The following is a 60,948-nucleotide window of genomic DNA, read 5'->3' as shown; positions in this document are numbered from 1 at the left end:
AAGGAAACTAAATTACTATTAGTGAAGGAAATTATAACATTACAGAATTGAGATTGTGAGGTGATATGTTCTAGGGCCGCAATCTGCGATCTTACGAGATATTGTGGTAGAAACTGACTCGACTAAGTTTCAAGATGGACTATTACCGATCTATATGACTTCCCGGTGGTACAAAGTACACATAGAAGCTAAGAGAGCTAAATAGGATCTTATTTGATGAGATGGTTGAGAGATTATCTATGGATAAACTCTTCATAGCTTATCAATAGATATAACGAAAGTTGTCATTGTCTAAGGGTCTAAAATTAAGTCTTAGCTTCTTAGAATTTTTAGCAACTTTCACGGATCGTGAAATGAGAACGTCTCAATACATGCATGGAATCTCTTATTGTCATCCAATTACTGGTGAACTTGCAACAACATTAAAGGGTGCATTTGTTTGGTAAAACTCCATGAAAAAGGAAATGATTTTCAGTAAATCATTTTTTAGAAAAATAGTTTGTTTTCCTTTGTTTGATAATGTGACCGAAAACGTTTTCTGGTGCTTAGATCTTATTTGAAAATGATTTCAATCTCATGATTTTATCTCAAGGAAAAACAAAAATTATTTTTTAAATTTTTTCATTTTTTATTTGGAAAATGTTTTCTAGTGTTTGAATCTTGTTTTCCAATGGCCGCCGCTGGCTAGTAGCGGCGAAGGGTGGACGAAGAAAAAAAAGAAAAAAGAAAATAAAATAGAGTTAAAATATTAACTTATGATATTAGAATATTAAAAACATTCGAGAGTAGCAATTACGGAAAGTGTTTTCACCTCTTCAGATTGGGGAATTCATTTTTTTTATTTTATGCATGAATTTTTCATTGATCGTAAAGTATTTTCCGTTAACTAAATCATTTTCGACGAACCAAACAGGTGAAAGTCCTTAAAATCAATTCCAAGAAAACACTTTCACTAAAACAATCGCGCCCCTAATACACATCTAGAACGTTGTTGAATGAGGGTTAACATTGTGGGTATTTGATTGGGGTTAATACCGCGGAAAACCCTAAACCGATGCACCCGTGACAAATTTATCATAAATTATTTTTTTGACCACAAAAAATCCTAAACTAATACACCTGTAACAAATTTACCCTATGTTAGTTTTTGTTAAATTTAACTGTCAAATTGTTAAGTTAGATGACATATGACAGTTCATGAGTGTACCTACTTAGGGTTTTTACCCTCTGTTTGTCACAGGTATATCAAATTAGGATTTTTATCCTATATTTGTCACAAATGTATCAAATTGGGATTTTTCGTGGTATTAACCTAATTTAACGATGGGTAAATTTGTCACAAGTATATCGGTTTGGGCTTTTTCGTAGTCAATTGGGGTAAATTTGTCACGAGTGTACCGGTTTGAGGTTTTTTGTGGTATTAACCCATTTGATTATAGAACTGCTGCTTGCTTGATATGAACTTTCGCAAGTTGATTCTTTTTTATGTTATGTATTTATGTGTTTAAGGAGAAATCCGTGATTCCTTGTTTCATAATCTTTTACACTGAAACATTGTCCAAAAAGTCGTAAATTTATTACACTTTTATTAATTTAATCCTAAACATTTTAATTTTTCTAATTGAGTCCTACACATTTTTCATGTTTTTCCAATTGAGTCTATTAGACCAATTGTGATTGGAAATTGCAGACGTGAATAATTTTTAATAATATTTTCACTTTTTGATTTTTTTAATTAATTTTTCTTTTTTTTTATTTTCTGTTCTTTTATTTCTTAAAGTGGTTGGTGAGGGTGGTCGGGGCCTCACCTGCCACAGGGTGAGGGTCGCCGAGCCTTCACCTACCACTAGGTGAGGGTCGTCTAGGTGAGGGTCGTCGGGTCTTCGCTAGCCGCGGGCAGTGGCCTCGCCTAGATTTGGGCAAGGGCTGCGAGCCTCATAAACGAATAAATAAATAAATTGAAAAAAATTTAAAATGTTAATAAAAATATTGAACGTAAGCACCGTCGTGCCACGCAGGATGGTCGATATTCACGTCGACAATTTTCTGCCAAAATTAACCAGATAGACTCAATTAGCAAAACGTGAAAAAAGTATAGGACTCAATAGGCAAAATTAGAAGGTTTATGATTGAATTGACAAAAACGCAATAGATTTAGGTATTTTTGGCCAATTTTCCCTCTTTTACACGCACCAAAGCCTGAATTTCGAGAATCAACTGTGTGTGTGTGTGTGTTTTTTTTTTTTTTGTAATTTTAGGTCCTGATTAGTAATGCGGCCGAAACACTAACATCAACAAGTGGAAACGCTTCTGGCCTTCAATCAAACGGATGCCTTAAAACAGTAGTACTTACTTAAATAGAGCAAGAACGATGGCTTGCGTATATCTGCGTTTTCAATGTACGGCATAAGACGCCTTCCTCATCTTTCGTGGTTTCTGAAGCGCAAACAGGGGCATTCACGCCGCTATTGCTTATATAAACATGTCTCTAGCTGGTCTAATTATTCAAGCTTTCAACCGTTGATGTCTTTGTCTTGACTACATCATGTCTTTTTGTCCGGATGTTGTCTACATAGACATGGTTCCGAGGCGGCATTCAAATGAACTGTTAGCAATAGGGAGCTTCTTTACCGCTGCGATCCGTGAAATGAACTCGTTTTGCCCGAGATTTCGAATCGTAGAGAGATTAAGGCATTGGGATCACGTGTGATGGATCCAGGATCAATCCCCATCTTGCTTGGATCACGACGTTTGCTTCTGAAATGGAATTTGCTTCTTTGAAGCTTCGGCTGTGTTAATTTCCCGCTATCAGATGTGATGCAGGGCCAAAAAGCGTGAATCATAAGATTTGCCGGGGCCTGTTAAAGGAAATTCAGACGGCGAATTGGATTTTCACACACATATGAGGATCCAATCTTATGTGGAACAAAAGAGGTGGAGTTAGTAAAGAAAAGAGAGTCCCACATCGTTTGGTGACAAAGCTTTGCTCTCACATATGTAGTTCGCCTTAGGGCACAGAGGCCGTGTTCGTAGAAAGGAGAGATGGTTGGCATCTCCCCTGACAGGGACGGGAACAACCTTCGGTTTTACCTGTTAACCTACATATCCGGTTAAGGCTACCCACCTCTGGTGGATCTATAACCCAATATTTTTTTTTTTCAATCTAATTTTTCAAATTTTTTTTTTATATTTCATCCAGGAGCCCAGAAATTAAAGAAGTTATGCATGCAAAATGCTTGGTTCTTTTCTTACAATAAGAAGAGAAGGAAAAGAAATTGTGAATAAGCAAAAAGCAGATGAGGTCAACAGGACAGAAATCCCTGTTCTTTGCGATCCGCAAATTGGTGCAAAACCACCATCGAAAAGAATTACAGATTTTCTCTCAAATTGTCAAGGGATTCTCATCTCTTTCTCTGTAAGCAACTCTATACCCCCCACCCCCCAACCCAAGCTTTTTTTTTCTGGCTACACCTCTTTTGGCCTCTAAATATGGAGAAACAAAAATGAAACTAACAAAGGAGCAAATGGGAAGAGACTTCTTCACCATCATTGCCTTACAAAGATCTGATTTCTACCAAAGAAACTAAGATCGGAACAAAATGAAAAGAGCAAAAACCACAAAAAAAAAAAGAACTTCTCTCTTCCCTTTTTCCGCCTCGGTTGGCATTTCGAAATTCGCAGCCACACCCTCCTAGCTCTAGTTATACCTGTCTCGGAACCATGTTCTACATAACCTACTCGATCCTTGGTGTTGGTTTTTTTTACCATAGTCATTCTGAGGTCATGCCTTTGTTAACGCAGCTTACACTTTGAGGATGCCAATCCTAATGGTACCCGTTTGTAAAAAGGTTGAGAAAACTCAACTCTCCAGCCGCTCGCTGACGAACTGACGGCAACATGCGTTTGTACAGAGCATTGCTGATTTGAAGATCTTTCCTTCGATCGAGGTCAAAAATATTTTCCAGAAGATTTCCATATTCTTCCTTCAAGCGATACCACCATGACTGTGACGTCGTCATGGTACTTTCTTCGATCACCTTGTGGAATGTCTAGCAATTCATGGAAGTCCATACCTACAAGAATACAGAAGATGCAGTTGGGTGATAAATCAGAGGCAGTTAGTCCAGAAAACCCTGCCACGATGCATGTCTCAAAGTCCGTCTTACCCAGGGGAAGTGTAAAAATGGTTTTTGCATTCCAAGTTTAACATACTTTTGCAAACAAAAACAAATGGACAACTTGTTGGCCTTCTAAGTAAACCCATTAACTTACGCATACTAATTACTGCTCTAGCAACAAACCAGAGGGAATCTTGAGACGAACATTTGAGAGCCGAGACGCAAGAATACTTCACATCATAATAAAATGAATACTACAGTGATAACTAAGTATAATCACAATGCCAGCAGCCTACTTTTGCCTCTACCCTTTAGAGGCCGTTTACCACAGTCTAAGAAACAATTTTCTTCCTAAACGCAAAATGCCATAAGAGACATACCAGCTTTCTTGGCTGCACGAGACAGAAGCTCCTCAATTAGGTGTTGAGCTGGATCTCCATCTGGAAACTTCTCCATAAAACTCTCTACATAAGCAACAACTTCTTGATTGCTCAAGTACTGATATAAACCATCAGATGACAGGATTAAAAATTGATCCCTTGGGCGAAGCTTATGGTGGCGAAGAGAAGGTGAGCAGGAGAGATAAGGTGCTGTTCCAATATATACATTACGAAACACTTCCAGTACGGCATTGTTCCATTTAGGCTGTACAAACATACACATCGGGTTACAATCACGTTCCTTTTACCAACTCAACTGCATAAAAGTTTGGATAAAAAAAAAAACTGCATAAAAGTTGGATTTATGCATTGCTTTCGCCAATTCAAACAACATAAAAGTCGGATCTTCTGAATCTAATCCCACAACATAGTAGCAAACCTATTCTTAAGAAGATGCTGCTATAACATGCAGCAATCTTGCAACGTGAAGGCACTTCCTGTCTTAGAATTAACATAAGCATAGGAGTATTGATTCTTTTTCTTTATTTTAATGCCTAATGGTAATACAGATATGATCAAATTGATAAAGCATGTGAAAGTTGCTGGAATTTTTGGGACATTCACAGTAGAAATGATCAATACTTCAAATACCCCATTCATTATTATACTTTGATTTCGACAATGTAATGTTTCCAGTCTTTCAAAAAGAAGCTCAAATAATTTTAATATAAGGAAAAGTTCACGACACGGATTTCAAGATAGAGTGTGAGAAAGTAACCTGTTTAAGGAATCCTGCCCCAAATGCTCTTGTGACCTTAAGACGACCTTTCAATCTATCATTGACAATACACTGGTTGTCATCAGGGTGCTCATTTCTTATTCTAATAATTTCCTGCATATAAGAAAAGACATTGGTAAAATTCTGATGCTGATGCTAATGCAATGACTTAACAGAGTTTGTCATACAACTCCTAGAATATGTATACTAGCATAAGTTATTAACAAAAGGAAAAACAATAAAGCATGTGCTTGTCACACATGGTATTGTTAGATGCAAAATCCAAGGTTCTAGGAGTTGGGCCACAAAAGAGAGTGCAACCAAAAGAACAGGCGCAATCATCACAAAAAGGAAAGGCTGAAATAAATTGGAGTCTGAGGTCAGCATTTGCATTACATAAACCTAACTAAAATGATCAAAGCAAGAAACAAAATCAACTAGCTGAAGCCCAACGGATCCAATCCTAGAAAGTAAGTCTAAAGCTCCATAAAATGGCCAGACTGCTGATATGAACTGATGTTTTCTCAAATAAAGGTAAAACAATACTTGTGAAACAAAGCCTTCACATTCTTGATTTCTAAGTAAGACCATGCATTGATAAACTGCTGACAACAAATGATTGAGATCCCAATGGACAGTATTGAAGAGACACATAAAAGTATTTCATGTGTTGATTGTTCTCATGTGGCAGCTATGTGTTCTAACAGCCAATAAAAGTAAATATTTTCAACATTTAAGAAAACCAAGTATGATGAGATACACACACACCACATCAGCCATGTGAGGACAACACAGAAAACACTTCCCCCACAAATAAGGTACAACTCACGTGTACTTTAGCAGGGGCATTCACCTCAAAGAGCATGCCACGATGACATTTTATGGTAAATGTACTATTGCCAGACATCATGATACTAAAGGTTTAGAATTGAAATGGATTTTGCTAACGAGTGCCTCAACAATCAATTAAGGAAACTTCACAGGTTTCACATGCATTGATGGTGTTCACATGTTGCATTGATTGTTCTTGTGTTATGCACAATCGGTGCTTAGCTACTATATTCACAGAAGCAATAACTGTATAACTTATATCATTCCATATAAAGTATACATAACAGGCGCCCTTCAAAGAAATAAAAACAAACGAACTTAGTCAAATTCTAGTTATTCATTTGCTAAGCCCAAAAGTACTAAAATAGTTTAACAGGTTCGAGTGAACTGGGTCACATTCCACTACTTCATTTGATGAGTCCACGTCTCTCAATCAAGATATTGAATGTTTATATTGGATAAATACCAGACACGCAACTAAAACATATTTGTAGCCAACCGCCTGTCTGAATCCTAACAACATAGACTATCAGAAGCAAAAAAAAAACATGAGTATATTCCACCTTCTAGATATCTAAACAGACAAGAAACAAAGTTCTACTGAAGCAACTTAGTCCTATCCAGCAAAAAAGGAGTTTGTTAGCTCAAGTCCCTGAATTCAAATCCAAGAGAGACATTTAAAGTATAAAATATATATATGGTATTATACATACAAAAGCCTGAGCTGCACTGTTGCCTGTTTCCTGACATCTTGAATGATATTTTGAAGCTTAAAGAACAATTGGAAACTCCCTCTCCACTACTATATACACACAGGATTTAATATACACCATTTCCCAGATAGGACAGTTCAATGGGACTTTAGCCCAAACCTCTGGCATCTGATATTAATAAGCTATTTGAAATTTAAAACAAACAGTAGGCAAAAGCCAGAGGCAGAAGATGGTATCTACAGATTTTGGCCTTTTTTTTTTTTTTTGTCTTATTGAATGAAAATTCTGGAAATTTGCACGATGCTGTAAGCATGACTGATGGGATTATGTTTGCTAAAAAAGCGAGGCGATTTAATACGGACACAAGGGCTAATGAATCAATTCAATGGCATCCTAGAGGTACATTCCTAACTTATAAGGTGCATATCCCAGAGTCCGCTTAACCTAGAGCATCTTGTCATCCTTACCAATGATCTGCAATTATGTCAATTGCATGACATTTTTAGTATACCCAATTTACTTTCTCTATTAACCAACTTACATATTTTGACTAGGTAAGCACTATCAAGCCACAGATGACCAATATGGATCCAAGAGAGATGGACTACGGAAAAACATCAAGTATCAGAACTTATGCATGAAACCCACTATTATAAATGCAACGACTAAATTATCCTAGTAATTGGAAAACTTACTTCTTCAATGCTGGTACTGTGATCAGTGGAGAGCTGCAACGCGGTCAATCTCATAGACTGAGCAGGACCTTCTTTTTCCACCTTTTTCTTCCTTTGCATATCCAAGGATTCCTCAACTATCCCCTCCATTGAGGGCTCTTTACCACCCTGCGCCCCGTAGTCAATACTAGAGCCAACCTCTTCTGCCTCACTCTGTGCAACAATGGCCCGACTATCACCCACATTCATCACATAGACATCCTCGTCCCTCATCAACACCACTAACAAACACGAGCCCATTAATGCAAGCTCGGGATTTGTGTCAAGCACCTTATCAGTCATGTCCAAATAAGCAAGCTCCGTCACTTCAAGGGCCCTTGACATAGCTCTCAACACCAACTCATGCTCAACAGGACCCTCTTTACGCCTCCTACCACTTTTATTTGGCCTCTCCTCCACTCTGTTTTCCACCTCAACCTTTTCCTTCAACCCAAACCTCCAAGGGAACAATCTTCTTACCTGTCCATCCTTATGCTTCGACAACCCAAGTCTCAATTTCGACAAAAGCAACCACCTCCTATTCACGGCAGACCCTGCATTGCTCACACTGATCGCATCATCAACGGAGAAAGCGAACCTCTGTGACCCCGAGAGATCCAACCCGTCTTCAGGATCATCCTCAGCAAGAAACTCCCAAAGCCGCCTCCTCCTTATCTCAATTCCCTCAGATTGGAATGTTACTCTTTTCGCTGAACCCCTATCAGAACTATCCTGGTTTGAGTTGGTTTTAATCTCACTGATAAGGTTTTCTACAGATGGGTTGATCTCCTCTGATATTGCAACATTTTCATTTACCACGTTCATTAAATTACCACCTTCCTCACCTTCTTCAATAGCCTCCCAAAACAAGCCTTGAAGCTCAAGATAAACCGCACGATATAGATTATCCATCAAGAACTCGGGTGCATCGGGGCCATTGAACCCGTCGTATATCCCTACGAACAGCCACCCCTGCTCTTCCGAAACAACTACATGGACCCGATCCTCACCTGCCTTCCCCAACGCCCATTGCACATTCTCTCCCTCACTCCTCGCCACAATCGTAGCCTCGGCCTCGTACTTCTCTGCGGCCTCCTTCTTCCCAACGAAATTCAGCACCGGCACGACCCACGGCCCATGCTTCTCTGCAAAATTCCCGTACAACGCCTTCTTAATCGACGAAAGCCCCTTCCTCCTCCTCTTCTTCCTCACGTAAACCCCACCTAACGGAGCTGAAAATGGGACCCGCCCGCTCCCCTCGGCTCCGGAACCAGCCTCCAGCGGCCCAGAGAGCGCCCCACGCTCGATCGGCCCAGACAGGAACAAACCTCCGCCCCGCTCCATCAGGCCAGAGGCAGGCTGCTCTCCTCCACCACGAGGCGCGGGCTGGAGCGGCAGCGCGCAGAACGATGACGTGCTCTCGAAGACATTCAGCGGGCCGCCCTTCAAGCTGCCGCCGGCGCCGCCGTGCCCGCCCTCAGCGGCATCGTCGAAAAGACCGTCCACCTGGACGACAGTCCTCGGCGCCGGCGCGTTCGCGCTGACCGAAGCGCCGGAAATGGCCCTGAAGCCGGTTTCCGGCCCGGTCCGCGCCTTGGGGCCTGGATCGTCGAACCGGAGGGAGTGAGTGGGGGAAACAAACCGCTCGCTCGGGGTCGGGGAGAGGAAGCGGGCGGAGGACCGGACGTAGCAGAAGGAGTGGCCTAGGGTTTCGTCCAAGGGCTCGGTGGCGGTGAAGATCAGGTCCGGCTGGTGGCTCTGGTCCGGCTGGTGCTGCCTCCGGTCCGTCCGGTGCTGGACCGGCCTGAAGCAAGAGAAGCCGCTTCCCATCACATTTGAAACCTCGCCTCGCTCCTCCCTGAGCTCTCTCTTCCTTCTTTTTCTCTCTCCCCGCCGAGAAAATTTCAATCCGCTCAGGAAAAACTAAAAAATTTTCCGGCAAAGTAGAAGTAAACGAGAGAGAGAGAGAGAGAGAGAGTGAGTGTGAGTGAAGAAAGTAAACAGAGAGCGAGAAAGATAGAGAAAGAGGCTATTCGGTATTTATACAACTTTTTACTTGAAGGAGACTTTTCTGTCCTTATTTGTCATCCCTGTTTTACATTTTCACACCAACTTAAATAAATAATTAAATAATTACATTAAAAAAATGTGGAAATTTGATGCTCGCTTTCTGTATTTCGAGCCCCTTCGAAAATGATCCCCGTAACAATAATTACGTGATTATCATCGCGCATTAATCATTTTTTAATAAGTTCATTACAAAATAAATTTCTCGAAAATGGAAATGCTCGAAACTTCCGATCAATATTCATGACTTGTGAATCGATCGTCTTTTTTAAATTGAAAGTTTTGACATGTTTAGACCAAAAAAAAAAAGTTTAGACGGTTAAATATGAGCGTATAACTTCTAATCAAATCTCTCGAGACGTCTTTTTTTATTGCGAAAATAAAAATGAAAAGGGAAAATAATGTTTTGTGCATTTTCTTCTGAAATAAATTGTGAGTTATTATGGAGTTGTCGCTTTGGTGGTCGTGGGCTGACCGTTACACCTGGCCGTCCACGTCAGACGCCACGCGGTCGCCCTTGCGTTGGCCCACTGCGACGACGCCGTCTCTTCCTGGAAAGTGAAAGGACGAAAATGGGCCTGAACTTTGGATGAAATGACCGCATTTTAGTGCGTGAAAAGTGCCGTCGTTTTGTTGCGCGGGGTTTTACTGTCCGCGAGGGGTGCTTTTGTCCTTTCCCGTGTTTGGTTGCTTTGACTCTCTTTTTTTTTTCCTCCGTCCCTCCCTACGGGCGATGAGCTGGAGGCCCAAATTTCCCCGCGGCAATGTTTTTTGAAATTCAACGCGGCTTGACTGTTTTGCCCTTTAGATTGAATTCCCATTACTTTCTTCTCCTTTTCTGCTTATTCAACCCCCTTCTTTTTTGTCTTTTTGTCAAAGCTCTATTGAGTTCAACATCTCCATGCTTTTCGAGAAAGATGCGTGTGACGAATATTCTCTCACCACATTGCATTTTAAGTGGCGATAGACTGTTGCAATTGGGTTGGCAACCTTATTTGAGATTACTATCAATTGTCGAGATTTACTACAATTTAAAACAGGCAAAGCCATAACCGATTGTAATGAAAAAGAACAGGTCAAACAAGTTTTTTTTTTCTAGGCGTTGTCGGTGCAACAGGCACTAGCTTTGAGCCGTAGATGTACAACACGTGTGTAGGTGCATGAGAGTCGAACAAAACGCATTTATCGTGGGTGACTTTGCGTTGCGATTGTTTGTTTCAAACCATTTTCTTACTAAGTGGTGCATATACAATAAAGTTTCACGTAATAACGATGTTATTTCAAACTTTTGATTTTAGTGACAAATAGGCTTGTTGCAATTACTTTAACGTCACTATTTAGGTGCATTTTTTTATTACCGGATACATTGCAATCTAAACTCGGCAAAATCGGCTTTAATCATGGAGAGAGACCACAAACGAGATAACTTGGCATGGGCATTTGTAATTCAATGGTCACCGACCACGAGGTGCGTAATGCGATGCGTGCTTATTACACCGAATTTACGTTTCAATTGGTTGTTTCAAACTGCTTGTCTTCTTGCTGAAGAGTACATCGGATATCCCGCGATCGACGGTGTAAAGCCAATAAATTACATCTCTTCTCTTTCATTTTTTGGGTTCGATTTCACATGTTTCACGAAATGTTCGTTCTTATCATACCGTCATTTTCACTTTTTATTTAAGAAAGTCGCATTTATGGTAACTTTTTTTTTTTCTGAATTTCTATTTTTTTCGCCATAGATAGATTCCCTGTTAATGCTTTGATATTTTTCTATCGAATGATGTATTTGCCATCCTGTAAATTGCAATCTACAATTGACAAACTCATTATCAAGCATCATGCCATTTCTTGACTTCTCTTAGTAAATTCATTGTTGCAAAAAAAAAATAATGATAATTACATATTTACTAATCACAAGAGCCCCAGTAAATTCATTTTCAAATAAATCATGGGCGCGATGGTCATTTGAGAATAATAAAACCATTTATTGGCGGTGAATCCCAATGCTTTTTCTCTTTCTTTTTTTTTAGAGTTTTTTATTTTATTTTATTTATTTATTTATTTATTTTGTGCGTGCATGGTCTCATTTGACCTTGAAAAGCCCAAAAACCCAAAGGGAATCCACACATCTCCATCACTGCCTCTCCCAGATCCCGGTCGGGTATCTCTCTCACTTCACCCACGCGCCGGCTGCCACGTCACGGCCCCCGGTAGCCGCTAGATGGGGCCTCCACCCCAAAATCCGACGGTCCAGATCCGCCGCAAGCTACGAGAGAGGAGAGAATTTTGGACGCGACCGCATGGGCTGTGGCGTCCTTTTGCATGGCTGATTTTAGTCAAAGGGCATGGAGTTTCCCCCTCTTCGCTCTTCTCGTTTGTCGTAACCTTAGACTTTTACTCACATATGTTGAATAATCCGGAATTAATTAAACTGATAATTAATGAATTAATTAAACGTCGTCCCCGTACATCTCGCGAATATATCGGGGGGGATGTCAGTTTTTCAGTATTAAAATAATTCAAGGGCTAAATTAGAAATAGTCTCGAAAGCCGAGTAATTCATCATATCAACACAGTATCGGCGAGTGTATTCGATAAGTGACTACGTACATTCAATTAAAAAAGTATTTAATTTTTTAAGTGTAAAAAAAAAATTGGTGGTACTTTTTAATTTAATTAATTGCGTATTAGTATAGTAGTTAGTAAAAGGGAAAAGGAGGAGAGAGAGAGAGGGGGGAATTTTGCATGTGAAGGCGGGAAGTTGGGTTGCTGCGAGTCAAAGAGTTTGTTGGTGGCACCAATTCCTGGCGTTTAAAGCGAAACGACAAGAGACACGCGGGGGGCATTTTGTCACGCGTCAGCCCGCGCGTGTGAGCGCCACGTGCCGCGCGTGCGAGCGCCACTCTTTCGATATCAAATGAGTTTGATAATCTCTGGTCACGCGCGACTTAGTTGAGTGTGTTTAGCGAAAAATCACGTATTATAGTCGTGAAATGCTTGTTTAATTCATCAAGAAACACGAAAGCCTTCTGAGATACTCGCCATTTCATGTTGGAAAAGAAATTATGGCATCATTTGTTTCGTGAAAAATGAATGATTCGAAAAACGTTTTTCTAAAAATGGTCGATTGTACGACTTCCAATAATTAGCCAATCAAAAATATTTTCATTATCAATAACAATTCGTGTCTAAACATTTTTGTGAATGATGAAAATATTTTTCATTCAATCATTATGTAAGACTTATAAGCAATTATTTTTAGGAAAATATTTTCCAAATCATTCTTTTTTTAGCGAAACGAATAAAGCCTCGGAAAATTCATAATTTAATTCTCACATATTCATCAAAATATATTCTTATTCGAAATTTTTATACACAAAAGTTTTCCATCCAGTACATAAGTTTTGGGCACTTTCTCACTTTCAAGTCACATTCCCACGACAATATTGTCGGGAATCACACATCAATTTCATAAAAATAACCTAAGCAAATAATCCACACGGTAAATATAATAATAAAATAACATAATCGAAAGAACACGCCAAAAAAATTGTTATCAAAGTTCACACAAACTTAGACTGCGACTCTACTCAAAGGCACTCTGTGAATCCACTAGATTTCAAATAAAGTAGAATACAATGATAGTCTTCTCTCAAGATCAAAACACACAGAGATTGAGAATACTCATAAAGCCGTCATGACCTCTCTTTTTTCTTTTTCCCTCTATTCGTTACTTTGCGCTTCTTTTTCTGCTATATGATGGGCACTACCTCTACATCGCTAATATATAAGGTATAGCTTTCAACCCAAGAGTGAAAAGAAAAGACAAGACAAAAAAGCCCTTAATAATAATTTGGCTTCCTCCACCAACAATCTCCCAATCAAAGACAAATATACCCAATGCACTAAACAACTTTACATCTATCTACTGCAAAAGCTAGTAACTAAAACTTGTGCCTTTGCGATACTCCTCATTAGTTAACATGGGGTGATACCAATAGTGATAGCACAAAAAGTATGCTTCTCTCTGTCTACTACCTTGGTGTCACACGGATTCTTCGAACCATTAATCTTCCGTAATTTTAACTCATTATCTTTCAATGCGACACGATGAAATGATAACGCTTCTTGATATGTAAGCTACATTATTTGCTAAGTGTATTGCACTTTGACTATTATTCCACAATGTGCTCATTGGGTGCTTTCGATGTTGCTCCTCAATGTAATATTGTATCCACATAAATTTTATAGAGGCTTCCGTGATCATCACATATTTCATTTCAATTGTCGATAGAGCCGCTACTTTCAGTAATTGAGATACCCAACTCACTGTTGTACCCGCAATTGTAAAGACCGAGCCACTACACTCACTTTTGTACCTACAATTATAAAGACATATTTAGTGGCGGAGCGATCGCGATGATGGGAGTGCTTAAACAAAGTACGACTCTTGATAGGCTTCTAGAATGGCGGAGAGAGTGGAAATAAGTTGAATTGTACGCCGAATCGGGGGGAGAACATTCTTGGTTTATACGTGTAAAAGTAGAATTAACTTACAAAAGGTACTTTTCAAAGTAAGGACATTGCTTAGCATTCGAGCTCAAATATTAAGCATGCTCACAAGAGAGCAACACCAGGGTGAGATGACTTATTATGGTGCTTACCCATACTCTAAAGGTTATAACAAATAATATCTTGAGTGAGTTAATTTGGCCGTATCATATTTTGTTGACATAGGAAGAGCCCCTCCAGGAGTTATGCTGTTCGAGAACCACGCTGAAGCTGGTGGGTATGACGACCCGATTCGATGAAAGCAGAGAGTGGTTATTGGGGCGATAAGCTCGGATAAGGTGCAAGTCCTAGTAGGCTTTGAGGATAGTGAAAGGGCAAAAATGAATCGAATTGCACAGTAATCAAAGGAGAGTGTTCTTGAATTTTGTACAGAAAACGAAACTTAACTTATTAAATGTCATTTGACATAACATCTTTTAGCATTGAGGTTCTAATGTAAAACATGTTTCGACAAGTGCACTGCTGGGATGAGCGAACTCAATGATGAGATTCGGCTCAAAACAAATCAAAGCGAACAATATCTCGAATAAGTTAAAAACTTTCGTGGAACGTGCACTCGAGTTCTCGCTATCCCAAACTATCATAACGTGACAATTTTACACGTCACAAAAGTTGAGAAAGAATTACTGACAAAATTTTAGAAACCATGCTATAGAGTCCAAAAAGGAAGGGGGAAAAAAATGGTCGTTGGCGGACGCGCCAGCCCCTGTGTCCTGGGCGCGTGGGGACCGAAAGCGGGGCTCGGTGCGAGTCAAAAAGAAGTTCCCGAAAATTGTTGTTTTTTCTTAAGAGGAGAGCTGATCCGGTGCGGCCGATCCAGTGTTGCTCCTTTGTGGGCCCCACGATGGATCGGCCGGTCAACGACCTCAGTGGACAGACATGCCTCAAGGCTTTTCGCGTGGGCCCCCCTGTTTTGGGCCCACAAACGCGAAGTCATCCTTGTCGGATTTCTTTTCTTTTTCCGTGCAGTTAAACGTCAAAAGCTGTGTTAAAAAAAATAAAAAAAAATAAAAGAAAAAAGCCCCAGCACTCGAATTTAATGATAATCTATTCTTAACTAGAAAAGAGCCATTTTATTTTACATGGATAGAGATTTATGTTTGGCAGTGCTTTCTCCTTGCAGACCCTTGTCCACTTGATGTTTTTTTCTTTTCTTTTAGTATTGCTTATCCTCAAAGTTTTATTTTAAAACTTTTAATCTCATTATCATTGAATACTAATTCGAGTAACCAACTTGAAATCACCGGCCCGTAACAATGCAACACACACACACACCCATATACTCTAAGCTCACGAAAGATGTCAACGATCGAAAATGCCAGCGGCGTCTGTGCACCTCATTATGAATTTTTTACACGGAAAAAAAAATAGCGAAAGATCGAAGTCTGTTTGGAAAGCTGTTCTCATAGAAAACACGCGACAGCATTCCAAAACAAAAATTCATCCTCGACGCTACTTTCGGTGAAGACGATTCTTTTCCTCAGGGAATTCTTTTTTTGGTTGAAAATTTGCACTCGAAAAATATTCAAAACTCTTTTTATCTGTGACATATGATGGAATATTTCACATCAAATCATATAAAGATAATTGACTTTGTTTAACTAAAAATGTTTTTGAAAAAAAAAAGCGATAGTTGCTTTGGGAAGGTAATATTTGAAATAATTGAGGTGGGTAACTTGTGGTGAGTGAGAGTTGGTGAACAATGAGCATGGGATAAGGCGACGCTTTGACCGCGGCTCGGTTGACTTTTGCTTGAGGTTACGTGCCGTTGAGGATTAGCAGTCCAACTACCACTAATAATATTATCTAATTGATCACCAACTTTTTTTTTTTTTTAAAGCGTGGAGATTTATTGGTATGATCTACTTCCATTCAAAATTAGTGTTGTACTTTTTGACAAAGAAATTCTTTTTTCATCTTTGCAGCGGGTGAAATTTTTTGCAAATTTTTGAGTTTAGGAAACGAGGGGAAAAAAAGAGAGAGAATTAGAGAAAATACTTTTGGGATTCATTTTTGTGGGGGCCGAAAATTAGAAATCGTCACATAATTTCTTTTATGTTTTCTTCTCCCCCATTGGCGGCGTGATTTCAAAGTGTTACATTGAACTGTGGCATGAGTATTCCGAAAAACTGAAGGTGTGTTTGGTTTTAAACTTGCAACCTAAGCCAAGTTGTTCGATATGAACATGAAATAACTCTCTTTTAAGTCATCTTACACGACCAACCTCAGATCCTCGTATGAAAATAAAGATATCTGCTTTTAGACTTGAAAGAGAATGAAAATAGTGGGGGCCAAAAAAAAAAAAAAAAAGAATTGCTTGGCAGCATTTGGGACTATGTGCTTCATCATTTGTCAATAACAACTCAGCATAGTGAATCTTATATTTTGAAATCTAGTGGGAACCCCAAATAAATTAAATAAATGAATAAATTAATTATAAAAAAAAAAATGAATTGCTTCCATCCCCACAAGATGTCAGTGTCTTCCTGAGTTCAGAACGTTGATTACTTGTGTTTCTGTCTTGTGCAAAAAGTCTCCCACCTAACCCACCTTCCATTCACATTGCCCACGGTTTGTTTTGGCCCCAATGAGATTTTGTAATTTCACCAATTTCATCACTCTTCAGATTGACAAAAAGGGGGCCTTGCACTGAACAATAAATTTGGTATGTTACCAACATAAGTTCCGCGGACCATTCAAGCCACGTCTCCGTGCTCGCGTTGAGAAATTTGTATCTCATCGATGGTTTTAAGCGTTGAGGCGTGTCGGTTTTGGGACTACTCTATTCACAGCGTGTTCTATAACCATGCTCACAAGAGATCTCTCCGTTCGAACGGGTCGGGAATTTACTACCTCCTCAGGCTGCAGGTTACAACAGCAGAGCAGATACGCCATTCTGGAGGTTTTGGCCGGGTATGCCTGTGAGAAGAACATGTTGCATGCAGGAGAGGGAACCTGTCTGGTCAAAAGGAGGGTGGGGCGAGTCAACAACGACAACACAGGAAGGTGGGGGGGCACAGTCTCTATCCCCGTTGCCTGGTTCTGATATTGACCAAACACAAGTTACATTTGCCCTCTGCCATATGCTACATACAATCTGTCCGACCGACCAAGAGCACATCCTTTCACGACAATTGCTGTTTTTAGAGCAACAACAAGCAGTACATCTTCCCAGCCTTGTGGCCAGACATTGATAGCATCAACACCCGAAATCCGGGTATCACATCAACTATTGAAATCCGGGTTTGCACGCATAAGCGGCAAGATATTTGCTAAATGTTGGGGGCACATATCATCCCTTCCCACGATACTCCGCTTCACTGCGCACCTCACGGTGATGATAGGCAACTCGTATTAATCATATACATGGACCATGATAATGACTTCACTATACAGGTCCCTGGCACTATGGATATGAAATGAAGTGAATGGTATAGGCCAAGTACTGAAGAGAGAAACTAACCATACCAGGAATAGATACTATAATCAGATTGTCTTGAGCACTAAAAAAAAAAAAGTGCTTTTAAGAGGAAACGTCTTACAAGAGATTTTTTTTTTTTTTTTTTTTTTTTGTTGATCGGGGCGCATGTGAGCCAAATGCATCTTAAGCCTTGACTTTGGTGGGTCCCACGCCACGTGATCTAAGGGCCGGAATGCACAGGGCTCACATGCATCGGATGCACCCAAGAACATCTCCTACAAAATGTCAAGCGCCGGAAGAAAAGGAAAAAGCTGCGACTGAAAATCCCAATATCGAGGATTGCCACCAAAGGATGATCCATCACCAGCATATATAGTCAGCATTCGATAATGTCATTCTATGGGCTTTTGGCTGTCGTTATGAGATCTGTCCACAAGAAAGTTTTAAGGTTCTAACAGAGTATATACCAAGAGGTTCTCATCCTCTGGTTACATTGAGGCCTTGTTGAGTGCTCCAACCCTTCATGACTTACGTAGTCACAGCCCCACTAAAAGCAGACAAATGGGTTTCTGGCAAGAAAAAGTCTTACAGTGCAAATGGCATTGCTCCGACCACTGGCTCGTCATGCTCGGTTTGCTATATCTGCACAATAATCGAATCAGGACACACTTGGCTGTTATCCGACAGCTTCCCCAAAGCAACGGCGTGTGCTCTTCAAGTCAAGATTTGAGCAGGATCACGTTTAGGAGCTCCGCATAACAGGCTCAGATTTGCCCCGTCCTTATGTCTCTATCAAGACGGTCTGCATTAAGAGTCCCCGGAAGCTCTCTGAAACCTTCATTGAAGATGGAATATGCGCTGCATTCCACATTGGTTATCATAAGAGTGTTATTCAAGAGAGGCTCATCTTGCTAGCACAATTTACAGAATAAAATCCAGAGGGGAGAGAGGACACAGTTGAAAATTCATGCGGACTAATTGAACAATTAGATATCATTAGAAGGGGATGATGTTGTATTAGCAAATCGCCTCGACATCGTTTGCAATAACATGATGTTGTATTACCATGCATGCTGAGAAGATGTCTCCCATATCAGAAAATACATAAAAGGATAGATGATTGGCAGAGAGAGCCATTATCATTGAACCATTCCACGTTAAACAAAAATAAAGGCACAGTTTATTCAATTTCTATCTCATATGAATTGGAAGTTCCTGGAAACTGGCAAAGAGCACACAGAGCTTAAACTAGCAGGAGTGTTGTCAGCCAAGAAAAATGACATATACTAGCAAGCATATACAAAGGCAGCGTGTACCTGAGGTCACCGGATTGCCGTTGCCCAAGATTCAAAAGAATAATCGAAAATCCCGTGGCAAGTATCTGGGACAACATTGTATCAAAAGTAATGAGTCGTGCCATAAATCTCAATCTAAGTGATATTTAAATAACGTAGAGACAGGCCAGTCCAGATCACATCTTCTCAAAATGCTCCAGCATAACTGTTCATTTCCCTTAATACAATCACAGCCGCAGAGCCTTGTGGAAAATAATCAATAGATGCAATGTGCTACTATTCAATTAATTTCTTGATTTAACCAAGCCAAATGTGATTATCAGAAGTATGAAATTAAGAGAACGAGATATTTCACTATAATATTTTCACATAGAATTTCGCAAATTCTTCTTTATCACTAGTAAAGCATACAAGAGTAAGAAGCAGATGCCATTAGTCACAACCCAGGATCCTACTAAGAACTTTTAAGTCAGAAATTTTCCGGAGAATTAAATAACCATGAAACTATCCAGAGAAAATGTATGATGCACTATAAATTGACAAAAATCTGACAAAAAGAATTGAACTTACATATAAAGGTCCGAGATCCAATCTATAAGCGACAGGTGCCAAGATAAACCACAAGATGATAAAGGCCCACGTCTTCAGACTCAAAGAAAAAATTGCCATCAAAACAATGTCTGAAGTGAAAAAAGATATAACAGTGAATTAGCAGACTGCCGCTTCAGATTTCATAGTCGCTTGAGAATCTGCTTACCAGGTAGCTTCAACTTGTCATGTAAAAGGTTGAACATTTTCCTCTTCCACCAACTAGATGATTGAGGAAGATGGAACTTCTAGAGAACAAAAAGAATGGGGAGGAGAAAATTATGAATTCTATGCCAATGAAGCTCAATGCAGTGGATGTACCAATGTTGGCGTAATCGACATACCAAATCGTCTTCATCATCATCAGTATCTACTCCGTCATGAGAATGTTTAACTGGTGTCTTTGGTTTCACAGCAGCGATTAAAGAATCTGGAGACAAAGCACAAAACAATTACTTGTTAACAATTGCAAACAGATTCTATACTATGAAAAAACACGTCAAAGAAGATTTGAGAAGATATTTCTGACAATTTAGATATCAAGGATCAATGACATGTTCACAATTACAAGTGTGTCTGGATGATAGAAATTTGTAAGATGGTAGCCTCAAAGGAAAGATCTATACCACCGTCGATGAGCTCCACACACATATCATCTCCATCCTTTATGTCATCCAGTACTTTCCCTCGCAAAATAAGCCTCAAATCTCCAATTGGTAAATGACTCTTTTCAGCAATTAGTTTCCTTAGATCATGCACCTAAAAGGAATGGAACCACCCATGAACATTTTCTAAGGTACAACCTTAAAACTAAAGATTGTAGCCCAGAAATGAAGGTCAAAAAACATAATTACTGTTTGTGCAACACAAGCATCATCAATCAAGCACACAACTCATGCAAAGTGCCAAAAGCTTCGAGAGAGAGATCAAGAAATTTACGAGAGGCAACTACCTTAAGAACATGGTTGCCGCCACCTAAAAGTGCAAAAAAATTGATAAATCCAAAAATTTCATTACCATAATCAACCTACTCAGAGAAAATTCTATGAGACCATCCATTCATATTTCAACCATAACCTCCTTATCCTGACGGTTGCTCCCTGCTCTAACCGCAGTTCACCGCACTCCATCAAATTCAGCTGAAAAAGAAAGGAATGACTCAAGGCATGCACCTCCAGTAAAATCTTAGATGGGTGATTTAACTTTGAAGCAATTGACACCGAGTTTACCCTCCTCCATAAGCTAGTTAAGCATTGTTGGCACATTTAAAAAATGTACTAGAATTTCTGAAGCTAACAATTAGCTGCACCTTGATAATCAATTCGTTAGGATTAGGTGCACAAACACAACGAAGCAAAGAGTAAAGGCGATAAAAAAAGGAGATTCTTTCGGAAAGCATCTCATCCATTCTTGGCCAAGCAACAACCCCTTTTTGATCGTTCACAAGGTCACCCTTAAACTAGAGTTACATCCAGCAAAGAATATTACTATAATTAGCACATCCCACTTCTCGATTACAACTCTCAATTACAAGGGAGGGAGATTATATAATAATAGCTATTCATGACCCAAGCCCAAACTATAAAAGCCCTATGGCTTTCCGAGGGCACCGCCCCCTAACCCCACGGACCCCGCCAGCTCGTTGCGAAGCAGGATCCCGTGCCATCCTGAGGATGAGTACCACACCTCAACACAATCCCACTGCCTTTGCGGGGATTGCTCGATATGAGAAAAGAGAGGCATGCCGTATCACAAATAGAACAATAAAAACACCAAAAGGAAAAACCTATCTACCTCACTGAAATCCTACTCTACAACCCACATACAAGGACTTTCAACGGTTTCTGCATAAACACCATCACAAATTGGATTATGCTGGACAATTCACAAGCTTAATTTGACACCCAATAGGAAACAAATAATCCGACCCTTTTCTGGTGAGAAACTCTAATTCCTAAGACAGGAAGCTCCAACAGATACATCTATGCGAAGACAAACAGATCATCGACTCGCGAAAACACATATAGAGCTCAAATTAACTCAAAAAATTGAGACAGAGAGGCAGAACTACAAAACTAAAATTGCGTACTTTAACAGGTGACGGGATGGGGAGGCGAGATGGGCGAGCGGGGCCGATCGTTCGGAGAATTATCACGACCTTCTCCTGCTTCAGTTCGTCGATTTCCTCTCCCATATCTCCAAAACACGCGATTCTACGACTCTCTCGCAGATCCCAGCTCGAACGAATTGTGCGTTCGTTTCCACCAATTTGAGGAACGCGTTTCCACGTTTCACCTGTACAAATCAATTCCAAAGGAAACGCCATGGACCCATTTTGCAGAACGGTACTTATCATAAGAAAATCGGTTTAAAGTTGACGCCCTTCTTGGTCCGAGCAGTTGATTTCGGATGGCCCAGAGCGCTACAAAGTACCAATCTTGAAATTGGTGGGCTTCGGGAAGAAAGTTGAGCTTGGCAAAGCGAAAACCTTTTGCTCAACCCGTAAAGCCCAATTATGAATATCGTATTGGTAGAGGACAGAGGTCTCAATTATCTAACGGAAATTCAGCTTGAAAACTTCTCAATGGATGCTCACCGGCCGGAGTCCGGCCAATGCTCACCCGAGATGCTGACATAGCGGTGACGCAGCAATTGTGGGGCCTCTCGAAGATACGCCATGTGTCCGTTGGGTAACAATTTACTGAAAATTGACCGGTTTTCGTTGGAGAATACAAATAGAAATCCCATATATTCGGTAACTTTGGAAACATAATTCATTCCTAATTTTACTAAAATTGAGGGATCATGTTGCATGATTTGAGTAGAACCAGAACTGATTTTGGACTACTTTATAGGTTTAAAGTTGCATCCAGGTATCGAATATTAGGAAAAAGGAAGACTTTTATTTTTTATCTATCCTATTTCTAATACTGCTCTTTCTGACTTTTGTTTTGCCTATTTATAAAGCGCGGGAGCTGAACCTCGCATCTATGATATTAGCATCCTCATTCCTAATCTCTTTACCAGTAGGGCTGCATGCCTATTGACAAAAGAATTTGAATCTCTCTACTTAGATACAACACGAGCAATGAAATAAAGATGTGCTGGATAAAACTAAATGGCGAGGAAAAAGCATACGCCATGAAATTAAAAAGAAAGCCGTTGAACTTATCGAGATAGAAAAGGACTAGTGCAAAAACATACCATCTTTTGTGTTGGGTCTTAGGATGAGGCACTCCATGCCCACCATTCATCCAAGATAAAATGGCAGCGAACAAATAAAAGGCCACCTCTTTCTCTGAAACTTCGGCACTGCACACGAAAGAGAGCAAGATAAACCATGGCGCTGAGGATGTGGGCTTCTTCGACCGCCAATGCACTCAGATTCTCCTCCAAGGCCTCTCTCTCCCCGCCATTCTCTCTCCACAGATGCTTCTCCTCTGGTGAGTGGTGACTTCTCTCTCTCTCTCTCTCTCTCTCTCTCACAACTTCTGTGTTTGTGTTTGTAGTTCTTGAGAATGTTCTTTCTTTGCTTGTGTTCATGTCGTGTCTCCTGCTTTGCAAATGTTTTTGAAGCAAAAAAGGTTGTTGCTTTTTTGCAGTTTTGGACGGGCTAAAGTACGCACCTTCACACGAGTGGGTGAAGCATGAAGGCCCAGTGGCCGCAGTTGGCATCACTGACCATGCTCAGGTCTGTCCTCTGCGTTTGGCTTCTGATCTAACACAACCCAATTCTTCCTTAGAGCTGAGATTGCCGAGTTCGAGTCCTTGCGTGATGGTTGATGGTTGAAGCGATAGAGTTACGGTTGTGTCTGTCTGGTCGTTGAGAATTTGAGATGACGCTATCTGCTCTTCACCGATTGCGCTCTCATTGTCTATTGGAGTCATGCGTTGTGTTAGAGGATGAGGACTTGGAATATTAGCGATTGTGTCAGCGAATTAAAATTCTACTTAAACTTCTTATGAACATGACAAGATGCATACCTTAAACGTTGTCTGAATGCAGACAAAGGCAGCCGGAACTCAAAGCCTTAATCATATCATTCGTCTGCAGGACAGTCGTCCTCAGCTATGAAAACGTTTGTCCTATCCAGAAGGGGGTCTGACAATCGTGCTTCCTTGTCGACCAACTTTTATTTAGATTCTAGTCCCTGCCAACAGAGATGCTTGAGTTTCAGCTATTTAGCTGTCACTGACCTGATATTGCCAGACGCTCCTGCGGAATTTTGTGGATCAACATGGAAATATTTACGATTCCCGCTGCCTTCAATAAATGGAACATTTTGTTACCAGTCATGTCCTTAAACGAGCATTCAAGTCGCCCATTTCTTCCGGCTCATCTGGCATTACATCGGCTCTTCTTTTCTTTAGCTCAATACAGAAATGTTGTGCTTATCAGATAGTAAAATCTGCTTTTCTTAGGACCACCTTGGAGAAGTAGTGTTCGTGGACCTGCCTGAACCCGGCGGTTCAGTTTCCAAAGGGAGCAGCTTTGGAGCAGTGGAGAGTGTAAAAGCAACCAGTGACATTAACTCTCCTATCTCTGGTGAGATCGTTGAAGTGAACACAAAGCTCACCGAAACGCCTGGCTTGGTAAGTTCTTGCTCAGCTTAAAGCAATTTTCTCTTTCGTTTCCTGCTCAACATATTCCTCTCTATAGTTGTCTTAGGCCTAGTCCTGTTTAATTAACTTCCAAGGAGTGCGCTTCTTTTGGTCAACTCACCGTTCAACCTTTTCATGATGAGAAAGATGATCGAATTTCGATATTCTTATCGAGAGCTTCTTTAATGAAGGTTAACTCAAGCCCTTATGAAGATGGATGGATGATTAAAGTGAAGCCCAGCGATCCATCAGAACTAGGTTCCTTGATGGGTCCAAAAGAGTACACGAAATTCTGCGAGGAAGAAGCTGCCGCTCATTAGGATTTGAATTTGCATCAAATTGACGTCTCTGAAGCCGCATAAGGACGATATTTCAATTGCTTTTGTTGAATTAATTAAGACAGATTAAACTTCAGAAATGTCAAATTTGCTGCTTTACATTTCCTTCCTAATTTTCTGCGTATTCCTTCTTCCTATGTTGTATTCTGCATCTTCATGTAATTAAGTCGCGTTGCTTTTTCACTTCCATCTCTCCTCATTTTTGCTCTTGCACATCTGTGTTTGCTCACGGAATTTCGAGTTAGCTCAACTAAGACTATGTCATTAGAATCAGCCATATTTGGAAGTCAGATTGTTCGCAGACGACTAGGACGAGTCGCTTAAGAGGGATAAGTTGGCAAAAGAGTCACATTTGTACCGATTGAACAAGTGCTACCTTGATTCAAAGTATTATGAATACACACCAAGAGAAAAGGCTGACGGATTCCAAAATACAGCTGATTGCATGAACTTGCAGTGTTGATATGAATGACCAAAAGATAAAACATGCCTGAGCAATTCTAACTATTCAATCATTGCAACATTCATCCCGATGCATCTGATGCAATCCACACCCCTACGATTATGATTTATTGAAATATAAACTCTTAGCTGCACCTGTGATGAAGCAGCATATGCACTGTCCATATGGATCATAAAGGAAGATGACGATTAGCTGCCAGTAAAGCCACACTTAAGGAAAAACCCAAAAGCCCGATATTCATACATCCATAGAATCTGAACAGAGTCTTTTGAACTTTGCCATGAAATTATCTGAAGGTTTTGGCGAAGGAAAGTAATTGATAGGGCACTTAGGATTAGTTCGCTCTACCCTGCAATATGAAAGCATTCATATGATAATCTCATTCTATCACAACTTTAATCTGGTAAAGCTGCTTCTCTTTTGTATGAGATCATATGATATTCATTTCATGAGAAAGCACTCTAGTTAAAAAAAGGATATATGTGTGCGTGTGTGTGTGTGTGTGTGTGTGTAAGAGAGAGAGACAGAGAGAGGATGCTTACTCGTAGTTAAGGAGAAAATAGTGCAGAAAGATAGACATCTCAAGCTTGACCAAGTCGCTTCCTGGGCAAAACCTGCTTCCTGCTCCAAATGGAATGAAAGCACCTCCTTTCTTCTTATAATTCTGCTTGTGACAAGTGAGCAAATGAAATATTGAACCAGATACGAGTTTGAAATGCAGATTTGAAAACACCAGGAATGACTGTGAAAAGATTTCTAAGCACAGATGTAGCAGACACAATGCAAGATGGTCCTCTTACATCCCATCTTGAAGGATTGAACTCTTCTGGTTCTGAGTAATTTGCTGGATCCATATGAACACCTCTGAGGAAAACTAGGACATTCCACCCTTTTGGTATGAGATATCCTGAGATGAACATTTTCGTTTGAATTAGGAATGATAACTAAACAGAAGGAAAATGAAGGGAATTGCGCTGCTGACCACTGATTGTGGTGTCTTCTTTCGCCTCGCGAAACAATGAGAATCCGAAATTAACTCTGCGGAGCATCTCATCGGTCACCTACACCCACAAAGCACATCGGTAAATTCGACGATACCTACTTGCATGGACATTTCACTGAACACAGAAGCAATTCTCTACTTGGTCCGAATGTTTGTTTTCTTCCTTACACTTTGTATCACAGCTTGAAGGGACAAAAAAGAAAAAGCAGACATACCTTAGCCAGATACTCCATCTGTTTAATCTCCTGGTAAGTTAGACCTTTTTGCGTTGGTTCTCTACTTTTCAGTATCTGAATTTGCTCCTCCTGGAAATTGAATTCAACTCAAAACCACTTTCGAGAATTTTAAAAAGGATTTGGCAATTTCTGTGCAACCGATATAGAATAGCACAGGGTGTTTTCTCTGATCGAGGGCTGTAGCTGTTATGCGAGAATAAGGAGCTCAGGTTCAATCGTGCAATATGCATAGCGATGCCAAGAAACTTGGTAATCAAATCTGTGAGGCCATCCTTTGATGCTATATTACTTGCATAATCCTTTAGAAAATTTCTTACAAGGCAAGTCAACTAAAATGTATATCTTCCTGCTTTACCGTGAGAAAACTTGGTGATTGGGTTATTATCATGCGGACCGTACCTTCGCTTTCTGCAAGGTATCTGGACTCTCGGAAAAGTATAGGACCATCCACAACGTAGCCAATGCGACATTGTCGAAACCAGCTACAAGGTACATGTGTAGAATGTCGATGATCATGTCCTCGCTTAATGCTTGACCGTTCTCATCTTCTGCCTCCATAAGTAAATCTAGCATACTTTTGCTCGCTATGTATGCATTGTTCTTCTTCATTGACTTCCTCGTATCCACGACTTCCTTAATGATCTTTTCCAGTTCTTTCTTAGCCTAGCCACATATTGATGAGCAGTAAGTCATTACAATGTCTACCAGGGGCTCATACATGAAGAACCAATGTCATTTCCAATGATACTTTGAGAAATACTAATGGACCCCAGTAGTTGATTTCTTATGAGAGATTGGATGAGGTAATCTATGTCGTTGCTCTTACCTTGATTGCACGATGGAATTGGAAACCGGGTAGATTTATGGCCAAGGTATTGAACCCCTTGTTGATTTCACCAAACAGACTTATGGTCCTTGAAATGAAGGAATCATCAGTCACCGAACCGAGGAAGATGGGAAGAATGACCTTGAAGGTGGCCTTCTTCATTTCCTCATAGAACTCGATCGGACAGTCCATTTTTGTCCATTCCTCCAGCGAACCAATCATAATCTCTTCGATGTGCTTGATGTACATGGACAGGGACTCGCTGCCATTGATTTTAGCTGCTGTCAAGCGGCGGAAATGTTTATGTTCAGCATTCGACATGTTGTGGAATGATTTCTTCCCTATCAGTTCTTGGGTTGTTTTAGGGTAACTGAACTTGAAATTCACTTCATCTGCCAGTACTCGTCTGCAAGTCTCGGGTGTGGAAACGATGATGCATGGCTTTCCAAACATTACGGTCCTGTACATCCCCATCCCACCATATCTGTACACCACAATACTATCACTATGAACTTCTTTAAGCTGAAATAGACTTTGTTAGTGAAATTGATAGGCTGATCAAGGCATATCGTCCCTTGTTAAACATTCTCCCAGCTGGGAGTCACAAAATTCAAAAACTCGGCAATTCTGTGTTGCTTTATAAATCAAGATAACACAAATTCCGCACTTCAACACAAACATAACTGTTCTATCGGATTCAAGCAAACGATTCCGTTTTCTTCTACTTTTCTGATTTCATGAGTATCGAATTATGTGAAGGGAGAGAAACCTGGTGACGAAGCTTGAGATGAACGAATCGGGATCTCTGAACTTGAAAGCTTTCAAGAATGACAGCATTTTCCCAAGAAAAGGCCATCCCATGTCACCTGGAGGAAGATAATATTGCTTCTCTCCTAATTTTCTCACATACAACCACTCATTGATCTTCCTAAGAAACCCAAAGACAAAAGCATAACCCCCCACAAAGCATGTGAAGATCAAGTACAGCAGCAAGTTCACTTCCATTTCGAATCTCTCTTTGGCATTCATCCTCAGGAGTCTTACCTCTGTCTTTATAGCTACTTTGCTGCCGCACGTTGCACAATCTTCTCCTCACTAAACTACAAATTTCTTGTCTAGTTTGATCGTATTGTCTTGGTTATGTCAACTTCAAACGTTGAAAGGATCGAAAGGGTACTCACGTAAGACATATAAAAGAAAACTTATGACGAGGTAAGCAGTATTCTTGAATTTGCCGCTGTGTGTGAGAGTGAAAGTGAATGAAGAAGATGGAGAGAGCCCGGCCAAAACAATAAGCCGCGATTGTCAGCGGACGTTCAGGAAAAACAAAACAACTATGAGAACACAGATGGCCGCCTCCATTAGGATGCCAGATCAACAAGTTGAAGCTCAAATTCGTTGCATATTGCCGTCGCGGAGATGCTCAAAGAGTAATGACGTTTTCTTGGCTTTGTACTTACATGTTCCTGTTCGATCTTCTTCGTTTGATCCGATGCCCCTCCTCTATGTTTAGATTGCATCGACTTGTATTAGTTTGAAACTGCAAAAATGAGTTTCCTATTTTTAAATCCACATATAACATACATACATACACATGTATAATTCGAAAAAGAAAAATCTAACTATTATTAAAACTTGTCCACATAAGTGTTTGTTTCGGCCAAACACCAAAAAATATCGTCATTTTCAACCAAACACTGGAAAAAAAATTGCCATTTTCCTAGAAAATAACTTCCTAGGAGACCTAGAAGACATTTTCTGGAAACAACTCATTTTTCGTGAAACCAAACGGAGCCTAAGGTTCCATTCATTTCATTGGAAATGAAATATTTTTAGAAAATATTTTTCAAGAAGTCATTTTTAAGGAAAATGATAATATTTCCCGGTATTTGGCTGAAATTTGAAATAAATTGGCTAATATTCTCTGTCGTGCGGCGTGCGTTATTGGAAATCGGATTTAATTTTCCTCCGAGCACTTGTTTTAATAGTTTTTATTTGATTCATTTATTTATTTTTCATTTCCCTTTTTCTTCGACCGGCCGCAGGCAATCTCGAGCCTCAACACAAGCCGGCGAGGCTCGGCCTCACTCAACATAGGCAAGGCTCGGGCTCGTCGGCACGGGCAAAGGAAGAAAGAAAGCAAAAAATTATAAAAATTATAAAAATAAAAAATTTCGAAAATAAAAAGAAAAGAAAAGAAAAGGAATGTGAAAGAGTGGAGGCAAGGAAAGACGAGAGAAAATATTTTCCTCTTCTCAAAAGTAGAAAATCATTTTCCATATTATTTTTGTGTTTTCTTCATGGGTGAAAAATATTTTCCTCAACTCACATATTTTCCGTGAACGCAACGTAGGAAAAATCTGAAAAACGTTTTCCTGAAAATTATTTTTCCCAAAAATCAACAGAACTTTATTATACTCTTAACATAGACTCGAATTCAAGTATAAATGATCCCGTGCTTTGCCTACCAATTCAAAATTTGGGTCGCGACTTTTTGGGTCAAGAGGGTTAGCGAAATTATTCATGACTTAAACCTATTTATTTAACATAAAAGGTTTCGGGCTTTGGGCCGGTTGTACGAAGTTTTGGGCAGGGGGGGGGAAGAGAAAATTAGGCCCGGCCCAAATGAAATCTTGCCATCGGCCCGGAAGCTTGGTCCGGCTACCGTTTCGTCCACAAGTCTACTTACTTCCACAATATTGGTCTTCAATTCGACAATGTCTATTTAGACCAAAAAAATTCGACAATGTCCATGTTCGGTATTTGTGAAAAATAAATCTATACGTAAGGCTCTATTTGTTTCGAGAAAAATATGTCATTTCTGGAAAAATATTTTACAGCAAGTCATTTTTTAGGAAAATGACGATATTTTCTAACGTTTGGCTAAAATATGAAAATGCACTAGAAAATATTTTTTGCCGTTTGGTATGTAAAATCCGATTTGATAATTTTTTTTAGTTTTTTAAAATTGAATTATTATTATTTTTTCTATTTTTTTAATATTTTATGTGTTTTTTCCTATTCCCATTTTCTATTGGTCGCGGGCCATGATGACTAGCTACAGACGAGCTTGAGCTTCGCCACCAGCGAGGCCCGGCGTAGCTTGAGGCCGGCAATGCCAGGCGTCACCTGTGGCCGACAACGGGCCGAAGAAGAAAGCAATGGATAGAGAAAAGGAAAGAAAAAAATTAAAAAGAAAAATAAAAAGGGAAACATAAAGAAATAAAAAATACAAAAGTTAAAAAATAATTAAAAATAAAAGAAAGTAAAAGAACGATTAAAAAGAAAGAGAGGAGGAATGAAAATTGAAACAAATGTTTCCTCTTCTCAAAAAGAGAAACATTTTCCCCACTTATGAACTTCCATGGGTGGAAAATATTTTCCTTGACTAGGTTATTATTCGTGAACCAATTTTCGAAAAATGTAGAGAATGTTTTCCTAGAAGTTATTTTACTGCTAAACAAACAGAGCCTAAAAGAAATAACAATGTTATTAGAATATGCAACATCAAACGAAGCCTATGAGAAAATCATTTATCTGCAAAGCAAATTATAGAAAAACCAATTATCTCCATTAAAAATGGCTATTTGATGAGTGCGTGAGGCGGATAAATGCATTTTGAGTGATTTTGGAATGAATAATGGATCGATCAGAGTTTTTAGGATGGGTACCAAAGGATGAAAACAAAAATAAAGATAGGATACGATCGGATCAAGGTCTAAAGGCACGCCACCAACCAAGAGTCAAGATCGAGATTCGGGATAGAAGCTCACCATCAAGGTTTAAAGGATAGCCACCAACCAAGGCTAAAGGGCTTTTGGTTCACCACCAAAGAAGAATCTAATTTCCAAGGCTAAAGAAATCGATATAGAGCAAATTCAACTCAAAAAAAGAATTCTCATTCATTCATCAAATCTGAAGTTCGTTACAAAGAGGACACTCTTGTGTTAATAGAGGAACTAAGACAAATGAAATAAAAGACAAAGAAATCTCGTCCACCAGTCTTGTATAGCCAATAACAACCGTAAAAGATCAACTAATATCAAAGAAAATAGCCCCAATCAGCCTCATATTGATATGTCTTTGATTAGGCATCAAATCAGCAAATAATTAGGCATGATAACATCAAATCAACAACTAATTTGCTTAGCAATCACTATGGTGAATCGCCCATGGAGTCAGCAATCAATCTAGTCAGCCATCAATTTGGTGAATCACCATGGAATCAACAATCAATCTGGTGAATCGGCAATCTTATTGGAAAGGGAAATAATCAATACTTCTTAGTAAGCTGCTTCTGCATCATTAGTTGAATTAAACAACGAGGACAAAATTGAGCTTGCAAGTTGATCGATAGAGCTCGAGGCTTCTGCATCATTCTCCCCAGGTTTAGAAAGATTTGTCATCAAATCTTGTTGTGGCTTCATCTCCAGGATTAGACGTTGCCAAATTTGCTACAACCAATTTTATTGAAAAGAAACTTAGTCAAAAAAATTTCTAGGAAGGCCTCTCCAGCGAACAAGATAATACATCAGCTTCACACTAATAAATACATTCAAGGCATGCTGGAAAGATGAAAACATATCGAACCCATTTCTCAAATTAATGAACGCTTTGAGAGAGAATGCTTCTGGACATGCAAAATCAAAGTAGCAAGTAATTTATTTGGTCACCATAATCATTCTCTCCCTTTCTATGACTTCAACATTTGCCTCAACAAATTGATTTAGAGGTTCACCATCCATAATAACATAGTTTCTTGATGGTACCTAGATGATTGGCATCTCTCCTTCAATTTGTTCCTTGGATTGAGACTCTTATTGATATGGGTCTTGTTGAGTCTCTCGAAGTTCCATATTGATTTTCTCAATTTCTTCAATGGTGATAGCCCTCTGGTTAGGACAACCCATTTATACATGTCCATAGCCGTAGCACTTGAAGCACTTGCTATTTTCACCATTTGTTTCTTGTTGGAGTTTTTCAACGAAATGAGTGGGCTTTTCCTTTCCTTCTCCTGTATGGATGTAATCGTAGCCTTGTTAGAATAAGTATCCTCAAAGAAGGACATACCTTTAGTTGAAAGCTTAGGCGAATATCTCTTGCCACCCTTTTATCGTTTCTATAGAAGACTAAGGACTCAATCCCTTTGTTGCTGAAGTTTCTCTACAGCACGGTCCTTCCTTTCATTGTGTGCTTGCTCCAACGTAAAACCTCTTCTAAATTGATCGGTCTTTTCTGTTTTTTTTTTAAATGAAATTGAGAACAGAATATATAACTCAAAACGGGTTCAACCTACAGTTTCGATACCAATTTGATGCATGCGTGAGATGGGTGAATGCATTTTGAGTGATTATGAAAGGAATATTGGATCGATCAGAATTTATAGGATGAATATCGATGGATGAATGCAAATAAGTATAGGTTATGATCGGATCAAGGCCTAAAGGCGCGCCACCAACCAAAGAATCAAGATAGGGATTTGGGATAGAAGCTCTCTACCAAGGTTTGAAGAATAACCACCAATCAAGGCTAAAGGCCTTTTGGTTCACTATCGAGGAAGAATCCAATTTCAAAGACTAAAAAAATTGATATAGAGCAAATTCATCTTAAGAGAGGAATTCTAATTCATTCATCAAATTTGAAGTCCGATACAATGAAAAACACTCCTCTATTAATAGAGGGACTAAGACAAAGGAAATAGAAAAAGGAAAAAAAAGACAAAGAAATCTTGTCCACCAGCCTTGTACAGCTAATAACAACAAGAAAAGACCAAATGATGTCAAAGAAATTAGCTCCAATCACCCTCCCATTGACATGTGTTTAATTTGCCATCAAATCAGCAACTAATCAAGGAAAATAAGGCTTGAAATCAACAACCAATTACATTTTAAATATGCCATAGAATCAGCAATTAACTGCATCTTGCCCCGAAATCGGTAATCAATCATATCTTGAATATGTCTTTAGATCAGCAATCAATATGGTGAATCAACGATCTTATTGGAAAGCAAAAAACGAATACTTTATTATCGACAAGCGACAATCCTAGTCGATAGTCTTCATTTTGGCATGATCTATCAAAGTAAGTTGTGACCAAAATCAGTCTTTTAATGCAGGTGTAAGGATTAAGCCGAATCAATGGACGAGTTCAGAATTGAGCTTGAGAATCAATCGATAAGACCCAATGCTCCCGCATCACTATTACTCAATAAACCATTTGTTAAAATTACTGTAATTAATTAATACGACATTATGTCCATCATCCATACTTGAAGAATTATAGAGACGATGTGTTTCTACAATTTGCAATATAATCTCTCCACAATCGACATGTCAACTACATATTCAGTAATTCCACTAAAACCGACTTTACGTTGAATTTCTGTTTGAGATTAGAATAATCTATTGTGAGAATTTGACCGCCATGGCTAGCTTCTTTCCCGGCCCGAGTTAGGACATCATGTTTCTTTAAGAGCAAGCCATAAATCCAAATACAAATGGGATCTCAGGCTAAGTAGGAATCACATCCCACAAAAGGATTTTTGAAAGCATGAACAATCCAACTAGGTAAATATTTCAGGAAATTGTCCAAAATGTCTTAAACTTATTGTACTGCAGTCAGTCCAGTCCTAAACCTTTCAATTGTATCAATTTTTTTTATCCGAAAATCCTCAAAAGGTTAAGGACTAATAGTTACAATTGAAAAATTCGGGACTGAAGCTTTTTTGGATCTAACGTTGGCCCGACGAAGAAGGGGCGCGAGCAATATTAGTTTGTATGCGTTACTTCCAGTTCTAGAAGGATACTTGGGAAGACCCAAGCCCTTGATTCTATCTGTTTTGTGTTTCATTGCATACCAAGCGAGGCTCGAACTCGATTCGTACGATCATTGAACAATTCTCTAGGATGGCATATCCGATCGGTCGCAACGATGACAATATAGTCCTTCCACTAATTTTGGCTAAAAATTACTTACTTGCTGATAGAGTCGGCGCCAATCATCCTACGTGGCCTGGCTAGCATGACATGGACAATTTTTCCTTTCTTTTGTTGATTTTCTATTTTTCTATTCATTTTTTTTTTCCTTTTTGGTTCAAACGGTGCGGGGCCATCGCCCACTAGTCAAGGCCCAACAACCTTCCCCAACCCCCGGGTAAGGGCAACAAAGCCCTCACCAACTCGACGATTTGAACCATCAAATATACTAGAATTGACCGGTTACCCAAGAGTCAAGAGTTCCCGAAACCCACATTGTCGCATGGAGAAATTATGAACTGGATAAGTGATGGGGCGTAATATTTGGGGCCGATTGTGTTTGTCTATTTTATGGGGCAGTTGGTGAAATTTTAATCAAGCGAAATCGTCCGAAATCGGGCTTGTGCGAAATTTGATTTGCGCTTTGGGCGCAGAACCTATTGTGTTAAAACCCCACACCACTTTCACCCCTTAATTTTCTGCCCTCTCTTTCTCTCCTTCCCCTCTTTTCTCGTGAATTTTCCCCCACTCACATTCTCTCCTTTTCTCATTCTCACTCGCGCGAAACCCATCCCGAGCCTTGTCTTCTCCACCTCACTGTTTTCGCCCGTAAGTCCGCGAGATCGGTTGAGCTAGAGAGACGCTCGACCTCATTAAGCTACGGCTTGCGGAGGTCCTCAGCTCTGCCACTATCCCGATAACTACGTTTGATGCCCGCCTGTTGACCCATAACCTCGCGATGTCGAGAAAGGACAGGGGCGAGCTTGAGTTTGTCCGTGATAAATCCTCTTTGCCTTCCTTGAGTGTAATCCCAGGCGAGTAGAACCCTAATTCGAGCCATTAAGCTGCTTATTTATCGCGAATTGTAAGGGTTTGGGAGCCCCGGGTAGCTTCGGGAAGGAAAAAGGGTGCATGGTCTAGCGAACGGGGTTGTAAGCTGGCCTTGCTTATTGAACTTGAGTTTTATGGCTATGGGTAGTTAGAAAATGAACACAAGTGGTCATGGGTATCGTTGAAAGAGATTGAATCGGAAGTGGTGATACGTGTGGAGACGTTTGGTCGAGAGCCTGGTATGGTGAGCAAATGGGTGCTTATGAAACGAAGTGATTGTGGGTATGGGTGGGAGTTGAATTTAGAAATCAGGTTGTAGAGGGTGTTGTCGTGGCATCGCAAATGAGGGACTATACAAGTATGGCACTTTGGCTTTAGGGCTGTACGGGATGGTGGGTTTACTTATAGAAATTCGGGTCTTAGTTCGTACCCGATGATCAAAATAGGAAAGAGATTGGGAAGTCGAATATTTTGTAGGATTGAAATAGGGGATTGAGGTCTGTACTCTGCAGATGCTTGAGCATGTGTTTTGGGAATCAAATGTGGTATCCCATTACTTGTTTTTACGCGAATCGAACTATAGTAGACCCGAGTACCACTTATTCTGCACCGGTATGTTTGTGATATTTCTGCTCAATCCAATGGTTATATAAGTGGTTTAGTTGTCTGAGTTAGTGTTTCTACCTGCTAAGCTTAGCTCACCCTTGCTAGTGATTACCTTTTTCAGCTAGATAGTCGTGTCGTCCTCTCCTCTGCCCGCTAAAGTCATCTCCTATTTTGGGGGCACCAATGCGTATTACTCGTACATGGGAGGTTCGAGACGAGCCTTATCCACCCTATACTTGTTATGGGCGTCTGTGAACTATAGTGACAATTGACTTGGGACCACCATTGGGGCATATCGAGCATCGTTTCATTGCTATCTATGTTTGTGGCTTTGAACACTGGATTGGGCCCCAGCCCTCTCCCCTATCGTGTAAGCGTAGCGACAGGGATGGCAATAGTGGTGGTAGTAGTAGCGACGATGATAGTAAGGAGTAGCAGAGTACAAGAGTGGAGAACAGAGTGTACATGTAGATTTTCGATTGGTGATGGTGCAGCAGCTACTTCTTGACATCGGCCATGTGATGGTATGATGGCCTCGATGGAGTACGCCGGTGGTGATATTTGGAGGGAGTTGATTTCTTTTTTATTGTCTCTCTACTGATGGTTTTATCTTTTTATTTTGGCTCTAACCGATGCATCTAAACCGTCAGTTATATATAAAATAAATATTTTCTAAATTTTTGTTGCGTACATTGACAGAATGAATGTTACAAGTTAGGAAACCCTATTGATATGGCCATAACCTTAAGCGTTGTGCTTGTTGATTGTTTTAAATGCACTTATTTATTTTTCCTAGTCTTCCGTATGCGTCCATTATATGCAATATAATATTAAAAACAGAACATGATCCTTTACGGAGTTGGTATCAAAGCAAGAGGATTGAGGGCTATTCATTACACCATTTAGCCTTTTACTTGAAGTTCGGAAAAAGTATCACCAGGTGCATCTTTCTTCCGTACTTCAATAAATAAATTCGTACATGCTAAATTGGAATCAATGGCAACAATCTTTTGTAAAAATAAATTTGGCCGATATGATGTTATTAATAATGGTTTAATAATTATTTCGTGTTATAATTAGTTAGTGTTGGTTATTAAAAGCATAAATGAGGAGACGCAACTCTTCATGTGATTTGATAGATTACATCTATTGAAGAGGCGTCCATTGATAGCTTTTACTTAAAATGAAGGCTGGTCCTCTCTCCAACCGATTGATAACGACGTTTAAATGAATAGACGACAATTTTGTTTTAAATCCTCTATGAGATAGTTAACGTAAAGCATAAAGGGTTAAGAGAGAAATCATATATTCTCGCCCTCTTTCATATTTTTGAAACAATGATCGCCAGAAGGTTTTCGCTATGGAGAAAGGTATGTCTTCATCTGTCTCGAAATGTGAAAATCATGAAAATTGAAGATCCGTTAATGTCGAATTTTCGCTTAAAGTTTTTACATTAAAGTTCTTACAATTGCTATTAAAGCATAGTTTAGGACCTTGTGATTTTCCGATTATGTATAAATTCTCTGTGTATATGGAGAAGGCTTCATGAATTCTCATTGGATGAATTTTGGGGGTTTTTCGAATGGATTAAAAAACTGGACAAATTTTGGACTTGAAAGAAAAACGTAAATTCCGGCCAAATTCCGTCCATCCACCACCTAAAATTCGTTCAGTAAGGTAGCACCAACATAGGCAATAAAAGTCCTCAATCGGCTCACCATTATAGTGATCGCCAGAGGCAAATTAAGCGGGAAAATTTTTGGTGGTTAGTTTATGTACAACTGATTTTTACTGTTTCCGATCAATTTTTTGTCTGTTTTCACAATTCCTTGGACCCGTGTGGTCGTGGTAGAGTGGTTTCTAAAATTCACTAATTAATTTGATCGGAGGTGGGGTATCAGAGGAGACCCAGGTCGTTAAAAGAGCGGTAGAGATGGCGTTCACGCGAGCATGCATGAAGAGAAAGGTCTGTGCGCGAGAAAGGAAAAGGAAATTGCATGAGAAAGAAGACCGGATGCTTATAATTACAATTTTGCAAAGGAATTTATGAAGTTTGTGGAAGAGCACTCTCAAACAGCTGATAAGTCACTTGTTGGTACATTGATGAGTACTTTGACCATCATGAAATATGATGGTTCACGTACTATGCATGAAAATATACCTGAGATGACAAATTTAGCAACAAAGTTAAAGAATTTGGGAATGAACGTGGATGAGTACTTTTTAGTTCAATTATTAGTGGATTCCTTACCTCATGAATAATATGGGTCACTTTAGATGAATTACAACACTATAAAAGATAATTGGAATGTAAATAAATTAGTTGGTATGCTTGTTCAAGAGGAAACAATGATAAAAAATCAAAAGGCTCATTCTATTCATCTCTTAAGTCATCAAAAGTCTGAAAAGAATTCTAAGTGAAAAGGTGGGAAAGGTAGAAAGAGCAAGGAAAAAGGATTACACATCCCGAATGATTCTTCTAAAGCTTTTAAAATGCACAAGAAGAAACACAATCTTATTAAGTGTCATTTTTGTAATAAAATTGGACACTTGAAGAAAGATTGTCTGAAGCATAAAGCTTGATTTAAAAAGAATGGTAAACCTTGTGCTTAAGTATGTTTTGAATCAAATTTTACTGAAATTCTTCATAATATTTGGTGGACTAATTCGGGTGATACCACCCATGTTTTCAATACAATGTAGAGATTCCTTATGATCCAAGCCTTAAATCCAAATGAGCATTATATGTATACGGGGAATAGAAACAAAGCTCTAGTAGAAGGCATTGGCACTTATCGTTTAGTCTTAGATAATAGGCATTATTTGGATTTGTTTCCAACTCTTTATGTACCTACATTCTCTCGTAATTTAATTTCTTTGACAAAATTTGATGTATTGGGTTTTTCTTTTAAGTTTGATTGTGGATCTTTCAATTTATTTAAAAATAAGAATCTTATTGGAACTATAATCTTATGTGATGGTTTCTACAAGTTTAAACTTATTAATGCATTCGTTGAGACCATAATGACATTGCATCATAATGTTGGCACTAAACGCAGTTTAGTGGATAAGAATTCTGCTTACTTGTGGTATAAACATTTGGATCACATATCCAAAGAAATGATGCAAAGATTAGTGCAGAATGAATTTCTTCCGAACTTGGATTTTATTGACCTTAGAGTGTGTATTGATTGTATTAAAGGTAAATAAACAAACACACTAAGAAATGTGCCATAAGAAACACATAGCTTCTTGAAATTATACACAATAATATATGTGGTCTATTTGATGTTTCATCATTTGGTGGAGATAGTTATTTTATCGTCTTCATTAATGATTTTTCACGTTATGGTTATGTTTATCTATTACAGGATAAATCTCAATTAGTGAATGCACTTGAGATGTATATTAAAAACGTTAAGAGACAATTAGATAAAAATGTGGAAATAGTAAGGTCGGATAGAGATGGTAAATATTATGCAAAGTATGATGAATCAATACAATGTCCAGATCCATTTGCTAAATTCCTTGAAAGACATGATATTTGTGTTCAATACACAATGCTAGGTACACCACAATAAAATGGTGTACCGGAAAAGCATAGTCGTCCTCTAATGAAAATGATTAGGAGTATGATGAGTTATTCATCTTTACCCTTATCTTTGTGTATGTATGTATTAAAGACTTCTATATACTTATTAAACAGAGCTCCTAGTAAGGCAATTCCGAAGACTCCCTTTGAATTGTGGACGGGTAGTTTATGACATCTACATGTTTAGGGTTGTCCAGCAGAAGTACGTATTTACAGTCTTCATGAAAAGAAGTTTTAGAACGACCAGTGGTTATTTCATTGATTATGCAAACAAATCTATGGGGTCTATATTTTACTGTCCTCATCATAGTACGAGAATTGTTGAATCTAGAAACACTAGGTTCATTGAGGAATGGCGACATCGGTGGGAGTGAAAGAATGCGTGACACTTGTAGCTAAGAAGTTAGGATGGAGGTTCCTTTACTTAAAACTTCTAAAGTTGTTATTCCCGATCTACAGTAGTTGAGCCACTAGAAATAGCATTAAGAAGATCTCAAAGGGACATGAAGTCAGCTATTTCTAATGACTGTGGTTTATTAACAAGAGTCAGAAATTTACTTAGGAATTGATAACGATCCTAGTTCATTTCCACAAGCCATGGAATATAGTAATTCCACAAAGTAGTTTGATGCCATGAAATAAGAGTTTAAATTTATGGATCAGAATCAAGTTTGTGATATTGTTGAATTGCCTAAAGGATGTAAAAAGGTCGAGTGTAAATGGGTCTTTAAGACCAAACGCAACCAAAAGGTGATATTGAACGGTATAAAGCCATACATGTTGCTAAGGTTTTACTCATAAAAAAAGGCATTGATTATAGGGAGACATTTTTCACCAGCCTCTAAGAAAGAATTACTTAGAATTGTTGGTGGCTAGTGATTTCACTTAGAGGGGGGTGAATAGGTGATAAAGTGTGATTTTAAGATTTTGTTGCGGAATTCGGATCACACGACGTAAAACAGAGATATCAAATGATTAAGCAATTCAATTGATGCGGGATATGTAGTAGGATCGATGCGTCTTGTTCGTGTGCGGTTTAGCTATCACAAAATATTTAGAGTGATTAGAGTAAGAGATAAGGAAAACTACACGGAGGGATTATAGTGGTTCGGCTCTGGTTAAGCCTACGTCCACTTCTTCGACTGACAGCCAATCCACTGGATTCCACTAGTAAGCTGCTCGGAGGTTACGGATTAGTGATCTCCTTGACACGCGAGAATTCACACCTAACACTCAACACTTGTGTATACACCTCCTCACAATTACAATGGATGGATCAAGAAGTGTGTTTGAAATGGAGTACACTCTATCTAGGAATTATAAACACTTTTCCCTCTTTACGCCGATCTCTTGTTTCCCTTCGTCTTTGAGATATCTTTTATACTCTTCCGCCCCCAATCTAGTCGTTGCAAGGCATCCAGAAGAGATCTCTCCAAATTTACCCTTTTGGACGAGATGTTTGCCAAAAGAATATCTCTTAGCCGTTGGGGATCACCAAAGGAAAGTCTTCCCCGCTTGGATCAAATCGCCCATACAATTATGATCCCGGGTTTCTATAGATGGTTTCTTCCATTTGGAAAGTCTTTGTTTGTCTTCTTGCTTCCGCATCCTTGATTGATCTCGATCACCGAGAATCTTCAAGAATGATCCAGCTCGATGGTGTCCGTTGATATGCATCACTTAAGTTCAATTTGCATTCCTCTTGAGGTTCGATTCACTGCTCGTGAAGTACTCCTCTCAAAGCTTGAGCGTCATTCCAACGTCTAAACTATCCCCGCTCAACGTCCGAGCTCGAATCGGCGTCCGAGACTCTCAGAAATAACATCCGAGCCAAGTCCTTTTGCCAGATTCAATCCCGTGCTTCCCCACACCAAAGGATAATCTGCAAAATAAGTAAATCACGACATTATCTCAAAACACAAGAGTACTTGGATTGTTTTGTCAATATCAAAACCATCTAGGGATTTTTCTCAACAATCTCCCCCTTTTTGATGATGACAAAACGATCCACTATACTAATGAATAATTGAGTTTAAAAAAGGTGAGCAACTTTAGCAAAGTTACTCTAGTGAGAGTCTTGCTAAGGAATAATTTTAGCAATTCGTTCTTGTACTTTTAACAAGATTAAGTTCCGAAAAAGAGTGCATTTATATACTATGATGAGCAATCTCAGAACTTGTGCTATCTCAATCAATAAGTTTGTATTCTAAGTGCATGTACTTATTGATATGTGAAACGGTTTCAAATACGAGCAAGTAAGAAGGTTGTTACTCCTTAGAGCATCATGCATTGTCGGATGCTCGAAACTTGTCCTGTTTAGTCAAAGCTTTTAAATATGTAATTTTGAAAGAGTGGAACTTGTTCACCTGCTCTGCTTAGGAGAAGATGTTCCTACTCGGATGATGTTTCCACATATCATGCTTTTGTATTCCGTAGAACATGCTAAACCCGAAATCCTGTATTTGAATGATTCTTGCCAGAATACGCAAGCATATCACAAATTGATTTCTCACGATTTATTCATGCAATTTTCGAATCATATTTCGCACATATCACATCATGAGTTATATATATCACATCATCACAATTATATCTCAATTATATACCACATCATGAGTTATATATATCACATCATCACAATTATATCTCAATTATATACCATTCTCCCCCTTTTTGTCATCAGCAAAAGGGTGTAACCCGCATAGTCGGATAGTGATAAAATGTTGCTCCCCCCGAATTCAATGCCTATTCAGGTCATCTATGCGGTACACTGAAATCAAACATGCTTGCAATCAGAAAATAATGAGTCATTCAATCAAACATGCCCGACATTTAGATATGAAATTTCGTAGAGAATAATCATTCAATCATAAAAGAATCAGAAAGGAGAAGAATTGGATTGAGTGTGACAAATGAAGATTTTATTCAAGACAACGAGGTTAAGAGAAGTTTAGGCTAAGAGATTTTTATGGTGTTGGAAGGTTCTTTAGTAGATTTGAAACACAACAGCTCGTGTCATTTGAGACAGCTTCTCATTGGCTTCAACTACTATCTTGTGCAGATTCTTTTCAGCCTGTTCGAGCTCGAGGCCCGTGAGATGGTATTTGTTGTTCATATCTTCTTTGAGGGTCTGTCCCTTCATACTCAGCTGTTCTTTGATCGTTGTCATTTCAATGTTAAATTCTGTGCTGAATTTCCTCGGGTTATCTTTGCATTTACCCCGCTTGAAACGAATATCCCATAGTTTGTCTGTGTCAGAGATTTCTAGTTTCTTTGTTTCCCAGCGGTGACATCATTCTCCCTAAGTGAGATCATGTTTGTCTTGTTGAATCTTCCGGATGATATCCCTATTCATCTAAGTAGATAGCTTTTCAAGAGTTTGTATTCCTGTCAAGATGTAGCTTGGATCCAATTTGCGTTCTTCCACCACTGCCCTTGCATGTTCCTCTCAAGCAAAGTCTTGCTCATTTTCCTTGCAGAAGTGAAGGAGATCATGAATGTGAAAATCATCTAGATTCAGCTCGTTATCGCTTTGAGTTCCTTGCGGTGATGCCTTCCTCAATTCCTCCTCGGTTAGCTTAGTTGCATATTCAGTCACTTCTTGTTCCGAGAAGAACCCGTTGTGCTCTATCAAAGCTTTCACAATTTTCTCATTGTCTCCTTTTTGTCTAGCTGTGAGAATTGTCTTCCTAACAACTTTGGCCAGCCTTATTTTCCTTTCAAGATAAAAGGCAGCCTTTTTAGCGATGAGAGATCTTACTAGTTCGAAATCTTTGGTCGATTCTTTCCCTTTTGGTTGTGAGGAGCTCTATGGTGCTGTAAATGGTATGAAGTCTTGTGGGAATTTCATCAGCACCAGTTTTGAGAATTCTTCCAACCTTTGGTTGATGGAGTCCCGAAGTGTATCCACCGTATTGGTTAATACGTCGGTTTTGAAGAGGATTTGTCTTGCTTTCTCAGAAAGGTCATGTGTCAATGCACTAAATTCTTCCATCATCCTTTCTCTCATTTCTCCCGTCTCCCGAAAGAGCAGATTGTATATTCCAGTTATTTGGTGCTTCATCTCGGTCCGGTAGTACAGGACATCCTCCAACAAGTCAAAGTCATTATTCTGACTTATTTCTTCTTCCTCAATGCCCGGTTCCGTTTCCATGTCCTCCCCCCGTGATTTTTCTTCTTGGCTTTCTGTTAGTTGCGTTGGATCATTAGTTTCTTCTTCACGATATTCAACCGGAGTGTCATGGTATTCTGTCAACATCTCTTTATGATAGATGTCTTCTTCTTCCAGCATTCCATGTTTTGCTCTTATGATTGCCGTTCTTTCTTTTCTGATTTTTTCAACGAACTCGTTGAGGGAAAGATGATCATCATTCTCTAGATCACTTTGAGAAAGATCCGGGTAAGAGATGTTTTTGGGGTCCATGAGGATTGAAGGGCGTTGACGGTTTTAGGAATCCGGGATTATGGAAGACTATAAAAGACTTTGGAAGAAGATGAGTGTGAAGACCACCCTTTTTAAAGTTGGAGAGATGACTTCAATTTAGAAAGAAAGAGAGATTCCGTAAGAGATGACCCTGATTTTGATAAAATAGGAAATTCTTTTGAGAGTATTTTAACTCAATCAAATTAATTTCAATCAAGGCAATCAAATATTCAATCAGAGCAATCAGCACAATCACATAATATTTGTCGAATATTTAGGAAGATTATGTTGATGCGTACCTTATTTGTTGCCAAAAATAAAAACGACTTACGCGCCAAGATTTCGAACGATCAAATCTTTTGTCGTATCTACTCAAAAGATGTTGTCTTTAGATGATTCTCTAAGATTTGAGATCCTTAAGTTCCTTCGGAAGATGCTTTCAAGCTTTGGAGCGGCTGAAGGTCTTCGGATGATACTTTCAAGTTTTGAGACAATTTCTCCCGTCTAGATCTCGGCTCAAATGGGATTCACGGTAATTCCCAATTCTTGTCTAATGTACTTAAATGTATTTTTGTCAAGTGCCTTAGTGAATATGTCAGCTAATTGATGTTTAAAATCAACAAATTGAATGTTAACATCACAGTTATGCACATGATCACGAATAAAATGATGCTTGATTTCAATATGCTTAGCTCGTGAGTGCAGATCTGGATTCTTTGTGAGGTTGATAGCACTTGTGTTATCACATTTGATTTCCACGTTGTGAGCTTCAACACCAAAGTCTTTCGGTTGTTGCTTCATCCATAGGATTTGAGCGCAACGGCTTCCTAGTGCTACATACTCGGCTTCTGCAGTTGATAGAGCTACGGTGTTCTGTTTCTTGGATAACCAAGACATCAACATTGATCCCGTAAGTTGACATGTGCCCGAAGTACTTTTTCTATCCAACTTACAACCTGCAAGATCAGCATCCGAATTGCCATGTAATATAAGATCCGATGTTTTGGGATACCATAATCCTAGGTTTGGATTAGTTCCTATATACTTGATGATTCTTTTGACAGCAAACATATAAGATTCTTTAGGATCAGATTGAAATCTCGCACACATGCATACATTGAATATAATATCAGGTCGAGAAGCGATAAGGTATAACAAAGAGCCAATCATGCTCCTATACGACTTCCGATCAACCTGTTTTCCTTGTTCATCCTTATCCAATTTGGATGAGGTAGACATCGATGATTCTGTTTTCTTGCAGTTATTTTGACCAAACTTCTCCACTAGTTCCAAGGCATATTTTTCTTGATGTATGAATGTGCCTTGATTAGTCTGATTTACTTGTAGTCCTAGGAAGAATTTAAGTTCTCCCATCATGCTCATCTCGAACTCATTCCGTATAGTCCGAGAGAAGTTCTTACAAAGATGTTGGTTAGACGAGCCAAATATAATATCATCAACATATATTTGGATAAGCAGAATGTCTTTACCTTCCCTTCTGATGAATAGAGTTGTATCAACCTTACCTTTTTCGAAACCTTTTTCAAGAAGGAAATTACTTAACCTTTCATACCAGGCTCGGGGTGCTTGCTTCTGTCCGTAGAGAGCTTTCTTCAACTTGTACACATGATCCGAGTTCTTAGGATCTTCAAAGCCTGGAGGTTGTTCGACATAAACTTCCTCCTTGATATATCCATTGAGGAATGCGCTTTTAACATCCATCCGGCACAACTTGAAGTCATAGTGGCAAGCGTAAGCGAGTAGCAATCCGATAGATTCCAGCCTTGCTTCTGGTGCATAGGTTTCATCATAATCAATTCATTCTTTCTATGAGTAGCCTTTTGCAACTAGCCTTGCTTTGCTCCTAATCACTTGTCATTTATCATCCAGCTTATTCCGGAAGACCCATTTAGTTCCAATAACAGGATGATTCTTTGGTTTGGATACAAGTTCCCAAACTTCATTCGATCCGAATTGTTGTAACTCTTGTTGCATAGCTACGATCCAGCTTTCATCTTCAAGAGCTTCTTCGATTCTTTTGGGTTCAACTTCAGAAACTAGAGCAAAGGCATTTATCGTATCATTGAATTTGGATCTAGTTCTGATTCCTTCATCTATATTCCCAATGACCCGATTTGCGGGACGACCGGATCTGTATTTCCAGCTCCTATTTGATTTGTCACGTTCGGTTTCGGTGAGGTCTTCATCATTTGAATCTTCAGATGATGTGCCTTGCAGAGTATTTTCCATATTCCGAGAGGTTTCATCCGGTTCTGTGTTTTCGGATGATGATTTCTGATTTTCAGATCTTATTGTTTTTTCAGCATCTATCGTCCGAGTAGTCCGTTCATCTTCAAATTTCACATTCATTGATTCTTCAACTGTCCGAGAGTTCTTGTTGAAGACACGGTAAGTCTTACTAGTTGTGGAGTATCCCAAGAATACCCCTTCATCTGATCTCTCATCAAACTTATCGGTCCTATCACTTGCATTATTGAGAATGTAACATTTACAACCAAACACATGAAAATATGAAATATTTGGTTTCCTTCCCTTGTAGTGTTCATAGGGAGTTTTCTCAATCAATGATCCGAGGAAAACACGATTGATAATGTAACAGGCGGTTGAAATAGCTTCAAACTTAAAATGGAGTGGATCTTTGCTTTCAATTAAAAAGGTTCGTGCCATTTCTTGCAAAGATCTATTTTTCCTTTCAACAACCTCATTTTGTTGGGGAGTATATGAAGAAGAAAAATTGTGTTGAAAACCATTTTGATAACAGAATTCCGCAAAGTAGTGATTTTCAAATTCACCTCCATGATCGATTTTGATGCTTGTGATTGAATGACCTTTTTCATTTTGAACTTTCTTAGAAAAGGTTTTAAAGAATGAGAATGCATCACTCTTGTGAGTAAGGAAGAACACCCATGTATATCTAGTATAGTCATCCACAATAACAAGATAATACTTTTTACCTCTAATACTTTGTGTTCGAGTAGGTCCAAAGATATCCATGTGCAACAGCTGCAGAGCATGGGCAGTAATGACTTTATTTATGGGTTTGTAGGAATTTCTTACTTGCTTTTCAAGCGTGCATGCTTCACAAAGTTTTGTCTTTTCGAATCCGGCATTTGGAAGTCCTCTCTCCAGCTTCTTTTTGGAAAGCTTGTTGATTTGCTTGAAGCTTATATGTCCCAACTTCATGTGCCATAGTTCTGGATCGTCTTTGATGGATAAAAGACATTTTTCATTCTCAGATGATGTGTCCGGAAGGTACATGTTGCCATATCTTCGTCCGGTAAATGATGACTTGTTGCCCTGGCTTGTACACGAGCACTTATTTTCTGCAAAGGAAACTTTGTATCCAATATCGCATAATTGGCTAATACTAACAAGATTGAAGTTCAAACCCTTAACTAATGAAACATTTTTGATAAGTAGATTGCCCATCTTCACGGTTCCTTTACCGGTAATAGTTCCTTTGTTGTTGCCTCCAAAGGAAACGTTTCCTCCATCAAGTTTTTCAAAATCAATGAACATGGATGAGTCACCAATCATATGTCTAGAGCACCCGCTATCAAGATACCATTTGTTTCTCCTTTTGTTTGGTATCTGCAATGACCAAAGATTCTCACTTTTTCTTTGGTACCCAAATTTGTTTGGGTCCTTTGAGGTTAGCCGTATAACCGTATCTAAGAATGTTACGTGTTGGTCGATTGATCTTTGAGCAACAGCTCCTAGAATGTTTTGGATCACCACAATTTGAACATCCCGAGAGATGTTGTCCTTCAAATCTTACAAATTGTTTCCTAAAATGACTTTGGTAAGCGCGTTTAGAAGGTCACCGCTTGAGTCTTTCTTTTACGGTTGGAAAATAATTTTTCTCATCACTTTCCTTTTGAAAACCAAGTCCTGTCTTGTTGTAGTAAGGAACTTATATAGAAAGTACATGCTATAAAGTTTTTGAACCGGATGAGAATTTTTTGTGTATTTCCAAAACTTCCTTTCTTAAAATGGAGTTTTCTTTTTCGAAAAGATCTTTTTCCTTTTTCAGGGAAACGTTTTCCTTCTCAAAAGGATTTCCTTCCTTTTTCAAGAAATCGTTTTCCTTTTCAAGAGATTCCACCCTTGATTTCAATTGCGCATTTTCGCAAGATATTGAATCGGATTTCTCATTTAGTAGACAAAATTCCTTTTCGAGAAAACTGATTTTATCTTTTTGCGAAATATCCTTTTGTTTCAAAACAGCTACTTCCTTTTTAATTCGGAAAGTCTCTTGAGAGTATTCTTGTATTCTAAACATAACTCATCTATATACGCAGAAACTTCAAGAGGGATGTTTGTATGAGTTACCTCAAAATCATCATCCGAGTCCGCCATTAGACAGACATTTGCATATTCTTCATCACTTTCACATTCGGTGTCGCTCCAAGTTTCTGCTTTCAATGCTTTCTTGGATTTCTCATCCTTGCCTTTCTTCTTTAATAGAGGGCAATTAGGTTTGATGTGGCCTCTTTTCTTACATTCGTAATAGATGATTTCTTGACCTTCATTTTTGGTCTCGGATGATCTTCTCTAATTGTATCATCCGAGATCCTTTCTGTCTTTGAAGTTCCTACCTTGTTTAGCCATTCTTCTGAATTTCTTGACCATGAGCGCTAGTTCTTCATCATCTTCAACTTCAGAATCCGAAACATCATAATCAACATTAGATTTTAAGGCAATTGACTTCTTACCTTTAGTTGTGGTTTCATCATTGATTCTTTCTTCTTCATAAGATTGAAGAGTTCCAATGAGCTCGTCCATTGACAAGGGAGATATTCTTTGAGTCTCCCGAATGGAAGCTTTAACGTTGTCCCATTCCTTTGTAAGAGTTCGAAGTAGCTTGTTGATTCTCATCGGTCTAGAAACCGGTTGCCTGTGATATGTGAGACTATTCACTATTTCGGTGAACCTATCAAACATTTCTTTCATTGTCTCTTCAAGCTTCATTTTGAATACTTCATATTGTCCGAGTAGAAAGTTGACTTTCGTCTCCTTTACTCTGTCTGTTTTTTCATAGGTGACGTGAAGCTTATCCCATATTTCTTTCTATGAAGAGCAATCCGCAATACGTCTATATTCGGTAGGAGATAATGCACTGTAAAAAGAATAAATGGCCTTTGCATCAAGAGCATCTCTCTTGGTTATCTCTCTTGCGATTAGAGCAGCCGTCGTGTCATCTCCCGTACTTGTAGTCTTTGTCATTGGATTACTCCTCTTTGTACGACATCTCAGATTTGAGGATCATGGCATCCGAGAAATGCTTTAAATTTGTTACGCGAGTCGCTATAATCTTTTCCTTCAAAGTATGGTGGCCTGTTATTACTTCTACCTTCGATCCAAGAAGGAGAGAAATTGCTAGCCATGAAGATCGTTAGCTCAGAAGTAAAGACACTTCACAAAATATGAGCACCAGGCTCTGATACCAATTGTTAGTGGCTAGTGATTTCACCTAGAGGGGGTGAATAGGTGATAAAGTGTGATTTTAAGATTTTATTGCTGAATTCGGATCACACTGCGTAAAACAGAGATCTCGGATGATCAAGTAATTCAATTGATGCGGGATATGTAGTAGGATCGATGCGTGCTGTTCGTGTGCGGTTTAACTATCACAAAATATTTAGAGTGATCAGAGTAAGAGATAAGGAAAACCGCACGGAGGGATTATAGTGGTTCGGCTTTGGTTAAGCCTACGTCCACTTCTTCAGCTGACGACCAATCCATTGGATTCCACTAGTAAGCCGCTCGGAGGTTACGGATCGGTGATCTCCTTGACACGCAGGAATTCACACCTAACGCTCAACACTCGTGTGTACACCTCCTCACAATTACAATGGATGGATCAAGAAGTGTGTTTGAAATGGAGTACACTCTATCTAGGAATTATAAACATTTTTCCCTCTTTACGCCGATCTCTTGTTTCCCTTCGTCTTCGAGATGTCTTTTATACTCTTCCGCCTCCAATCTAGCCGTTGCAAGGCATCCAGAAGAGATCTTTCCAAATCTACCCTTTTGGACGAGATGTTTGCCAAAATAAGATCTCTTAGCCGTTGGGGATCGCCAAAGGAAAGTCTTCCCCGCTTGGATCAAATCGCCCATACAATTATGATCCCAGGTTTCTATAGATGGTTTCTTCCATTTGGAAAGTCTTTGTTTGTCTTCTTGCTTCCGCATCCTTGATTGATCTCGGTCATCGAGAATCTTCAAGAATGATCCAGCTCGATGGCGTCCGTTGATATGCATCACTTAAGTTCAATTTGCATTCCTCTTGAGGTTTTGATTACTGCTCGTGAAGTACTCCTCTCGGAGCTTGAGCGTTATTCCAACGTCCGAGCTATCCCCGCTTAACGTCCGAGCTCGAACCGGCGTCTGAGACTCTCAGAAACAACATCTAAGCCAAGTCCTTTTGCCAGATTCAATCCCGTGCTTCTCCGCACCAAAGGATAATCTGCAAAACAAGTAAATCACGGCATTATCTCAAAACACAAGAGTATTTAGATTGTTTTGTCAATATCAAAACCGTCTAGGGATTTTTCTTAACAAGAATTATTTTGGCTTTAGTGGCTCATCACGATTTAGAGCTACACCAAATGGGTATGAAAACTGCCTTTCTTAATGAAAATTTAGAGGAAGAGGTTATATGGACAGACTTGAAGGTTTTTTAGTTAAAGGAAAGGAGGACATGATGTGTGAATTAAAGAAATCAATATATTGACTTAAACAAACTTTCCGACAATGGTATGTCAAGTTCAACGATGCCATAACCTTTTTTAGGTTTAAGAAAAACATCGTTATATATATATATGAGAAATTCAGTAGAAGCAAGTTTATCTTTCTAGTTCTCTATGTTGATGACATTTTGCTTGCTGCTAATGATCTTGGTTTGTTACATGAAATCAAGAAATTTCTCTTTACGAATTTTGAAATGAAAGATACGGGTGAGGTAACGTATGTGATCGGAATAGAAATATTCCGTGATAGATCACAAAGATTGTTAAGATTGTCTTAGAAAGCTTATATCAATAAAATTCTAAAGAGATTCAATATAGACAAATGTTCAACAGGAATAGTTTCAATTCAGAAATGGAACAAATTTAGCTTTTAGTAATATTCGAACAGTGAATTAGAATGAGAGCAAATGAAAAGTATTCCCTATTGTTGGGAGCTTAATGTATGGTCGGACTTGCACCAGACCGGACATTAGTTTTACCTTCGGAATGCTAAGCAGGTATCAAAGAATCCATGATTGGTCACTGGAAAGCTGCAAAAAAAGTTCTAAGATATTTGTAAGGAATGAAGGATTATATGCTCACTTATAAAAGATGCAATCATCTTGACATAATTGAATATTCAGATTCAGATTTAGCCGGATGCACCGATACAAAGAAATCAACATTTGGTTTTCTGTTCTTTTTTACTAGAGGAGCAATTCCATAGAAAAGTTAGAAGCAATCAATCATTGCTATATCCATTATGGAGGCTGAGTTTGTGGCATGTTTTGAGGCCACTATTCATGAATTATGACTGCAGAACTTTATTTCAAGGCTTGTAATTGTTAACAGTATTGCCAGGCTGCTGAAAATTTACTGTCATAATTTTGCAGCAGGTTTCTTCTCTAAGAACGACGAGTATTCTAAGGGTGCTAAGCATATGAAAATCAAATACTTGTCCGTCAAAGAAAAAGTTCAAAAACGAAGAGTGCTCAAATAAAAATGGAGAGTGTCAATTGAGCATATTAGCACTAATCTTATAATAACAGATTCACTAATAAAAGGACTATTGCCCAAAACATTTAATGAATATGTTGAAATGATGAGCATTATTGGATGTCACTAAATGATATTGTATGATGACTGTATTAAGTTTATGTATTTGACACTTTGAGCTCATTATGTGTGTTTCTGATATATCCTATTTTTTACTTAATATACATGATGGAAGTATATAAATGTTTGATAAGATAGTCTCTAATAGAGACATTATCATTGTACCATTGCTATATTTCTTATTTATAAATCATGATGAGTAGAGAGCTATAGTTGTAGTACATAGAAGTGACTGTATCGATTAATGATACACAATCGTTATGACTCGCATTAGTCTTCTTTGCTTTATTGTGATTATTATGTCATAGCTAATTTAAAGAAAAGTTATAACATGATGTTATTGTGCACATTATGGTATTATTAAACCATGAAAGGAAACTCATATTGGCCAAGTGGAAGAATGTAAAAATAAATGTGGCCGATATGAGGTTATTAATGATGGTTTAACAATTATTTCACGTTATAATTAATTTGTGTTGGTTATTAAAGGCATAAATGAAGAGACACAACTCTTCACGTGCTTTGATGGATGGCATTTGTTGAAGAGATTTCTATTGATAGCATTTTATTTAAAATAAAGTTTGGTCCTTTCTCCAACCGAGTGATGACAACATTTAAATGAACATACATCGGTTTTGTTTTCTATCCTCCATCAAATAGTTAACGTAAAGCATAGAGGGTTAAGGGAGAGAAATCATATGTTCTCGTCGTCTTTCAATTTTCTGCAACAACGATCGCCAGAAGGTTTTTTCTATGGAGAAAGGTATGTCTTCATCCCTCTCGGAACGTGAAAATTATGAAGATTGAAGATCCGTTAATGTCAAATTTCCGCTTAAAGTTTTTATGTTGAAGTTCTTACATCTTTCATAAGGTTTGCACTGTGATGGCGAAAACCTTTGCTTTGGATTGCACTTCAATAGGGCGACTTATTCCTTATCGCTTACCAATTTTCTTGATCCAAGCTAATATGAAACAAATCAGAACATTTAAACAACAGATCAATAATCAAGGAATTGCGGAGTTTTTTAGCTTAGCTCGTGCAAAAGAGGGTCCAGGGGAAGCAGAATTGCAAAACGTAATTGGTCCGTAACTTTTTATATGATATCTTTGGGAGTCTTTAAGGATGGTTGTGGTGGCGACGGCGGCAGTGGTGGTGGCGGCTGATGGCAGAAACTTTTGCTTTGGATTGCACTTCAATAGGGCGACTTATTCCTTATCAGTTACCAATTTTCTTGATCCAAGCTAATGTGAAACAATTCAGAACATTTAAACAACAGATCAATAATCGAGGAATTGCGGAGTTTTTTAGCTTAGCTCGTGCAAAAGAGGGTCCAAGGGAAGCAGAATTGCAAAACGTAATTGGTCTGTAACTTTTTATATGATATCTTTGGGAGTCTTTAAGGATGGTTGTGGTGGCGATGGCGGCAGTGGTGGCGGCGGCTGATGGCAGAAACCTTTGCTTTGGATTGCACTTCAATAGGGTGACTTATTCCTTATCGGTTACCAATTTTCTTGATCCAAGCTAATCTGAAACAGCTCAGAACATTTAAACAACAGATCAATAACAAGGAATTGCGGAGTTTTTTAGCTTAGCTCATGCAAAAGAGGGTCCAGGGGAAGCAGAATTGCAAAACGTAATTGGTCTGTAACTTTTTATATGATATCTTTGGGAGTCTTTAAGGATGGTTGTGGTGGCGACGGCGGCAGTGGTGGTGGCGGCTGCTTGGCCACGTGAAGGCCTGTTTGCATCTGTCTGGCAATTGTCCCATCAATTCTCTGGTCATTCTCCACCAGATGATATGCATAACACCTATTCAAATAAAACCTGTACCAAATGCGAAATCTTTTCTTCCCGGGGAGGTAGGAGACGAGTTAACTCCACCGGATGATACTCAGATAAAACCTGTACCAAGTGCGAGATTCCTGGGAGATAAGGAGACGAGTCATTGACTCGTATTGGAGCACGTTTGAATTTATAAGTTTGGCTTTTCCCATCATGATATTAGCTTTCGGGGGATCCACTGAGCCTCACCATGATAAGTTTATTTGGGTGCAGGAGAGCCATAAACAAAGAAAAAGCAGAAAATTTACATCCATTCATGTCATTTCACTATCCATCTTCACGAAAGGAACAAAGATTCAAGGACTTTCACTTGGTAAAGAATCAATGGGGTTCGAGAACTGGACTCCTGGGAACACACTTTCCATCACGAGAAGGCTTTTTTAGCGTGTCTTTCAATGGTTTCGGGGAATTCTTGTTGCTTCATGTGGGTGCCGATCTGATTCTGTAGTGGCAACTTAGTCATCTTTGTTGTCCACATCTTGGAGCTTCTCCGTTCACTTGACTAGGAATTGGCATTTGCCAGAAAAAGACGGTACTTTTTCCAGCAGAAGCTTCATGGTGACATCCTCATCACCCATGATCTTGATCTTTCCTTCAGAATATTCACTGGCCTGCCAGTAAGCGCAAAGTTTAGCGGGAAAAAGTGAACGACTTAACGACAAGCGAAGTAGCCACCAAGATGGAACGAAAAAGTCACGAAATCATCATGTGCTGCCATCCGACAAGTGATCGTCGGAAATTATTGCACAGATCTTTGCCTTTTCATTCAAGAAAGCCCCTACTGCAACTGCTATGACGTACCTATCTTTCAGATTGTTCTACTTTGCCGTGCTCCATAGACTCTTTCAACTTATGTTCTCATGGACTTAGGTGTATTTTGCTGCCCTTTATTGCCAGATGATTATCTATCTCTACACAGACTCAGCGGACCGCAAATTGTGGGAAGGAAGGCCAATACGGAGTTGGTGTGGATCCATGCTGTTTGCTTTGTTCAGCATCGAATAGCTCACATGTTTTGTGAACTGTGGCCAATATCGTCAATGCGGTCGGTGAGTGCTAAGACGTATGCCAACACCGCGCTGATGCAGTCGCGACAAACTAAAGCTGATATGTGCATCATTACTTGGAACAACACAGAACTTCAAATGGCAGACCCGAAGGTCCTTTCTTCTTCTTTCTTTTGGCCCGATGCTTGCGCTCTTGTCCAAGTGGGCGACACGCAGCGGTTGCTTGACTCAGGAGCCCGCGAAAGAACTAGCGAACACGATTTCCTTTAGAAGCATCATCTTCTCTCCAGAAGTCAATACTGCAAAATTACCCTAACACTGAAACATTATCCATCATCTTTGTACCGCCATTGCTTCCATTTTTGGAATTGAATGATGAGCCCTCCAAATACAACTTATTATTAGTATGGAAAAAGTGCAGCACCACAAATAGAGAGAGAGAGAGAGAGAGAGAGTAGACATTACGTGCAGCTCAGGGTCTTGTCCTTTTTGGGGACAGTAACCAAAGCAAGCATCTGGCAACTTCAGAACGGTCGTCTATCCACGGAGAATTTCAGTCGTCTGGGACATCAATCTCGCTCCAGAGTTTCACTTTCTTGCCAAAAAAAAAAAAAAAACAAAGCAGTCGCGCGACACGTCATAGACATGCTTATACACAAATCCATGAAGAGGATAAGCTAGCGTTATGCAGTTTGACAGCTAATTCTCACACATCGAGCATTACATGACGTGAGAAACAGATACACCAACTAAACTAACCAAATCCATTAGCATGTCGCATTATCTCGGTCAGACTTTTCTCAACCCTTCCCTCACACAATCTTACATCTAGCCCCAGAATCAGTCTTCCCAGAGAGACATTACGCTGAACTGAGTCGATGTTTTACCGAATTCATAGTAACAAAAAAAAAATTCTTGGTGAAACCAATTCACCTGGTCGCGGTTCCGGTTACGTACTTTAAAGTGGGTGGTTAAACACGTGGATCGTATTGAAGCACCCGACGAGCTTTTGTACTTCAAACTTGGAAACCGGATTTTCCTAACTTCATAGACCGGTTCTTGTATGGCAACTTGGAAACCTTCCTAATCTCTTTATACAAATATGTTTCTAGGAGGCATGCATAACTTTAGGTCTCTCTTTTGACCCGGACCTTTTTGGTATGGGATAAGTACACCGAAAGCTTTAAAACATATTACGAAAGTGCAGTTGAGTTTCAAAACTTTCAAAAAGTACAAATAAATCATAAAATTTATTAAATTGGTGCAATCAAGTCTTCTATTAACTCCGTCCAACTTGACTAACGAAAAATGCCCAACCTTGACTTTTTTTTTGTGTGTGTTATTTTCGTTCTCCTAAATGGCTCCGATGTGGCTAGAACGCGAAGCATAAGATTAAAACAACTTCGTTGCGGTGTAAATCTATTTTTTGAACTCAAATTATATTTAAATTAGATTAAAGATAAGCTTAATCCCAAAAAAATTACCGGCAGGCCCGTGGGGCCTTGCCGCCATCTCCCCACCATTGTCGGAAAGGGCCTGGGATGGTGAGGAGATGGTTGCAATCCTCGCCCGCAGTCAACGAAGGTCGCCGGACAATAACTGTTGCCCAACAATCCTCGCCGACAATCTCCCCACCACTATTTCAAATTTCGTTCCATCCTTCAATGTAAATCATCTCGACAATTTTAGTAAGTTTTTTTTTTATATAACTTCCTTTTTACAGGTAAAGTGTTAGTATGCCAACACCATCATTAAAATGCAATGGTTTCTGTAGTTTGTGATTTAGCAATTTTTTGGAACTAATTTATTTATTAGCATAACTCATTGAAGCTTCGAGTTGACTCATTCTTACATGAAGTTACCAACCTACTAAAATATTTTTTGTCAGTTCTTACTTTTGTTACTTACCAAATTTCAATTTTACTTCTAAATTTATGAACTTTTTATTGAGTTGCCAATTTTTATTTACCTTGATTAGCAACCCTTTACATTTTTGGAGGGAAATTTTTCAAATAAAGGCTCGAAGTGCCCTCATATTTTTAAATGAGGGCCTGATGTGCCCCATTAGTTCAAAGAAAGATCTAACCAAGGATATTTTCATCTTTTTACATTTTTTGATTTTTTTCCCGTTTTCTTTTTTTCTTTTTCTTTTGTGTTTTTCTTTCTTTCTTTATTTTTCCTTTTTTCTCTTCCTCCTTGTCGGTCTCCATGGGCGAGGCCACCCAGCCCCCCGGCCACCTGCGAAAATGAAGAGGGAAAAAAGAAAAAGGAAAGAAAAAAGGAAAAAATGAAAAAAATGAAAATATAAAAGATGAAAATACCCTAGTCAGGCCCTTCTTTGATAAAAAATGGCTCTTCGGGCCTTTATTTAAGAAAATAAATGCACTTCGAACCCTTTGTTGGAATCTTTCCTTTTTAGAGATTATCAATCTAAAGTAGCGCGACTCACCATCTTCCTTTGCATTAAAATTACCACTTAGTATTGGGTTAGCTATTCTCATTTGAGTCATCTATCGACAGTTATTCACTCTTTTCTTTAATGTGCCAACTTTTCAAATCATGTGCAAAAATGACTTCATCTCTATGCAATGCTTTAAATTTAGCAACTCTTCTTAAAAAGTACGAACCTTAATTAAAGCGAGTCGCTTTCTTCAATTAGGTTGCCAATTAGTTTTCGATTAATAAAGTTATTTCCCTAGTTTATTTTTATTTTAATTACCAATTCTCATGTGAAAAGCTGGCAATACTAATCTGAGAATGGAAAGAGAGTCATCTCTGCTAGAAAGACCTTTATAACCTCTGCAATCAAATGAAAATTGCTCTCATCGTGGCACCTGTATCTGTACTGTATTGAGTTCCCAATTCACCAAAATGTCTTGGGTTGAAACCTTCGTCGTCTCAAGGAAATGATGCAATTCACGAGAATAGGACATCTTATGCTTAGAACATATTGATACATGTTGGGATTGTCCCACATCGGTTGTGGAAGGGGCTAGTAGTCAGTTTATAGTGTGAGGGAAAGTTTCATCTTTTGAACTAGCTTTTGGGATGAGAAAAGCCCAAGTCTACCCAACACTGGTATCAGAGCCCGGATTACCAACAAGACTGTCGCATCTTCGACCTAGATCCCGATGTGTGATGGAGAGATTGTTGGAGTTGTCTCACATCGATAGTGCCTCTGTTACGACTCAAATTGATTATAAACTACAAAAGCTCTATGGCATCTCGGTAAGACCCTCCTCGGAGAGGGACTCGGTCCCCCTCCCTTACCCTCGTCGGAGAGGGACTCGGTCCCCCTCCCTTTTTATCGGGGAGCATGACCCCTGTGTTTTTCTGTCGATGAGGAATATGAACCAAAATGCAACAATATGTAAGATATACAAGTGCAACAATCCCCCCATCCCAAATAGAATGATCCATCATCTCACATATGTACATCTGTAACATTTAATCCACTCTATGAGTGAACTAATCTCACCTGAGATTCCCCTAATCAATGGACCCCTGTACTAACAACTTCATTCTAATAACCTATAATAGATCAAGTTCCAGCCTAAGAGGACCGTATGGAGGTCTGATGGGCTTTCTATGGTCATTCATGACAGTTTTTCAAGTGGTCCTGTGTGATCAATGGTGCAGGTACTGTGTTCGAGTTTTTGACTGTAGGCAAATCCGAGAGCGGACCCAAGATTTAATTCGCTGTTTGCTTTGAAATTCTTCCCATCGTTAAGCGGAAAATGCATCTTTTCCATTGATTTATCGATGTCTTAGTGCCTTACTTATCTATGTCGTCGACTGGTTACATCCATATCTTTGACCGATCTCACATTGAACTTAGATAGATTATGTATGGCAACCTGGGTTTTGGCTGATGGGGATTGCAACGTGTGTTTTGTACCTGCAGACCTGTGAGTAATACCATACCATCATCAAAATGATATATCTCGATGAAGGAATTCGTAATGGACATCATTGTTGCTACATACTGGAAACTAGACGTGACCAGAAAAGATGAAAAACATGACAGTTCTTGTGGACACTCTTGTTCCTCTGTTTTTTTTTTTTTGGTCTGATACTTATTGGACGTGTGTGGCAAGCAATTGCGATGAAGCTTGTGGGATGACCTAACTAAAATGATGGGGGAGGACCCATCAACGCTCTATGCACTCTTCTTCAGATACTTCCGGCAAAATCATTCGTATCAGAAGAAGAAAATTTATGATGAACCTATGAAGTTTCCCTTTCTGGCACAACTTGCTCCCAAATTAGAGATATGCTGATATCATATCAGAAGAAAAGGCATCGGCGGCATCATTAATTTAGTTGCACGATATCTTCGTTACCTCACACACACACACCCCCACTGGTCGTCGCCTTCACGCATACACATGGAAGGTTCAGAGAGAGTCGAGAAAAGCTTGGCTTCATCGAGAGACCCTACTTCGAATCTGGCATAATAAATCACAAGAGATCAGAAGCGAAAGCTCATCAAGAACACGCTTGTGGTGCTGAATTAGTGGGGACACAGGCCCACGAATAGGTCGCGCTTCTGGTGGTAGTGGCGGATGACGTTTTTCCAGTGATAGGGGATCGCAGAATCCTTGGTAGCGAATCATTCACCTTTTAAGGCCTATCATTTGCCATCACTGTATTACATTCTCAGATAGATCAACCACCACACACGAGAGAGATGAAAGCAACCCTCAGTGGTAATTAAATGAAATTTTAAATTGGCTTGGAGTAAACACAGTTTATTCAGCGTATGCATGATAAGTGGATCAAATGAAACTGAAAAGTCTTTCAGCATAGCTTAGGTAATGAGAATAGTAGGATGGGAAGGGGGTCATAATCTGTGGACTGTGGGGGTTAATTCAAGATTTGATATATGGATGAGTTCATGTTGATAAGTGAAGTTGAATATTCGAAGGAGGGGTCGGATTTTCTTGCAAAGTGAATGTTGGAGGATCTGTTGAAACTGTGAGCGAATGATCATCTGCAGAGGACTGTTCTTGCTACAGTTGAAGCACCAAGAGGATGATGCACAGTCCCTTTTGTCCATCATAAGCTCCGTGGTCTATCTTTTTGTAACTCGTCGCGTGATTTGACTTGGAAGATCCGTTGTATCGCTGCATTCTTACTGTGTTTGAAAATCTCACGTCACAATTTCTTTAATGGTAGGGCATCGAGGAAGAAGAAGATTAATGGACCTCTCGACTTTCGCATTGCAAAGAGGAATAAGGCACACGTATTTATACAAGACCAATGAGATTGGGGAGAGGTGCTTCAAAAGATGGATTGTCTGCCCCATTGTATTGATTAATGAGACACAAATCAAGCTGGTCTTGTCTTCATTCACCCACAAAAAAAAAAACGAAAAAAAAAAGAAGGGGAAAAAAATAGCGTCCTCTCAATATTTTCTTCCCAAAAATTCGGTCATGACAACGATGTTCATGGCAAGAATCAGTGGAATCCGACTAGTTGACACAGACAATTTGACTATATAAAATTGAAGCGTATTTGGCTAACTTGAGTCACATGATAAGTCACCCTTTGTATTACAATCATCAATAGTACTTCTTTTGTTAATGGAGGACATTATGCACTTACAATGTGTGCACGAGTAATAATGAACACCAAGTCGACTATATCACTTTGGAGTCACTGGAGATACGAGCGAGTGCTTCTCAGATTTTCACCAACTTCATGTATTATTACCATGCATCAAGATGCATAACTAGGTAGAAGTACAAGTTTTCTTTTTCTTTTCTTTTTCAAACGGTCAAGAGGTGTCCGAACCAATTTCAAAAATTAAAGTTTTCAGAAGAGTCCGATCCCCTACAATTCCATAGCCTTTCATGCACGATACACATACCACGTGATTGGAGCTAGTATGCCGTGCTACTTGACTCTCATAGAGCTACAGAGTGAACAAAATTTTAATACACGACAAGTGATTCCGACACAACATACAGTTAGAAAGAAAATCCTAACAGTCGGTTCAATCCGGATATGTATTATGTCAACCTGAAGTATAATTTCTAGCTAGAGTGGAGCATCATGCAGATGATGTGCAACAGCAACGAGCAATAAGATTCGAAAACAAATAATCAAATCTTCTCATGCAGATGATGTGCAACAGTAACGAGCAATAAGATTCGAAAAGAAATAATCAAATCTTGAACTCTTTCTTGTCATTTACCCTAGTGAAAGTGGGGGTGGTGCCCACAAAATGAACGTATGGTCTTCCTCAACTTTGTTTATTTCTTTGTAAAATATAACTTTGACGCCTTTAATTTTATTCCTCCCAATAGGAGGGTATGTTAGGTTATGCTTAACAGTTGTAGTCCTTCCAATGAGGAAAATTCTTCCATTCTTGTTCAGAAAAGTTCAGCTTTTACGTGATTCAGAATGATGTCAGTTTGGCAGGAAATCAGAAGAAGATGGGGAAGTGGCATGAGAAAAGAAAGTTTCATAGTCTGTCATGAGCTGTATAGAGCGGGCACACAAAACCAATCAGATAAAATTGAAAGATAAGTACCAAAGATTCAAGGTTGTTATGTCTCAAATTTGAGCCGGTGAAAGAAACCCAACATACGTGGAATTTCTAAATCCGAATGGAATTTGAGGTTTGACGTCTAAACGAGCAAGTTATTCAAATACTCTCTACGTTGGAGTTGGATTTCAAGTTTGAGTCTGAAAGTCACATAAGAAACCATAAAAATGGAATTCTACTCAGATATTATACATTAGAACAAACGAGAGGAGTGTTCGAGTTTTCTCTAGGTGAGTTTTCTGGATGAGCATCTGAGTGAGATGTAAGATGACAATTGCGACTTTTGCTTTGGATGTAATCTAG

At 39.2% G+C, this 60,948-nt stretch overlaps 4 protein-coding genes and 1 non-coding gene across 8 annotated transcripts; 2 read left to right on the top strand and 3 right to left on the bottom strand.

The window, feature by feature from the left end:
* The first annotated feature begins 3,023 nt into the window (after window positions 1-3,023).
* LOC115737129 lies at window positions 3,024-3,153 on the top strand. The gene has a single exon (XR_004014980.1). It is a non-coding gene; the product is annotated as a U6atac minor spliceosomal RNA (small nuclear RNA).
* Window positions 3,154-3,297: 144 nt separating this feature from the next.
* Window positions 3,298-22,957, bottom strand: LOC115736860 (protein phosphatase 2C 29). 3 transcript variants are annotated; one of them, XM_030668711.2, is made up of 5 exons: window positions 22,935-22,957; window positions 7,516-9,387; window positions 5,277-5,390; window positions 4,499-4,763; window positions 3,298-4,073 (listed from the first exon to the last, which is right to left on the bottom strand). In XM_030668711.2, the coding sequence occupies exons 2-5, from the start codon at window positions 9,361-9,363 to the stop codon at window positions 3,949-3,951; spliced, it is 2,352 nt and encodes a 783-aa protein (XP_030524571.1). In that variant the 5' UTR covers window positions 9,364-9,387; window positions 22,935-22,957; the 3' UTR covers window positions 3,298-3,948. The 3 variants fall into 3 exon arrangements, with proteins under 3 accessions (XP_030524571.1, XP_048140886.1, XP_048140887.1); XM_048284929.1 differs by lacking the exon at window positions 22,935-22,957 and having other exon boundaries at window positions 7,516-9,520; XM_048284930.1 differs by lacking the exon at window positions 22,935-22,957 and having other exon boundaries at window positions 3,942-4,073; window positions 4,499-4,582; window positions 7,516-9,522.
* Window positions 18,009-21,837, bottom strand: LOC115736862. Of its 2 annotated transcripts, none has more exons than XM_030668715.2 (7): window positions 21,569-21,837; window positions 20,106-20,238; window positions 19,824-19,909; window positions 19,649-19,724; window positions 19,462-19,571; window positions 18,913-18,977; window positions 18,009-18,454 (listed from the first exon to the last, which is right to left on the bottom strand). In XM_030668715.2, exons 1-7 carry the CDS (start codon window positions 21,833-21,835, stop codon window positions 18,361-18,363), a joined length of 831 nt encoding a protein of 276 aa, XP_030524575.2. In that variant the 5' UTR covers window positions 21,836-21,837; the 3' UTR covers window positions 18,009-18,360. The 2 variants fall into 2 exon arrangements, with proteins under 2 accessions (XP_030524575.2, XP_030524574.2); XM_030668714.2 differs by having other exon boundaries at window positions 19,649-19,727; window positions 21,569-21,835.
* On the top strand, window positions 22,749-24,532 carry LOC115736864 (glycine cleavage system H protein, mitochondrial). The gene is made up of 4 exons (XM_030668718.2): window positions 22,749-22,922; window positions 23,082-23,170; window positions 23,902-24,072; window positions 24,273-24,532. The coding sequence occupies exons 1-4, from the start codon at window positions 22,820-22,822 to the stop codon at window positions 24,399-24,401; spliced, it is 492 nt and encodes a 163-aa protein (XP_030524578.1). The 5' UTR covers window positions 22,749-22,819; the 3' UTR covers window positions 24,402-24,532.
* A 209-nt stretch (window positions 24,533-24,741) lies between these two features.
* LOC115736863 (ent-kaurenoic acid oxidase 2-like) lies at window positions 24,742-27,952 on the bottom strand. Its single transcript, XM_030668717.2, has 8 exons — window positions 27,717-27,952; window positions 26,948-27,431; window positions 26,521-26,784; window positions 26,101-26,190; window positions 25,865-25,943; window positions 25,683-25,789; window positions 25,425-25,546; window positions 24,742-25,231 (listed from the first exon to the last, which is right to left on the bottom strand). The coding sequence occupies exons 1-8, from the start codon at window positions 27,950-27,952 to the stop codon at window positions 25,120-25,122; spliced, it is 1,494 nt and encodes a 497-aa protein (XP_030524577.2). The 3' UTR covers window positions 24,742-25,119.
* Between the last annotated feature and the right edge of the window lie 32,996 nt (window positions 27,953-60,948).

The sequence above is a fragment of the Rhodamnia argentea genome, chromosome 9 (assembly GCF_020921035.1).
Source record: "Rhodamnia argentea isolate NSW1041297 chromosome 9, ASM2092103v1, whole genome shotgun sequence".
NCBI classification, from domain to species: Eukaryota; Viridiplantae; Streptophyta; class Magnoliopsida; order Myrtales; family Myrtaceae; genus Rhodamnia; species Rhodamnia argentea.
The sequence above is the reverse complement of the archived record's forward strand: the minus strand, read 5'-3'. Positions and strand labels throughout refer to the sequence as shown.

Coding starts and splice junctions, on each gene's coding strand:
- LOC115736860 (XM_030668711.2), bottom strand. CDS start 9,363: ATGGGAAGCGGCTTCTCTTGCTTCAGGCCGGTCCAGCACCGGACGGAC. Junction 4,764..5,276: donor GGGCAGGATTCCTTAAACAG/GTTACTTTCTCA, acceptor ATGTTTGTACAG/CCTAAATGGAACAATGCCGT. Junction 4,074..4,498: donor TCGTGCAGCCAAGAAAGCTG/GTATGTCTCTTA, acceptor GTATTCTTGTAG/GTATGGACTTCCATGAATTG.
- LOC115736862 (XM_030668714.2), bottom strand. CDS start 21,835: ATGATAAGTACCGTTCTGCAAAATGGGTCCATGGCGTTTCCTTTGGAA. Junction 20,239..21,568: donor CCATCCCGTCACCTGTTAAA/GTACGCAATTTT, acceptor CATTCCTTTTAG/GTGCATGATCTAAGGAAACT. Junction 19,572..19,648: donor TGACAAGTTGAAGCTACCTG/GTAAGCAGATTC, acceptor TTTTCACTTCAG/ACATTGTTTTGATGGCAATT.
- LOC115736864 (XM_030668718.2), top strand. CDS start 22,820: ATGGCGCTGAGGATGTGGGCTTCTTCGACCGCCAATGCACTCAGATTC. Junction 22,923..23,081: donor CCACAGATGCTTCTCCTCTG/GTGAGTGGTGAC, acceptor GCTTTTTTGCAG/TTTTGGACGGGCTAAAGTAC. Junction 23,171..23,901: donor GCATCACTGACCATGCTCAG/GTCTGTCCTCTG, acceptor TGCTTTTCTTAG/GACCACCTTGGAGAAGTAGT.
- LOC115736863 (XM_030668717.2), bottom strand. CDS start 27,952: ATGGAAGTGAACTTGCTGCTGTACTTGATCTTCACATGCTTTGTGGGG. Junction 26,191..26,520: donor ATACCTTGCAGAAAGCGAAG/GTACGGTCCGCA, acceptor TTCAATTTCCAG/GAGGAGCAAATTCAGATACT. Junction 25,944..26,100: donor AGATGGAGTATCTGGCTAAG/GTATGTCTGCTT, acceptor TTGTGGGTGTAG/GTGACCGATGAGATGCTCCG.